Genomic DNA, 72,089 nt, shown 5'->3' on the forward strand with positions numbered 1-72,089 from the left:
CGCTTGACGGTGGGAGTTGTCGTGAAGCACTTCCCTCCATTCGCCGCTCCTCACGGCATTCTTGACAATGGTAAACACCTCGTCCTTGGAGCATTCTGTTGCCATCTCAAGTCTCGATATTGCCATCGGAAGAGACCCTTCCACCACCTGACACAAAAGCCCATGGCACTCATTCGCCCCAATGTCGGTGACAGAGTTCTCCTTGCTGGGGTGGCGCGACAGGTAGTCGGCCGGGTTGTTCGTGCCTGGTCGGTATACGAGTTTCACCCCGTACTCCATCAGGGCTAGCATCCACCTTTCGATCCTGGGGGGCGGCTTGGACGACCCCCCAGCCAGTATGGGCAGGAGCGGCTTGTGGTCAGTTACCACCACAACAGGTTTGCCCAGTATGTACAGCCGGAAATGGCGACAGCTCCACAGGATGGCTAACGCTTCCCATTCAATCTGTGAGTATCTCATTTCCGTGTCCGAAAAGGCCTTACTCGCATAGGCGATGGGGCGCATGTCCCCACGTTCGTCAGGTTGCAGTAGCACCGCCCCTACTCCCACTGGACTCGCGTCAACCACCACCTCTGATTCCACTTTGGGGTTGAAGTATGCCATGGTGTCCCCATCGGATAGGGCATTTTTCAGAGCCTGGAATGCCTCCTGCTCACTGGCTCCCCATTTCCACACAGCGTCGTTCCTCGTTAGCACTCTGAGTGGTTCCGCCAGCGACGCTAGCCCCTTGATGAAACGCCCACAATATGTCACCATCCCCAAGAAGCTCCTCACTTCCGTAGGGGACTGCGGGGGGGCGGCTTCCTTAATGTCCTTCACTTTGGCTGGGTCAGGCGACACACCGGCCGCGTGGAAGATGAACCCAAAGAACCCAATAGGGTCCTTGAAGAACTCGCATTTTTGTCGATGAAGGGTGAGCCCTAAGTTCTTCAGCCTCAGGAGCGTGTCCTCCAACCTCTTCATGTGCTCCCGTTCGGAGTCCGCAAAGACTAAAATGTCGTCGCTCATGTTCAGCACCCCTTTTAGGCCAGCCAAAGCCCCTCTAATGGTGTTCTGGAAAACTTCGGCGGCCGATGAGATGCCGAAGCTCAGCCGTTTGAATTGGAAGAGGCCGTCATGCGTCGTAAAAGTAGTTATGAACCTGGAGTCCGGGTGCAGTTCCAGCTGATGGTAGCCCGCTCGTAGGTCCAACTTCGAGAATACTCTCGCCCCCTGAAGCTCTCCAATGATGTCATCTAATGTGGGTGTAATGTGCCTCTCCCTCTTAATTGCAGCGTTTGGGAGGCGCATGTCTACGCAGATCCTCACTGCCCCAGGCTGTTTTGGCTTGGGGGCCACCACTATTGGGGACACCCAGGGCGTCGGCCCCTCCACTCTCTCAATGATGTCCATCTCTACTAGTGACCGGAGTTCCTCCTCCACCTTTTCCCTTAGGTGGAACGGGATCCTGCGGTGCTTGAGGGCTGTCGGTCTGATGGACTCGTCGATATGCAGGCGCACTGGAGGTGCTTTAAGTTTCCCTATGCCCTCGAAGATGCCCGAGAACCTGTCCAATAGTGTCTCAATTTCTATCTGGTATACACCATACGCAAAATGAACCAAATTGAGGGCCTCTGACGCCGCGCAACTGAGAAGCGAGTGAGGGCTCACGTCGGTGACAAAGAACTTTGCCTTGATGGTACTATCCCCTTTCGACACAGGTGACACGAACACACCCTTGAGTGGCAGTGGGGTGTCTCCTCCAAAAGTAAATATCTTCGCCATGGACTTGTCCAGTGCCGGCGGGCCTGGAAGTTTCAGGTAATCTTCCTCTGCCAGCACGCACACAGAGGCTCCTGTGTCTATGAGTATCTGAGTCGGCACACCCAATATGTCCACCACACACCTGGGTTGCCTCCTCCGTTTGTTTTCCGAGGCAATGTTAGAGATGAAGAACACCTCTTCTTCGTCCTCCTCCTCTACTTCCTCTTCCTCTGCGAGTTGTAGCCTCCGTATCTCCTGTTCGAGGGCTGCAATGCTGCGTTGCCTTCTGAACCCGCCGCCTCTCATTCTCGCGGGGCCTCTCTGGGTGGGTACAGGGGCCGGTGCGCGGCACATGCGAGCATAGTGCCCTAGTGCATTGCACCGTCCGCACGACCTCGTCTTGGCGGGGCACTCCTCTGCATGTGGCAGGTCATATCCGCAATCTGGACAAGTCGACCCAGGCGTGGACAGATGCCTGTTCTCTGATGCCTTTGGGGCCCACTTCTCCTTCAGCTTTGTTCTTTTGGAAACAGCAAAAGCCTCCTCCCTTGCATTCGGCCTGACCGCCGCGTCCATGCTAGCACCTCTGGATTCAGCTAGCTCATATGTCCTTCCACTGTCTAGTATCTGCTGCAGTGACCACCCCGGCTCCCTCAGCACTTGCCGCCGCAATTTGCCCGAGCTGCAGCCCTGGAGCACCTGGTTCCTTATCATCAGCTCGTCGTTGCCCCAGCGACACGTGCTGGCTATCAATCGCAGTCTGGCATAGAATTGATCGAGAGATTCTTCTTCCCTTTGCTTCTCTCTGCAGAATAGGAACCTTTCGTAGTCGACATTTGACTGTGGGATGAAATGGTTCTCAAGCGCGGTCTTGACAGTGTCATACGTTACCACTGGTAGGGCGAGTGATTCATAGATGCGCATAATGTCCAGGCCAGCTGAATATAGAAGGGTCGCCCTTTTAGCGTCGTCATTCGAGGTCCCAGTCGCAGTAAAGTACATTTCCAACTTCTTTACCCATAGGAGCCACCTGGGTCCCAGCTTGGACGGGGGCCCTGACATGTCAAACTCCTGCATGGGCAGCAGCGATCCCTGTTGTGTCCTCACCACTCTCGTCGCCACTTCCGTTTCATCCTCGCTGCTTGTCATCTTCACAGGTCGCACAGGCACCTCTCGGGGTGATAGAGGCCGCAAACCTGGCTGGTGTGCTCTTCGACGTACCTTCTGCTGTGGTCAGCCGCTCTAGCCTTGTGTCCGGCTTTTTTTTTTTTTTTTTTTGGATTGTCCCCAGGTTGCTGGGGACAATCAAGAGTTCCAAAAATTTCCTTCGTGGCAGCGCACGAGCACCTTTGCAGGCCGCTACTGCCTCGAGGCGAAAAACGTTCGCACTCGATCCGCGTCGTGCACTCGCGTGCCGACGATGTGTATCGTGCGCCCACGTCTGTCGGGCGAACGCCGTGGCAGTGATCCCGCCTCGTCGCCAGTTGTTGTATCTGGCCCCTAGGCCCACACAGGCACACGCACACAGACACGGACCAAAAGAACATGCGGGACGCGATGCTGCTTGCTCCGCGTCCCGGTGGCAACTGCCGCACGGACGCACTTTATTTAACCACGCATGCGCGGGACCATAACGAGGCCCGCGCATGCGCACCAACAACCTGGGACGTCACAGGGCGCTGACTTCTGCATTCATGTCCGCCGCTTCCGGATGTAGCTGCCTGTTCCATAGCTCTCAACCATTTGTCTTGCAAAGGCGGGTGAAATCACCCGATTTTGTTTCTGGTGGGTGAGACGCCCATTGGAATGAATGGGCGTGCAGGAGGCCTGGCGGGTGAGTCAGCCCTTTGCAAGGCGGGTGACACCCGCCAAAAGCGGGTTAGTTGAGAGCTATGCTGTTCTGCGGAGGTCCGAGGTTACCGCAGGCAGGTTGCTTGCACAGGCTCCGACGCTTCCTCCTCTCCTGGGCAGGATTCAGGATTCACAGCTTCACGATTTATGGCCGCAGCTTCCGGATGTAGCCGCCTGCCGCAGAGGTCCAAGGTTACCGCAGCCTGGTTGCTTGCACAGGCACCGGTGCCTCCTCCTCTCCTGGGCAACACTTCGCGACAAAACTGAAGACAAGCAACCTGGAACCGAAACTACGAAACAAAATGAAATCCTTCTCTCCTCCGCGACAGGCGTCCTACTTCAGGGGCTGGATGCTACCTGCTGTAGGACGCCCGTCCATTATAAAGGGTTTACCACGCCCCTTTCCTTTGTTCGCCCTTGGTGGGCTTTGGTAATTTTTGGCGCTTGTTTTTTGCCTGCACCCTCCCCCTTACCGAAGGGGGAGGGGAGGCAGAGGAGGACCCTGCAAGGGTTATCGGGCCGCCTCCTCCATCATCTGGTTTTTCTCCGTCATCAGCTTCAGACTTGCTGGAAGTCACACAGCGCACTCTATGCAGTGTGTGCCTTGCTCCCAACAGCAAGAAATAAATAACTTCACGTGCACTCCCCGTGCAGAGTGGTCAGGTGCACACTCTCTTCCTCGCAGGACCTTGCAAGTGTGCATTGTTTTTAGCGTGAATGCCAGAGGACTGATCTTGTGTCGCCAGGCCCTAGTACTTATGGGGCAAAGTTGCCCTGGGGCCATAGCCTTTCCTGGCGCTGGACGGCCTGATCAAAGAGGCCAGTTTGCTCTTGCCCGGCCAAGTTGGCTGTCTAATCAGCCCGGTTACCCTTCGCTGCATTTTCACACTCTCTCCCTTTGAAGGGAGAGGTGTGAGCATCCTCCCTTCCACAAACAAAGGACGCCATTTGCATCTTGTTCCACTCCTGCCATCCATTCTGGTGGTATGGGCGCCTCGCCGTCTCTAACCTTCCCACTCCCCTCATTGTCATCCCTTTTGCCCTGCTGCCTCCCATCTTAGAACATGTGCATCTTAGCTCCATGTCTCTGTCATTCCGCGGCACTGGGCAGAAGACTCATTTTGCTGAACACGTTTACTATTAGCGATTGCTTGTTTAATTAAATTGTAACACAATTTAACATGCACTGGAGTATGTTGATTTATAAAAGATGGGTCCTATATTAACTGCCAACGAAGATTGCTGCACCAGAACACTGGTTCACTGACCAAGCATCTCCAGATTTACTCCAGCTTCAGGCTTATCAGGTGCAAATCAGACACACTGACAGGCAATTCCTCATTTGCGAGAAGGGGTAGGAGCCGAATGTGACATGTGGCACATGCCACAGCGTGCCACAGCATGCCACCAATCTCTGGACTGGCTGATGGAAAATGTGCAGTTTTAAGGAGTTCAAACATATTGTACAAGTGAAAACTACCCTCTCAATCATTGTGGGATTGTTTTATATTGAAACACTTTCAGCAAATGCATAGTTTAAGTACTTATCATGCCACAGCATGTCACCAATCTGGGTACTAGCTGATGTCAAATTTGCTGTTTAAATGACTTTTAAGACATTAAACAAGTGAGTAAAAAGCCTCACAATCCTTTTGCGATGTTAATAAATCAAATAATTAAAAAAAAATGTGGATTCTGACAGCTGCCTAGAACTTTCAACCTCTTGCACTAGTAGTCTGCAGTTCTACAGTTACACCAATGCTTTATATTGAAAACGTCTGGTGCTAGTTCTTATGACCTATTCAAACAGCAGGGCCCAACAGTCCCTTTTCAGTGTCAATTCTAACGTGGCATGCCACCTAGATATGTCTTATATCTCCTTCAAATCAGTGTTTTCATTGCTTCAAAATTACTTCAGGCATCTCACCTCTTAGTCTCTTGTCTTATGTTTCATACCTTCCAGCAATTGAATGTTTGAAAGCACTTGGAACTCCAGCATGCCACAGCAAGTCACCAATCTCTGGACTAGGTGATGTAAAATGTACTGTTTAAATGACTTCAAATGATATGATATGATATGATAGTTTATTTATATAGCGCCTATACACAATGTGTTTCAAAGCGCTTCAAGGCAAGGAAGGGACCAAGGTAAAATACAACGACATTCTTACAGGCCATGAACATTAATGATGTGAAATTAACTATCGTACTTGGCCTGACGACATTTCAGATAGTGCAAATGCTAAGACATAGATAAGAAAGGGAGGGGGAGAGTGGGAAGGAAATGGAAACAGACAGGCGACTACCGTACTAGGCCTGACGCCATTTCTGGTAGAGCCGGAGGAAAACAAAAGGTGAGGGAGAGGGGTGCAGAAAGGGAGGGGAGGAACAAAACAAGTGACTATCGTACTAGGCCTGACAATGTTTCAGATAGTGCTGGAGGGAGGGGGGGCAACAGTAAGGGGATAGGGGAGCGACAGACGAGGTTGCTATTATAGTAGGTCCAGGGACAATTCTGATAGAGTAAGTGCATAGAAAAAAGTAAGGGGAGGAGATAGGAAAAGGGAGGGGGAGGGGAGGAGAGAACAGAGAGTAAGCAGTCAAAAAGAGTGGAGAAGCAAGAGAGGAGAGCAAATACAATTGCAGAAGTCAGTAGTAACACATAATGTTGCAAGCCAGGATACAAGATGAAGATGGAAACAGCATGATTCAGGGCCACCACGAGTACAAGATGCAAAGGAAGTCCAGCATGAGAGTTGAGAACGGGTGACGCACCGTGAATCAATCAAAGACATTAAACAAGTGAAGAAATAGCCTCACGACCATTGAGAGACGTTATACATTTAATTTAATAATAAAAAGCCTGTACGTCACCTTGCGGCTGCTAGCTGTCTATCTCCTGTGCATGACACAATATGGCCTGGGTATAAGTAGAATCCTCTGACAGCGAGTAAAGCAGAGAAAGGAGGCCTTCAAACATTCTGCAGTTGTCTTCAACTACATAGTTCATTCTTTTTCAATATTTAAAAATGTTTATTTTAATTAAGCATCATCCAAATTGTATTAAATGAAATCTGTTATGTATTGTACACAGGATGAAAGGCGTACATTTCTTATTAAAATGTCCATCTCATAATAACAATGGTCACTTTACCATAGTCTCAGTTGTATTATTAATTTGAAAGCATGTTTCCTTGTTATAACCTTCTGTTTAATTTCTAATTACTTTTTTTTTAAACTGGTCGTCTCTAATTTAAACCTTTCCTTGTTCCTACTAAATTATCTTTTCTTGCATACAATAATCATATATTAAGATTAATGTGGCCCTTGTAATTGTTATTAATTTATGGCATATTAGCTGATCTAGATGCTAATCGTGTGCTTATTTTTCTAATTCATTGTCTTAATTTCTATTCACTTTATCATAAGCCTGCCTCTGCTTTCAAACTTACAATAATGATGTGTTATAACCGCTTTACATATAACATATTTGCATACAAAATCACCCAACCAAAGTTGTTACTCATTTGTCTGTCTCAGAAGGTTGAAACTTTAAATTGGCCTTTCTGGGATTCGAACCGGCAACCTGTAGATCCCAGCAGCTAGTGTTGCTACCCCTCCTTACTAATCACTTATCTAAAATGAGAATCTCAACTGAAAATGCAGAACATTTTTATTTTTAATCTTTTACTGAAATGCTCGCAATAAACGCTTGTTACAGTGGATTAGTTTACTGTTTTCTTGGCCGTTTCAACGATCAATTTTCTGTATATTTCTAGTAAACATGAATGAATATCAAACTGCACCAACTCAATTAAAGTAAAATTATTTATTATTTAAATACATAAATAGATAATAAAACAAATATAATAGTGCAAACAAACCATAACAGCATTGTATTTAACAATTATATATGTATATATATACATATATATATATATATGTATATATATACATTATATACATGACACCCCAATTTTAAATATTTATTTTCACGAGAGCATGACTCTCACATCTTATGACAACTCAATGTAATGTACAATAATTATTATTTAAATAAATATAACAAATATAATAGTGCAATGATAGTGCAAATGAACCGTAAAAACATTACGTAGAATGTATATATATCACGTTTATTAATGTCGTCTCAGCAGAGCATGACCATCACAGCTTAGTCAATGGTTTACATACCACCACTTGACCTGCAAAGGTCTAATTAAACTGTGCTACCAATAATAAATAGTAACTTCTTTTACTACTTTTCTTTTTATTCGTCTTCTCCACAAATTAAAGTGCATCCACAGATCAGCATACGTTCAGCTTCATAGCGGTCCAGTCCTTCACATTTTTGGAGAATTTTGATTGTCATCTGCAAAAAAGTAAACAAAATGGCACATTTCGGTCACTATTACTTTAACTGATCATCAATTGTGTAACATGATAGCACAGACCAATGCTCTCCGGGCCGCTCTTAGTATCCCAAGAAGAGAGCATATCACCCATGCCAGGCACTCAGCCCAATGGCTCCTGGTCAAAGAGCGGATCACTCTCAAAATCCTCACACTCACTCACAAATGCCTCTCCCTCTCCGCCCCGTCCTATCTATCAGAAACCATCTTCAAACCATCCTCCTCCCGTCCCACCACAACGAAATACTCCAACCTACTCTGCATCCCAAGCATCAAAAAAGCCAAAGCCGGAGGTCTAGGTTTCCCCTACATTGTAGCCAAGACCTGGAACGCTCTTCCTGCAAACATCAGAGCCGAAAACTCACTCCCTATTTTTCGCAGGAAACTGAAAACCGCATTCCTTGCAAAATAACATGAAACCCTCAGGATTCCATGTAAATATACTGCATAGCTAATGTGTACATGTCTATTGTAAATATTGTATTTGTATGCAAATATTGTATCCTATGTAACTAAGACATTGTCTGTAACAATTTGAATAAATAAATAAATAAACATTGTAAACATACAAATAACCTGAATATGGCCTGCAGACTGCTAGGGGAAGTGCAACACTCACAACAATGCCATGAAAAGACTCACAGACAGACAAGAGTGTGACATGCGTCCACAACGGAGTGCTGGCTTAAAACAGATAATTGTCTTTGGAGGTTGGCGGCATGGCATGGGTGTGGATGGGAGTGTGTCGTCGGTGTCAGCACAGTGGGGTGGTTGGTGCACATGTCCCTCAAAAGTGCAAAGGGGCGGCTTGAGATCAACAAAGCGGCCTAGAACATAGCAGCGTTATGCAGCCAGTCTTTCAACCCTACCTCTCTGATATTTGTGCATTGAGGATATGCATCTGTCATTTTCAATCCCCAGCAGTGAGTACTCAAAGCTAGTGGTACATTTTCACATGTAAATCTAACCAAGAGCGCCCTTGCTAACTCAGGACCATGTCAGTCCAGATACTGTTCATAACCATTGGACAATTTGAGTCCCAGTACAAACCTATTGAGCGGAATCCCTCTCCCAAGGCAATAACATCCTCCTGTGTCTTCTGGTGGATTTCATGTGTCATTGTTCGTCTATCCCTGCCGAATGATGTTATGTGAGTTTGTCCAAAGCTGCTGGCAGCCTAGTTCAATTAAGCAGTTTTTCACATGCTTGCACCCAGGGAGCTTATAGATATCAATTACAGGCCTAAGGGCTGCCACCCATAACCCTTTTTATGGTTTAGCTGTATCTGCCTAAAAATAGCTTTCTCAGTCTGGCTGAACTACTTTCCAGTGTGTGAGCCTCAGGCAGAAACAGTCAAAGGATTTGACCTGTTTGATTGTATTTCCCTCGATCTGAATGGTTTGCTTCACGTACTTGCTTCTTGGTGGCCTAAACACCATGCACTTTGTTTTTGAACGATTCAGCATCAGTCCATGGCCATCAAATGTAAATGGAATTGTTTTCGTAGTACTGATGGAGTCAAGGAGATGAGCATTACATTTCTGGCATACATCAATACAGGGAACTTATCTATGCCAAATGATTGTTTATCAGTCTTGGCAGGTACCAGTAACTCAATAGCTGAAATAGGCTCTCCTAGGCTCCTGAATGGAATTGGGGGAGGCAACTCCTCTCTCGGTTGGGATAAAACAATATAGCAGATAACTGCCCACACACGGCACCACCCCAATCATCCTAGGCATTTTTTAAGAAAGCTTTGACAGTTTTGTAATAAAAAGCTGTGGTTAATTATTTTACATTCATGTATCACCTTACCTCTGGTATTAACACATCGACCATGAGTGATGTATTTCTACAGGACAATGAAAATGTCAGAGCTTTTTTAATTGCTTCCATCAAACTTCTTGTCTACAATAAAATATAGTACATTTAACTAATTCTCAGTTAGGGGTTATTTTAACAATTACAAGACAAAGGGTTTTTCAAAACAATAACGTTTTTTACTCACATCACTTTCGCTGAATATAGTCATCCTCATTTTCAGTTCCTGTTTTAATTTTGGCATATATGTTGGATTTGAGAAGAGAAACATTCGGTTTGATTTCTTTCTACCTTTGATAATATTAGATGCATGTTCCTTTTTAAGATAAAAGAACATAGAATTTTGGTTAGGTTTCACATTTGTTAACAGTTATCATTCACAGTCTACACCCCCATCATTTGTCATCACATTAAGAGGTGGTCTACCTCAGTTTGCAATTTAAATATACCTGTATTCTTCATAAACATTCATTAACAAAACAGACTGTGGTTTTCACAACCAGCAATTTCATTATTTCACAGTCTCCGATACAAATTGTACTGCAATGTATTAGAAAATCATATTTTGTTCATGTGTAATATTATGTGGCGCTTGATTGGCATGGTCATCTTTATTAAGTTTAATTATCAATCTTGCAGCTCTGTTTTGCACTCTCTGAAGTAGAGTGATAGCGTATTTTGGGAACCCCAAGGTAGCAGGAGTTTCCATATTCCACATGAGAGCAGATGGAGTTTATAACCATTAACTGGAGAGAGAGAAAAAAGAGATAGAAACTGAAGGATATATCAGATGTTTCCTATTAACGTGAAGCATAATTTAGTTATTGATGAGGTTTGACTCTTTAAAGTAGCTTAAAATCAATATAAATGCCTAGGTTCTTAACAACACATTTCTGTTTTCGCAAGTTACCCAAGGAGGTTGTCCAGCAGAGGGTTCTTCAACTTTTAGGCTTTTCATTTTCCGCAAACATTTTGGATTTGCTTTTATTGATCTTTAATGAGTTAGAGTGCTTCACTCTATAACAGAGACTAGTCAGTATTTTGACAGGTGGTTTCATCACCCCCTTTTAAGTCAACCATAATAAGGTTATTGCATTATTAAATAAGGATACCTCAGTTTCATGTAAAAGATCAATTTGTGGATGGTAGAAAGGGTTTAACCCTGTTAGACATCACATCTCATGGCATGCGCTTGAGATAAGTAGGGACCGACACTGATTTGTTTAGAACAATTGGTAAGAAAAGACTGGATCCATGTAATTGATGTGAAAACATTGAGGACTGACTGTTTTGCTTGTCCTCCCAGAATATTAATGTTCAAGGAAGTGTGAAATACAGCTATCATATTGAGATTAATTCTTTTTTAAAATAATTAAAATCTACTATATCAGTAAAGTACATTTCTTTGCATGTAGAAAATAACTATCTTATTTTTACTTTTAATCAACATTTACAGTACACTTTTCAAACAATTCCAATACTTAAGCAATGAATATGACAATTCTTTTATACATGCCTTTATTTCATCTTTGTTCAGTAAATTCTTTATGCCTTCATTTTCAAGTTTTTCTTTTAGCCTTGTAAAATTGAATTTGCAAATCAATATATTTCTGAGACATTTCTTATTTCATAGTATATCAGATTCCAGCTACAAGCTTTAAAGCAAGTACATATTCCATATATGTTTACATTAGTATGTCCAGGGTTCGAAAGACATTTCACTATGAACTTTATTCTTAATAATTCTCTTCTCTCTTTGTAATCCATACAAACGGTGATCTAATACCATGAATTATCATCCACATTTAATGGTTAAATAAAATATTTACATACTGTTTGTTACATCGCACTAGAATCAGTTTGTACCACCAATGCCATGTCAATGCTAAACAATTTAACTGCGCTGGGACAATAGCACATGGCCAACAAGCTTGTTGTTATGATACGGGGAGCGCCGGCCCCTCCTGGGATCACCTCCTGGGACATCAACACTTACCCGTTATCATGTCCGGAGCCGTTCAGCCAGACATGGCACATTTCTATCTCACAGAATACAGCGCTTCGCGGCCCCATTTCATAGAAGCTGGAGGTTACAGCAATATGCGTTGTAATGTGGAAGAACTAAGTTTCCCATCATTCTTGCGCTTCCGGGTTGTTTCATCCAATGGGAAACGTGGAGCCTCGCATTGACTCGTATTTTACGTTCTACGTAATGCAGAAGTTTGCTTCCCATCAAAGTTATTACAGTGGTTTTGTTCAGAACCTTGTTTCCTTGTAGTAAACTTTGCCTGCTATTGAGGATTCCGTAACTGGTTCCTCCTTCTTTACAAGTTCCCGGTTGTTCCATAACCGCGGTAGTCCTTTTCTCACCTTTTGTACTTCCTTGTTATAATCAGTCTTCCTGTGTACCGAACCTTCAGCCTGCCTACGGACTACTCTCCTCGAATCTGCATTTGTCACCGGTCTCTCCTTCCTGTGTACCGGACCTTCAGCCTGTCCATGGACTACTCTCCTTGAATCTGTATTTGTCACTGGTCTCTCCTTCCTGAGTACCGGACCTGAGTTGTTAAACGGATTGGCTTTGGACATTCCTTCTCTGCTGCGGTTTCTGCCACATCGCAAGTATTTCTTTACCTGGGTAACCTCATACTTTCTTTCCGTGTTTACACTTTACTTTACTGTTATCCTTGTCACCTACAAGTCTGGTTGTGTTCTCTTACCCGCCTGATACTTACCTTTTCCTCGTGCACGAGAACGCTCTGCAGGAACGTGCACCACCCCGACTCTAGTGTGATCCGCGTGCCATCAGGGTTAGTCCCCTTACTAACCTTACCTATTTGTTGTTTTGCACCAGTCGTTGTGGACTTTCTCATATCCTTCTTAAATTCTTCATACGCCTTTCACACGGTAAGACTATAGGCTCATTCCTAGTTACCAGACATTCATTGACCCTGTTCTGTTTAGTTGAGTTTACCACTTTCTCATTATCATCTCTGTCCCCAGGGTCAGGTTACATAGAAGATTTAGCTGCTATTTAGTGCAGGTATTATTATTTGTGATATATCTCTGTTTTACCCATTATCATTACCTGATACCAAAACCTTGTTGTTTCCTTTACAGCTGGTGTCTATAGCGGTGTGTGTTCCCGCTCTTTTGAGCGATCGGTCTCCTTCACTGTCTGTTCTGAACAGTCTTAGGACATATTGCTAAAAAGAGTTATTTTCCCTCCACAGAGAGGAGGCCCTTGGTTTAGGTCTAACTAAGGGCTCTACTATCAAGTCACGGGCCAGGTTCTTCAGTATCACCAGGATTACCACCCGGTGAGTGACACTTGTCTTCGCAGCACTGCAAAGCATAAAGTGCCAAATAAGAACTGAATTCAACTTATGGTGTAACTACTTTATAAAAAATAACTTAGTAGCTCTTCTGTTCAAATGTCTTCATCTTTTGTAATTCCATTTCTGACAAAGCACAGGATAGAAAACGTGTCATTATTATTGCATGACATGGCACTGTTAACCGTGTCATACTTTAAAAGTATTCCATTATCCGCAATTGCAGTTTTGTCTGTAATTGCTTACTGTTTGGTTTACCAAGACTAAACAGGTCAATTACCTGTACTTCAGTTTTAATTAAGGTTTGTGATCAATTTGTGTCCTGCATGCATCTTCTCTCTTTACTAAACTATTCAAGCTGTAGCACCCACATTATTTTCAGCTCATTATTTTAGACATTCTTGTACAATATATACATATGTATGCACCACAAAGATTATGTTGTGATCGAACGGATAATGAAAAAATGGGTCTTCTTTCCTTTATCCATATCTGTTTGCAACACCTCAGAAATGGGCCATATAAATATCAACAAACATCACCATTTTGATACATCAATATATATATATATGTTTACACAATATAATATTATACCGCAATATTAACCTCTCCAATGGTAATGGACATTTTTTGTGACAACCACAGTGAAATTTCATGTCCAAAATATTCCCAGTTACTGCTAAATCTGTACAGTCCAAATGCAACCACTTTTTGCACTTCTCGCATTCAATCCACAGAAGTGTTTGTTCTTTGGGGTACAATGACCTACACATGGAAATACATAGAAAAATATAAGTTAACCATCAACCATTACTGGTATAATGTGCAACATTTGAAGTCAATTCCAAATGTATTTTACATAGTATTTAGCAATGGTATTACAAAGGATAACATTTGTACATCAAGCACCTGTGAAAATGCACCATAGTAGTATAAACCTTGAACAACAGCATGTTGGATAACATTACATGCAATGCAACCTCTCTACCAAGGTTACCTTCGGTAGCTAACAATGTATTTCACATCAGGATTTGACCATTATGGATAGTTCCTTACTTTTTTTCATCTCCATATCGATCTAAACCCATCCTATGGTACATGCATCCCAGCTAGTGCTTCCAGCCATTGTCCATGTTATCCTCCCTTCCCTTTGTCACCTTTGTCTTATGGTTTATCATCGACTTTACCCCACTGTTTCCAATTCCTTCTTGCCTGTATCCTCATTTCCTTCTCACCCCACAGACCACGGTCTGCTTTGCGCCCTGGGCGGTGACATAGTTCATTCACACTGACAAGGTTGCAATGCTTTAAGACCCTAAGGTGGTGAGGTGCACAGTATGAAAGCTAATTAACATAACATCACTTGATGCACATTACATTTTCGAAAACCTTTTGTTGTTCTAAAATATATCATATAGTACACTTTAATTTGCTCTCAAAAGTCACCTAATGAAAATATTTACACTACTTACATTAATAGGAATTCTGATTTATTAAATGTCTTACTTATTTTTTGAAGTTTCATTTTCTTGATAAATGCAGGCCATGTGTGCAGCTGCCATACATTCAGTGCCAGATACTATTTTTGGCTTCCTCTCTTCTTTCAGTGGTTGCAAAATTAATTCTGCTTGAGCAATTAAAGTTGGTCTATTTCCTACTGCATCCTCAGTTGACTTTAACACCACATTGCTCAGTTTACTCTCTTCGTGAACAGAAGTTACATTTCTGTTTTGTATTTCCTACAATATATATTTAGTTAATATAAAAAATGTAAAAGCCACTTGACAACAAACTGTACTTCCCGACATCATATTGAATTAAAAGCAACACTCCCCACAAAATATAATGTAGTTACATATATAGTATACAGTATATAGATTATAATGTAACAAACTGTAAACAAGTTTCAGAAAGACTGCAACCGCTTAATTTGGCTATAATTATATTTTTGAATCTTTCATGACAACAGATAAGTACTTTATGGTGCTAATATATAAACATTACGCTCAGGAGCTTGGCTTAAATCATCAAGCTCATTAACCAATTCTCATGCTTAAGGGTTACAAATGGGACAAGGACGACCCTGGGAGCTGGGGGGCTGCCGCTGCCACCCAAACTGGTATGCTGGCACTGGAGAAGGTAGACTGTGGATTCCCTAAGTTACCCAGCCAGGACACCTACTCTAGGAAAAAGGTTGGACAATTTGTCTCCCATAATCACTCATTCCCAACAGATGATAAACCAGAATGGACGAGAAAATATGCTTACAGATTTGGAATCAGGAAGCTAATTGGGAAGGCCAAGATCACCCACTGAATTTATTTCCACTCCTCCACCCCGGTGAATCTGCAACACACACCACTCCCCCATTCAATATCCAGAGTGGCAGAAGGAAGCCTAGTCCTCAACCATAGATATAATGGACACACATACAAGCACACTTCATTCTTACATTCCTAATAAGGTTAATATCTCATACTTGCTGTTGCAGAGTAGTCATAAGACATGAAGCATGATATCGTCTTAAGTGGCATAGGTTATCCTGCGATAGTTCTTCTAACGCCATTTCTATTCCTCGAATTGTAGTATCAGTTGTCTATTAATGAAAATACTAATTAATGGTTATCGGTTAAGCCCATGTAACATGTTTATTATCACCCCACCCTCCAAGGCCTTCCCTCCACCCCCAGGGGAGTGTCCAAGACCGCCCCAGCAGAGGATGTGGTAGCAGTAGGGGTATGGAAAAACATACACACGTCACTGTGCATCAGTAATGGGAGTAGGAAACAACCCCTGCAGTAGGCGGCTAATCTCTTTCACCTGACCAGGATGGGTTTACCAAAGTCACATATATTATATCGATAGTCCACTGCTCTCACCTTCCAGTAACCCTTCATATGTGTCTAAAAAACATGTACTATATATAACACATCAATACACAATACATTTAAATAGATGCCCCACACGTTGTTCATGTTCAAATGCTTATCATAAAACAATGAGTAATGAACACTTAATGAATGCTTCATACACTCTCATGTATGAAATAAGTCTTTTAATTATGAGAAAAAAATAATAAAGAAACATTGTTACTATAATGGGCAAATGGTCTCTACGCACAACACCCTTAAAATGAAAATAGTCACTAAAGCATCAATCATTGTCATTGCCTCTCATTTCTGCTACATCTACTTAGGATTTAAGACTTGTCCACCATCTCCAAGATATCATAGTCCTCAAAAAACATCGACCTGCCTCATAAAGGTCTCATCTCACCATTAATGCTAGGTAATCTTCATAGAAGCACCTAAAAGCACTTCCCCTTTCAATACCTCAATACCTTTCTCAATGTGATATCAATAGGGGACAAAACTCCACATACTCACTATCTTAGCTCATCTCTAGCCGTCATCAGCTTAAAGCTGTTGAGGGAGGTATGTAGTCCTTCTGCGGTTTTGTAGTTCCTTCATATTGCTATCTCTTTTTTACTATTTATCAGAACACTTGGTGCTTGTCCCAGAAAAGCCTGGAGAGCAGGGAACTGCTTTATTATAATAGAAGACTGCAGCATTCTAACTTCAAGGTTACTGGCACTCATCACAGATTCTTGCAAAAGAAAACTGATGTAATTTAATGTAACTTTGTTAAGGGAAATCTGTCAGCTTTCTTTTTACTAAATATGAACACATTTGCATCGAGTCTGGGTCTATGACTCAAATATGCCGCTTAAAGCATGGCCTAGCCCTAGCTATAACTGAGGTTACACATCACATGAAGTTTTAAAAACATCTACAAATATAATATTAGACCTACAGTGCAGACAAAAACACCACAGCTCTCACTGTCCTTATGTATCCATTGTGTTGGGATCTCAATTTTCCACTTCTTTAGATCCCATATGTGACTGAAAATATTGCTATATCAAATTAAAAAGGAAAAATACAACAACCATGTATTAATAACTTAAATATTAGTACCATGTTTATTTTACAATGTTTTCATCTAGCACAGTTAAATCATGCATTCATGAACATGAACACTACATATATAAAAAATGTAACAGTTGAAACTCATACCCCTCTAATAAAGACAAACTTTAATTGCAATACATAACAATTATACATCACTTATACATTTAACAACATTGAACCTAAATATCTCGAGAGGATAGCTTAGAAACCTCTGGGTATTAAGTGCATTATAAATAACCCATTACAATAAAATATCACATTTTTAAAAATATTTTTCTTACCTAATGATTTCCATCTCCTCCTCATTAATATTTAGATATGTTCCCAAAGAATCAAATATTTGTATCATTTTCCTCTTACCATTGAAAATCTGAAATTATCATGTGTAGGAAATTACATATACAATATTACTTGCTGTGAAAAAGCCACACAGTACATTATCTATGTTCCCTATTTTATAGCTTGTAAATAGATTTAAACACATGTAAATTAATTCTACACAATCCAAGAAATATATATGTTGTTAGCTCCTAATGACTTTAACAGCTTACAGAAAATGAAATACCTATTTTATTTCTTTTTTAAGTCCTGCCTTCTTGAATAAAATAAATAGTTCAGTCATGAATATTAGCCAGATGAATTAATTTAGCTGAAAAGCACTATAAACATCTTAGAAATCAAACCAGTATAAGGTGTACATAAGGAAAAGATAATTGTCATGGGCTTGAAGGGGTACATGAAATTATCTGCTACACGGTAAGCAGATAAAGTCCTTTAATTAGGTAATCAAGTAAACCTCACCAAATACATCCGTACATATCTATTGCTACAGCCAACTGACAGCCAATGCTGCATCTTTCTCCCAAGGATCCAAATTGTACATTCTGTTCTAGTACACAACATATTCCAGCTAGAACACTCTATAGGGAGTAGGATGCTATAGTACAGTACCCACAAAGCTGAAACTATAAGGGTATATTGGATACAGGAATGAGAAGAGTCTTGCAGATAGCAAATGATAGGCTTTAGGTATAGACCAGCACCGATGACAGTGATTACAAAAGGGCAGGTACTCCAATTAAGAAAAACATGTTTTGTTCATATTTCTTCTGTACACCGAATGGCTGTAGGGATTCCCACAATGTCACTGCAAGCTCTAGCCTACTGGGCAGGTTGCTATTACAGGGGTTCACACTCATTGTCCATGCAAAATGAACAGCAGAAATGCATTAGTGTGACTGGACCCTAAGGCTAATTACAATACAAAATGTGTTACAGGACTGAAACATGTATGTCTCTATCAGGAACATAAGAGTGACAGACAGTCTCCTAAAACAGGAACCAGCACACTGTTAATGAATATGGTATACGCGACACTACTGCCATGCACCTATTGCCAGAGACAGATTGCCTGCTGTAAATCACAGCAGCCAAATTCTGGAATAATGAATTACATAAGCACAAGTGAGCACAGGACCTGTAATACAAAACTTCAATGAAATATCCAGGGAAAGAACAGGAATTCTAAGTAAGCAAGGATCAAGAGGACAGGAGCCCAGTTAGAGTGCACTGGAAATACATAGTGGAAACTATGCACTATCATAAAAGAATGCCATAGTTAATAATAGACAAGTAAACAAGACTTGACAAAACTGTCACACTAGAATAAAAGGGACTGAACTGCAGACTGTCAACAAGGAAACTAGAACCAGAAATTCTAGACAGGACCAACCATACTGTTAACAAGCAAGCTCTTGACTATAATTAATCAAACTACAGGTGATAATAAGAACTACAAGCCACAATGAACAAGAGAACTGGAAACATAAAGTAAGTGGTGCAGACAGAACACTGACAACTGCAGTTAAAGAAGCAGAAGAACTGCAGTCAGATAACATAGGATTGCAGTCAGGGTATTAGGCAGAGAATTCATGGTTTCAGGGTAGAAAGCACAGTACTTCAGTCTGATATCACATGGCTACAGGGCAGAGGAGCAGGTGAACTGTAGCCAAACACCACAAGCAGAGAAAGCACAGTTTTGCAAGTTATTCATGAATTTTGGTGAAGTGCGAGACTCCTCTGATCCACTATAGGGTTCTGCTGCTGTTTGACTCGTGTATTCATGACAAGGATACACAATACTGTCAAGATGTCTCTTACCTATTTGAAAAGTCTAAAATACATTTTATAAATACAAATTGCAAGTATTAAAGCAAACATCTAATGTATTGTCTTATGAAATATTCTTTAATTTTAAATGTTTCTTTTTAAAGATAAATTAACTTACCCACAAAATAAAATGATTTCCAATTTCTGGAGAATTCCCACCAACAACTCGAGGAAAATAGACAATACTCTCTTCATGAATGCCCTACAAAAATAGCAATGTATGTTACTTTTAATCTCCCTTATTCTGTTTAAACAAGTTCAGAATATTTCTTGGTGCTTCACTCTTATGAAAGCACATCCATTGAGAATTTAAATACTTGAATTTAACATTGATTACATGTCAGCATGGGTCACTTGTTTGTGCCGAAATCTCAGTCTGTTAATAACAAGTCTGCTAACTGCAACCTGCTAATTTTATAGCATAATTATCTTGTCATGTGTACTTAGCTCTGTGTCTTTCCTTAAGGGTCAAAGGTGCATGGTAGTACAAGCTGTGCAACAATCCCAAGGCTCACCAGTATGGTATATTAGACAGGGGGCCTCATTAGGAGTTTAGAGGTAACCATGGCGCTATTAGTGCCATGGCTGCCTCCAAACCCTTACAGACTCCGCCCATGTGAATGGAGCTATTACCGCCCCATTCCAAGGTTGGCGGGGGCGGTAATTCCCCATTTACCAGGGCCCTTCCCCATTCCCATTGAGCCCCCAGAGGGCTCAATGGGAATGGGGAAGGCGCTAATAAGGCGCAAATTGTGGTACCGTTATTAGCTCTAAAGTCCCTGTACGGGTCCCGTCCTTAACGCCTGGAAAAACCAGGCGTTAAGGGAGGACCCCCAAAGGGAACTCGTAGTAGGGCGGTAAGGGATTACCGGTGCCGGTAATCCCTTACCGCCCACCTCCTAATGAGGCCTAGGGTCTTAAATGACACCTCCCGGGTGGGGGTGGTGTCAAGAACAAGAACCCATGGCAACAGTAATTTACTTAACTAATCAAGGAATATGATATATGCAGTTTAATTAGTACTATCAAAATTGCAATCTTTTTTATTAACGGGTTACCTTCATGCTTTCGCATTCATTACACGTTGTATATTGTGTCTTTCACCCACCGTTAGACATGGTATGTTTTGTTGTAGTGGTCTTCCAGCACGTACTTCTCTCCAACACCAAACATAATGAAATGTTTCTATCATGTGGTGCTGAAAACAGAAAAAAATATTAACAACAATGTAGATAACAATTGTTTGCATACTAAGAAATAAATATAGTTTTCTAGCTATCTTTATACATTGGTGCTTATATAAAGCCAGATTTAGAAATTAGTTCTTAGTGGCATTTTACCACTGAAGAACACTTTTCTAAATAAATCCCAATAAATCCGATTTCGACAATCAACTATAGTTATGACGTTATGGCTGTGAAACTAATATTAGCAGTACATTCATCTTTATTTTTTTACACACGTTTTTAAAAATAATTCCTTCAAAAACTCAAGTAAGTGGAAAAATACTCCTAAGTATGTAAAAGAAATTATGGTAATTTCACAGATTTGTGCATTATGTTTAAATTGATAATGTGGAATGTTAATAAGATTATAATGACTTCTATTTCCCTACTGCATACATTGTTTGCATTATAAAAGTATCAAAATGTTTAATACAAAACAAATAGAATGAATTCAACTTACATCCTTTTTGTCCGAAACTATCTGATAAATTCGTGCATTGAGAACCTTAAATAAAAATATTGTACAGGTGAATAATTAAAAATGTCAATATTGTCAAATAATCTACATTATGAAATACGATTGGTATGGCATGTCACATCTTTGCTTTCCTACATCATCTGTTAGCCAGTTTCCTAATGCAGGTTGTGTCTTAGATTTGTCTTCCAAAAGCATGCTAACGGTGCAAAGGCTCTTCAAACCCTTTCGGTTCGGTGGACTGTTACCCACTAATGCTAATCTTTCCTCTTCATCACCACCGTCATTCAGAATTTTCTTCAGATGCTCCTTTTATGAAAGAAGCAATGTTTAGGTTAAATATACTTACATGTGAAATGTTTAGGTAGTCTATCGCTCAAAAAGTCATACAATCACATATTGAAAGATATTGATTTGGATCTTTTTTTATTATTCGCCCACATTCTATATAGTCAATAGCACATAGCAAGTATCAAGCACATTTTAACATATCGCAAAAATAAAAAAATTTAAGTATGATGACATCTTGATTAATACTTTTTTTTTTCCTATGAATTATGTTGCAAATTCACACATGCATGTTATTATCTTCTTTTTGAAAATCAAAATTGAAAAATGTAGCTAATAGTCTACAGTACACCTTTTGATCATAACCTCAGGTACACCAGGAAGCTAACAACACCAAAAAGAACTGTGCAAGATTGTGAAGACATTCTGCCCACTTGCATGTTACTTGTGCAGCGGAAAATTGTCAAAACATCAGCATGTTGTAGGCAGGGGGTGATAATGACCAATGAATCCTAATGTAAAAAATTCATTTGCATGGGTATATGAATTGTGTGAATAATCTTAAATGAAAAGTGTGGGCTGATGATGGCCTGTCATAGACAAAAAGGCCTCACAATTCACAACAAGATGCACTTTAGGCATAATATTTGCACAGTTTCCAACTTTGTCTGGTCTCCTCTATCACAGACCAGACCCAGGGAACAAGTATATTGATATGTGGACACTTATTATTATAAATGACATATCATAAGTGCCCAGCTAACAATATTCTGAAAAGACCCCTGACAGCAATGATCTGTTGAAAATACAAGTGCTCATGTGCTTTTTTGTGCGCACTCCCTAACTTTTCAGCTCCTTGATGCCGGTGGAAACGTAAAAAATGCATTTTTATTGATAGGCTCTTCACAGCTAACCCTATGATACCACCCACATCTAACCAGTGAACCATAAATAAACAGGAAACTTCATAGCGAACATTTGGATTTGCCTAGTTGATCTAGCTGAAGGTGCCTTGTACCAACTGTCCGATCCTTTTTTGCTTCATAAGTTCTCTACTTGGACTGAGGTCCTCAGAGAAGACATCTGTATCACAGAATGATGCAACTTGTAATCACATCTCTGTCCCCACTGATCTGTATGAATTGGCCTATCGTTTATTAGATTTATCGTCTATCACTCAAACAGTGTTACTATTCTGTAATAATAGATGTTTCATTTGTTCATAATAAGAGGACATTTATATTTCTGCTCACCTCATTTTTTGAATTTATTGGAAATGTATCAGCCAAAAAAGCTTCAAATGTTTTCACTTTGGTGATTTTTTGATTTTGTATTTGTAATTCCATTTCAATTTCAGCGTGATCTTTTTCAAACGCATTTTGAAGCATTTTTTCATCTAACAAGAAAGATTTCATTTTTATTCATTGAATAACTAACCATAGCTCTATATAAGTCATATCAAGTTACATATAGGACTGAACAATAACTTACACATACACATGGGTGCTCTACATATGCTATAGCATAAAAAAGTTATAATACTTTGTGAATGGCTAAGAACAAAACATGAAGACAGGAAAGGCAATCAGGATTTAAAACTGGATAATAATGTGTTATATATTTCCATTTACCTGTTTTCTGAAGTGCAATCCTTCCATCGAGAAGCAAAGCAAAATTAGCTGATGTAACTTTTTTCATTCGGTTTTCAAATGTGCGATTTATTTTTTCATTGTGTAAATGAAATAAAAGGCGGATTGAAAACACAAAATGTAAGTCTTTCATGTCACAGACAAAGTATCGGTTGGATGCAAGCGCTCTATTCATTTGTTCAGCTTCAGCAGTATTCACAAATCCCAACAAGTCAGAAATTAACATGATGCTCCGTAACTTTTCCTCTGGTCTTGTCTGGTTTTTTTCATGAAAACGATCATATAAAGATAATCTTTCACTTGTGCCCGATATGGGATGCTGTTTCTGGCACCATTTCCCTTTAGAACTCTGCCTGCATTGCATGGGATTGTTAGATTTTAGATTTGTCAGCCATGGGATTTTAATATTGAGAGTCTTATCTGCAGCTTTCTTAATATTTGCCTCAGTTGGTTCACAAAGTCTTCCATCATTAGGCTGGAAGAATTCTTGCTGTGTTCTGTTGTTTGTATGTCTAGCAACCTGACCAGCAATGTCAGAAATGTAATTCTAGGCGGGTATAAAAAACTCAATAGCCCATCAGAATGATCTCTTGCTGATTCTTGCCACCATAACGGGGAACTATAATATATTACTGAATGAATGCAACCCGTGTGAAGAACGCCTCCTGCAACAACATAAAATCCACACATGATTGTAGTACATGATCTCATAATTTTATTCAGCGGACTATGTATGGCCCTTTTTTGTAAAGTATCCTGTGCAAACCTCAAATAGAATATAACATTAAACATTGTAAACTAAAAGTTAAACATTAAAGACATGGCAAAAATGTCATCATGTACAATTATATCTCATTTGAACATGCCATAACAAGTGCCATACGCAATACTAAAGATTTGTTTGGAGGCATCATTCGTGAGACTAAAATAGATTTCTTATTTAATGTTAACTTACAAGAACAACACAAATTTGACATACTTTTTTGCATTTCGATATGTCTAAAATATTTCTAAAATCTAATTAGTAAAGCATTTTATTTCTTTTTAAGACATACCTCCGGTTTTCTGAAGTTTAGAAAACATTTTTGGGTAAATTTCTTTGTAGAGAACAAGCTCTTGAAGTCGGTTTATAAGGTCTGTTCTGGATCCTATCCCAGATACACCCAAGGTTTGGCAAGCACTAACCAATTCCTCTTTAGATGCCTGAGAAAAATGTTTATTGAAGCATATTATGCCATCTCTAGTGTAACGAGAGCTTGCATTTAATATAAAAACAATTTCAAAACAATGATATTAATAAAAAAAAACAGATGAATGATGTGAGAGTTTAAATAACTGGATTTAAATATACATGTGCTATTTAAAAAATCGGAAGAGATTATTGTGAAAAAACAAAAAACCTAGTCCCCGGGATCCCGTACTCAGGTGGCAAGGAAAAGGCAATAGCTTTTGGATCCTGACGCTGGGGGTGGACAAGCGAGGGAGGATCACCTGCAGAGGGGGTCCCCGGGGAGTGGGGGAGAAGCACCCAATGGTGAGACATGGTATGCCCCTTTATCCACACCCCATCTAACCCCTACCCCTGCTTATTGATTGTGAAACTACAGCTCCCATAATTCCACCCCACTTTACATTGACAACAGTACTTAGCCAAGGAAGATGAGTAATGAGGTCAGAAAGATTACCTCCACTGACTTTCATTGGCTCTGTCCCTGCAATGAGGCCAAGCAGAGTCAGGCACGTAGTCCTAACAATACACACCTGCCACTTGTTAACACTCCGTGTGAGAATAAAAGGTGGCACGCACAGGGACACTTTGAGCGAGGCTGGGTACGAGAAGGAACAGCTATTTTGGGGCAGACCAGGCTGTGAACATTCTTTAGCAAAACTGATGAATGGTTCTTAGACTAACCTTAAAAAGGCAATTGAAATAATTATAAACAATTATTCAATATCATGTTTACTGTATTGTAAAATGATCCTTTTGAATCTTTAACAAACAATTTAAGTGGCACTGTAACAGGTATATTCTCCAGCGGAAATACATTTGAGAAAATTGTAAGTAATTTGAATTGATACCTCTGACGATTCCAAAAGAAATAAAACCTTATCTTCATCAATTGTTTTTTCTTCTTTATGAACAATTTCTTCTCTATGCTTTAATGGCAGTCCTTTCTTCACTTCAGTTTTTGGCACTAGGTCTCCCAATCTGCTTGAACTCCCAATCCAAGGCACAAAATTAGAATAGTTTAATTCAGTGTAGTATGGGTTTTCTTTTTCATTCCCTTGAATAATACAAAGAGGAAAACAAAAACAATTTTATTTAATTAAAATCATAATCATTTCTTTGGGTGGTAATTCAAAATGCTCACAAAACACAGTATAAATAAATTTAATTAAATATCTAATTAGCAGTTTTGTTTTTAAAATTCAAAGCATAAACATCATAAACCAAAGCATTCAACAGAAATCACTCTTAAAATTAACAATTGCATGGAACAAATTAAAAGTATAATATTGATGTTGTAAAGCACAAGTAATTGGATATTTCTCATTGATAGTTACTGTGATATAAAAAGGTAAGTGTCATATCCCCATAGAAATGGTGTGATAGTCCAAAAGAAGAGATAATAGCATCAAAGAGTAAGTGTAGACCGGGACAAGGAGGGGAACCAGGACAAAACCTTGAGGATCACTGTGACAAACAGGAAAAGATGGAGAGACATTGTATGACCTAGAGACAGAGTAGGTGAAATTAGAAACTTAGGAATTCAACTATTTAAGTAGAAAACCAGAAAAACCCACAGATGAAATACAATAAAATAGGAGAGAGTGACAAATAGTATCAAAGGCTGCTGATCAATTAAAGCTAATTAAGAGTGAAGAAAGAAGAGAGTTACAGACTGAAAGAAAAACATTCTCAGAGTAATGATCAGGGCGAAAGGCAGATTGGAAATGAGGAAGCAGTGTGATGAAGGTAATAAAGGATAGCATTTGAAAGTAGGAGAAACGCTCCAAGACCTCAGAAAGGAAAGGAAGGAGGTAACAATTGTACTGACTTTTTCAAAATCTGTAAGGAGCTGGCCAATGCTGCTGCAGTCTCTACCTCTCCAGTCCCCTCCCAGAGCCTCTGCATGGCCTTGTCCTCTCATTTGACTACTAAAATTCAGGACATCTCCACCCTCTCTTCCTCTACCTCTTCTTCCTCCTCCTCTGACACTCCTGGCCCGTATGAGGGCAGCTCTCCTCCTCCTTTCTCCTCCTTTCCCCTGTTCATCCTTGACAATGTTTCTAGACAAGTCTGATCTATGAAAGTCTCATCAAAGCAGGTTGTAGGAGGACTTTGGATATTGGATATAGATAGAATCAGCTGGTGCATTAGCAAATGATAAGGGTCAAGTCCACTCCATGATGTGTGAGCATGGATCTTATTAGGATTGTATGAACTATTCAACACCCAATGAGGTATTCAATGAGAGTCATATCTTCAGCACCATTGAATGTTTAATAGACACTCATTAAAAACAGCCGAGCAATTTGTTTTAGAATGGGCTACTAGCTGAATTTATATTGTATTGCAATGTAATAAAATGACTCTGCCTCTGGCTGTACATCCAAATTACACACCTGAGTTTGTCAGAATTCAGAACCTAATGCACACCACTGTATACTGCATTACAAAACACTAACTTTGATTTCAGTTAGAAATTAACTAAATATTTTAAATATGAAATATTTTAGCAGTCAACTGAATAAAATCATACCTTCGAAAAGACCACATGCAATTATTTTGTACTCCACATTTTCCCAAGCATTTTTAATGTTGACTTTTAAGTCCTCTTCTTTATCACGACACAGTGTCGGCCTTTTAAATAAATGCACTATTAAAAATGTAGAGACAAGTAAATATTGTTTGCTTGCTAGAAATAAATTTGTTTTTATACACATTATTTTTCAATTGTGTGCAGTGAGAAAATATAACAAGGCATGTGATATATTTAGCAAGTTATAGGCAGAAAGAACTGTATACAATTGCTTCCTTGAGGTCATCATATAATTACAAGGAGGAAGGAAAGGCAACGGGAAAAATTAAATATGGATATTTCTTCACATAATTTAGCCAGATTAAATTAACAGTTTTGGAAGTAATGATGTTACCCTTTCTGAAGTCGAAGCAGAATAAGTATGTATGGCCAAGAAAGTTCATAGAGCAAAACAAATAGTAATTAATGTACATAGAATAATTAAGAATATACCTTGAAGCATAAATGAGTTCAGTAAACAATTGTTTATTGTAACAATTAAACATCAACCTTTGTGCCGATAAGATCGATATTTAAATTCCGTAACAGTTACACTATGTCTGTTTGCTATTTTCATAAAAAAGAGTACATTGCAAAACATCGAGATTGTGTCAGGAAAGCTCCCGCTTGGCAACTCGCTGTGTCTGCATACGTATGGTGGCGATGGAAGGGCCTACAGCCATTTCCAAGATGGCGCAGTCATGGCATCAAAATGGCGTCTGCTGTCATGAATACGTGTACACCGGGACTACAAAGGATGACCGGATTAGGTAAGTGGTGCATCGCAATATACTTGCCATGATTGTACCAATGCTTCTCTATCTCTTGCTCTCTCTCTCTCTCTGCCTTTCTCTCTCCTTGTCTTCCCTGGTCGCACCTGCCGTTGTACCCGTTGTACATCTTTTCTCCTCCTTGGCTCCTTCAGGGCGTTGTTTTGCCTTGGACTGTTCCTTTAGAGCCCTGACCTTGTCCCGCTTTTGCTCTTGCACATTGTTTCAGTCTCCTTACCACTACTACTTCTTCGCCATTCGCTCCTGCGGGGACTGCTGTTGTTCTGTTCCAGCGATAGTCATTTGCTTCGCCTACTATTTTCAATGATCTGCACATTGTTTTGTGGATCCTGCATCATACAGGCTTCTGCATGATTTTGAAGGTTGTTCTCCCAGATTTTGGGTTTGCTCATGCTTTGGAAATGGACTCTGAAGGTAGCTTTCAAGCCCATGTTTACAATCTGAGGTGGTGAGGATTCTTGGGGATACAGGCCTTACCTCTTCACCACAAAGCACCGTGAGATTCCCTGGGCAAGGGCTGTCTTGGATAGATTGATTAAGACAAAAAATGGGCCAAATGTTCAAAGAAATTGAAGAAAACATAATATATTGTAATTAAATTGCACAAAAGCTGATGGCATTAAATTTTGTTATAAAAAAAAGTTAAAAATAGGCTGCTATAAATGGAATTAAATTCAAATGAATTATGAGAAATACTGTCACGGAGAAATAAAACTATTATATAGTAAACATGTACTCACTGGGAATATCAAATGAAAGTTTCCAGTTTGCATCTGCTATTAAAATAGCAGGATGGTGACCACATCGGATGCAGAAGAAGTTGTAGGAATAGTCTCTCATTGCAGAAAAATGAAAGAAAGCCTTCCTAAGTGTATCATGATGGCATCTTATCCCCATAAAATCCTCCATTGTTGTTAGGAATCGTCCAATAGCAGTGTGGTTCTAGTGAAGATAGAGTATTAATTAAATAACTGATATTATAATATTACCAAAAAAGCATACGTTACACTATTCAATAAACATACTGCACATCTTTTTAATAATAATGTAGCAATCTTTATGAAAGTGAAATAAAAACACAACTCCATTGCCAATGAATACATGCCCTACTGTGATGTTGATGCTCAGTGTACCAATGTGATGCATGTCTCGCTGTGATTTTGCACCAGAGTAGTACAGTATGGGTCATACCAAACTGTAAATTTGCTCACAGAAGCCGGATTATCTAACATGTGCACCTATGCAATAAACAGATGAAAAAATGTGAATCAGTTATGCTAACTAGTTAATGAATAACCTGGTTTTGTTACAAATACTGTTGTCTAAAACACATTTGCAGTATGGCATACATGACTCTAGTTGTTTTTTACTGTAATGCAAACAGAATGAATACATGTGTGAACTTATTGTTATTCTTGTGCAATAAACAATTAATATATGGCCTGAAATAATGCTGCATACACATACACCCAAGGGAATCAATATGCTGTTTGTAATCTCTATGCATGCAGAGGTTTTGTGTATTTTCATGATGGAAAGTGGAGAAATTATTATGACAAGATAGGAAAATAAATGAGGTGCATGCAAAACAAAAATGTGTCCGTTAGGGTGAAAAGGGCATTAGGATGACTACAGAAAAGGTTATGAGAAGAAATAAAGTGCTTAAATGCTACTACCAGGTTGCTTACTTTTAAGTGTTTTAAGTTAGTATGGCTAGCAGGTTGTGGTTTAAAAAAAAGATTTTGCAATTGTTCTTTTAGTCTTTGAGTGTGTGCTCCTGGCATTAAATCGTTGTTGACAGACAATGTACCATCATTATCACCCAATTGACAAGGATGACACAAATAAACTACTAGCTTGTAATTCAGGACACAATATACAGCAAACACTAGGTATCCATTACACTTGCTAACTTAAAGAAATGCACCTGAATATGTGTTGAAAATACACAATTACTCAAACAGACATACGGTGCATGCGAGAGTCTGAACTACATTTTCCGACTTAAAAAATATAAAACAATTAATAAATTAATAAAAATCAATTTAGAAGCGTCCAAAAAAATATACTAAACTACTGAAAAGTACATTCAGTTGGTGCATATATGAATACAGGACATGTCGCTAGATGGCTAATTTCATACAATATGAAAGCTAGATTTTGCTCCTCTTGCTCAATGTCCTGATAAATAACTTAAACTGGTTTCTACAAATAATTCTTCGTGATACATATATCTTTTGAAAACGTTATGAGAATTAAAATAACAAACCTGAAATGAAGTGGTTAAAAGAATGCACAGAGGAATTGTCAAAAATACCCTGTCATTAAAATTGTGGAAGCCTGTAGTATATTCCTGGAATCGTACTGGAGTACAGCAAATTGGGCAAATCTTCACATAAACATGAATACCTAGTTAAATGACAGAAATCTTAATGAAATTCTTGGTATACAGATTAACACAAATATTCCAAGTACACTGTGGGGTGCTAAAAGTTGGAGAATACAAATTAATTCGTATTTCACAAATCATAGTTAGAATTTTGTCTTGATGTTTATAATCAATCTAAAATTATTTTTATCCTGTATTGTACGGAGAATAGACAGATGAAGCAGAGTAAGGATTTAACCATCTTTCCCATGTCATTCCCATTATGTCAAAGACAGCAAGCACTCCATCTGCCAGGGAGAGGTCTGTTGAAGAAACAAGTTGCACTCCAATGAGCTCAAAATATAGCACCTAATCAGTCACCTCAATAAAAGTCAGCTACCTCCTTACATTACACTTAAAAATGAAAGAGGCAGCCTGAAAAATCAGAGCTGCATTTAAAGCAATGCAATGGAGCAACAATCCTCTACCTGAACAACAAATGACACAATGAGTGAAGAAAGGCAACGCCATGAAAGTTTTTGTTATTGCCAAAATCCCCAAAATCAGGGAACTGATTGAAGAGACTGCACTTTCTAAAGAACCATCAAAACCAAATACAAAATGTAATGTAAAGCATTGCTCAAAATTAAAACCCATCTCATCCAAGAAGCTTTGCGCCATCTGTAAATCCTTTGTGCCCACCACATGTGTGCATGATGTTCTCCAATCCACAGTCAGCAAACCAATCAAGGTGAACTGCTGATGGCCTCCGCTACATCATCAATGCACCACTATCATAAAGGACCTTCTCCACATTCATAAAAACATGCTTAATAGCTTTCTTCTCAAAAATCTGAATGTAGAACCAAAATGTACAACAAAAAAATCAAACAATGCTCACCTTTGCCTTACTGTTAAAGGTTATTAGAATAACCATATGATATGCAACCGCATGATATCATATGATATAAGTCATTTATAATGCGCCTGTACACAAGTGTTTCTATGCGCAACAAGACAAGGGAGGGAACACAGAGGGAGGACAAGACAACGATCATACTAGGCCTTGTGTCATTCAGATTGTGCAAGTGCGAGAATTCGAAGTTTAAGGGTAAAGGGAGGGGGGAGTGCAAGGGAGAGGGGAGGGGAAAACAGGGCAGCAATGCTCTGTGTCAGTGCAGCCAGGGCAGCACGGCTCTGGGTAGTGAAGGGAGAACAAGGGACTGTAGGGTTACAGTTACAGCCCCTAAGAGCATGGAAGGCCCGGTGGCAGCGCAAGGGTGACATATCAAGAGAGAGCCTGGTACCTAGTGAGGCACTCATGGTGGCCAAGCAACCAGTCAGTACAGCAGACAGGTATGTCAGCAGGGGAGAGAGGGAGAGAAAGCAGAGAAGAGGAAGGTTTTAAGCTGCTTCTGGAACTTTAGGGGTCCAGCAAAAGTTTGAGATGGGCACGGAGGCCATTGCAGAGGGAGGCAACGGCAGAAGAGAGAGATCCACCCCCCACTCTCTGCCTGGAGTAGTGTCTAACCCTTAGAGAGTTGGAGGTAGCTGAGGAAGGTATTTTGGAAGAGAGCGTTGGATGTAGTGCGGGCCCCGGCCCCAGAAAGCTTTGTAGACAATGCAAAGGGTCTTGAACTTGATCCGTGCAGTCACCGGGAGCCAGTGGAGATATTTCATGGCTTGAGAGATATGGTGCCAGGACTTGAGGCAAAGGATAAGTCTCGCAGTCCTGTTCTGGATAAGATGAAGAGGGCGGAGAGTAGAGGAATGCAGATTGAGACAGAGGCTGTTGCAGTAGTCCAGCCTAGAGAGAACTAGGGCTCTGAAGACAGTGATCCTCTGAGGCAAAGTGAGAAAGGGAAGAGTCCCTTTGAGGAGGATTTGCTGATAATGGGACTTCTTGGCGACGTCCGAGATGTGAGCAGAGAAAGAGAGAGTGGAGTCGAAGAAGACACCAAGGTTTTTAGACTCACAGGAAAGCGAAGGAAGAGGGCCCAAGGAGGGCAGCCAGAGTGAGAGAGGGAAAGCGGGAGCAGGGGTCCCAATGAGAAGGATGTCCGGCTTACTGGTATTAAGGCACAGATCATTGGAGGCGCACCAAACCTGAATCGCGGATAGACAATCAGGAATGAGCGATAGATGAGAGGAGGCTGAGGGGAGCCTGAAGGAAAGCTGAGTGTCATCCACATAACACTGAAAGTTAGAGGAAAAGGTAGAGATGAAGTGGGCCAAAGGGGCCAAGTAGAGGTTAAAAAACGAGGGTGAGAGGATAGAGTCCTGGGGAACGCCGCAGGTAAAGAGAGAGGTGGCGGAGAGAAGGGGACCAAGTTGGCAACACATGAGCAACGTGACCTCATAAAAGACGAGTAATATCAGTTCAGTACTAATGTTACCATGCAAAATAAATCCATTGCAACAACCCCTGAAGATAATGACAGGTGTACAATGATTGTCAATATCACATTTGAATGTGGATAAGCACACACCGTGGGCATTCACAGTACAATCCTTGTACCACTCAAACAGATACATAGAATTGCACCTAGACTAATCAATGGCACCAAAACATGTGAATAAAATGGCCCTACATTTAGAAACTTACACTGGTTACCAATAAAAACTTGTAACATAATCAAGAAAGCTTAGATGGGATAAAAACCTGTTGGAACTTATGTGCTGCCTTGACTAGCAGAAGAAATTGACACATAATGGAGAGATCAACAAATTAAATGGGAGAAGAAAGAATACTTTTTTGGCTATTATTAGCTCAGTGTTTGGGACAGCCGCCCATCTATGATCGGGAAGGCATCATCGGTTTTACAGTTTAGGAAACATGATAAGTGGCTGGTCAAATCATTTCTGAAATAAGTTTCTGAAGCTAGACATGGAGCAGGTAATTACAGCCATGTACCCATACTATGCCAATGTGTCACATACATACATGCATAGATATACATTCATACAGAGAGGAGATAATATTTTAAATATGATTATTTTGAAATTACCTTTATGGATCTTAAACATTGCATACACAGTTGCATTTTTTGTAATGAGTTTTGGCTGAAGAAGTAAAGGCGCTGTCGGTCCTGGACATTATGGACAATGTGTTTCCAGTGGAACAAACTTTAATGGTGGTTTTTTGTCTTCCAAAGTCAAATTCTGAGGGAGTTCTTCTGGAATTCTTTTTTTTATATGTAAATATTCAACCATTTTCTTTACGTGCATACTGTTTGGTGGGTATTCACTGCCTTCCAACAATGAATCGACAGTATTTAGATCATCTTTATCATCTGAGGGATCATCATCACTGTCAATACCAGGAATATTGTTGTTGATATTTTCATGGTCTTTACCTTCCAGTAACTTTGGATGTTCCTGGAAAAGCCACCACATTGAAAGGTATCTGTGAACGCAGGTAGGAACCTTACGGCTGGCTGCCTTTACACTGACAGTGCCAATTTCCGGTTTTCGTATCAAATGTGACACGGGTTCTTTTGAAAATGCACCAGTAGTCTTGCTTGCCAGTGTACACAGAGAAATATACAAATCGAGCTGAAAACCCTTGATCTTTATAAAAAACTGGGTACACAACACAAACCCCTGCATCACTCGCAGCTGAAACTATTTCCTGGCATTCTTTTTCTCTTGTTGAGGAAATAAGGTTTTTGTTCTTCATTTCTTTTAATGAGTTTACCTGCAGTTCATTAGGGAACTGAAATGGGTCTGCTTTTTTTTACCATTTCCAAATGTTTGCACTCTAATGCTGGATGTCCACTGCGGCAAGCCATTGCCATAAATTCCCTACATTCAGAAATTTCACAAGCCAGAAGTTGTTTGCCAGATATTTTTTGTATGTGTATTGGTGCTCTTTGTCCACTTTTAGCACGCGGCAAAAAATATATTCCATTTTTGTAATCCACACAGTGAACAGGATCTGAGGTAATACCATGGGTTTGCTGCTGGTGTCGTCTCAGTGAAGACTGCATGGAAAATTGAGTATCACAATGCTCACACTGTATTGTTTTCGAAGATTGTTCCCGCCGATTTGTTTCAATAGGGGTATCTTCCTGTTTCCCTGATTCATGTGACGAGTGTATGTGATCCACTGGAATTAAAATAGGAATAATGGTTATTGGAAGCCTGTTATTGCTGATGAATTAGGCTAAGTTAATTCCACAAGATACTAAGGCATATTTATAAATGATGAAAAAACATAAACTTAAACATAACAGCATAATGGGTAAATGTACATATGGTAGCCGATTTAAGTACAAGGTTTGACATTCTTATATTGTAGAAATGTTCATTAGGTCAAAAGTAACCATTTTTAGACAGTTTTAAGCATTACAGTAAAACAATGAAATGTAAGATGCTAATTTAAATTAAACCTTGCCTTGTTTGGAATGATTTTCTCTCAATGTGTAACCTGTAAAACAAAGTGTTACATATTTTTACATTCAGATAATATTAAGAAAACGTTTTGAAATCATTATTTCCTACAATTTTGTGACACTGAATGATATCTACACCTGGCATCCAAAAGCTACAGACTGAACATGTGTATTTTTAATAGACTTTGGATAGGCACTTTTTGATGTTATGGGATTGATGTGTGGTAGATGGGATGCGGATTGCCTGACAAGCTCTGTCTATGGGAATGTTTTACAGCCCTGGTGGAAGACTTGGGATTGCCTTGTGTGGAGCTGCTTGTGCATAAAATACTGTAACACTGCCTTCCCTTCTCTCTGTTTGTTAAGAGAAGCAATGTGTGCTGGTTTGATATAGGGAACTTGGGAGACATAGTTTCCTGATTTTGGGTGGGTATGTAATGTCAGCTGTACTGCAGCTTCAGGAAACACACCTGACGTGTTGGTGCTCATAATTTGCTCTTTTTTCATGTTGCTGGTGTTGAGACAGCTTTTTCGGCAACCACACAGGGGCACCTGAGCGTACTGGAACTGCCGGCTCTGCAGTAACACCCCTCCTGCTTTGTCTTAAAGGGATGAGTGGCAAAGGCCTGGTTGCTCAGGGGGTCGGGGGGAGCAGGTCAAAAATGTTTGAAGACCACTGGCTTAGTGGATTTACAATGTGAGGCAACATCTTTGATTGGCATGCTCGTCAGAGTCTCATATACAAAACAATCCAGTGTGCTCGTGTATGGACATCACACATTTCGCAGCTATCTCTATAAAAAAATTAACACCAACACAGATGGGCGGGGCAGGGGGGTCTCGAACAATTTATTGTTTGCTTGGGGGGGCCTTGGCACAAAGAGTTTGAAGACCACTGGTCTAGAGTGACTTAAAGGAATGGGGTTTCTGGGTTCTACAATAAGGAGGATTTGTGGAGTGGCAACAAACCATCACAAACTTGGGTATTATAAGATCTTCTTCAGTGGGAAGTGGAGAATACGGTCTCTCATCCGATGGAGTCACCACCTTCACAGTTCTTAAAGCCATCTGTGACAGGCTTCAAACTTAAATGTGATGGGTTTACATCTAGTTCATGCAAAGGTGGTTGCTAAACTTTGCAGAAGCAATATGATTTGAATAGCCAAATAAATAATGAAAAGCAATGACAAGAAAAAGGGTTGGGCAAGTGGATGATGAAATGTAATAGTCACATTTTAAGCAATATTTAATTGAGTCAATTGTTAAGTTTCTGATTGCTGGGGAGAAACAAAACCACTGACATACGATTTGCAATCCTTAATTATGATATGAATTTGTGTTACATTTAAATATGTGGCGTGAACAAACAATGTATAGCATGTATCCGAAAACTACCATTCGGTCACAATTCGTCTGCTGCAAAGAACAATTTGAAGGTGCATTGCTATTCACCAGGAGTCACATAGGCAAACAAAAAATGTGGGTGTGTCACAAGTTATATCCACAAACCTCTGATTAAATAAAAATTAAGTCAATTCACAGGCACATTTCTGAGTAATGAAAACACAGTGGTGGTGATTTTAAATTAAATGGTAATTGTACTGGATGGGATGGCAAGATTAGCACTTAAATAGTGTTGGGTACCCTGCATGCAAACTTTTACTTTTTCAAGGCACAGTCCAAAGGTAATAATTAAAGCATGTGACCATGTAATGTGCTCAGTTTTGAAGGACATGTAAATGCTGCTGCAATTACACTTTGCAGGCACTATTTACAATGTATTCTTATGGAATCTACCTGCTATGAGCAGGTGCTAAATGGAAAAGGATGCCATAGAAATCCATTGGTTAAGCACATGCATGAAATTGTGTTATGCAGGAAAACAAAGTGTACTTTCGCGAGATGAGAGAAAGCACAGAGGTGCTATTAATTGTGTTCAATGCTTTTTGTCCATACTGGGGCCAGGCCAGTAAATTAAAGCATAAAAACATTAAGAATTGCTTTGATGCCCTGCTTTCATGCCCTGATTTAAAAAACGCTTATATAAAAATGGAAACCAGTATGTAATAAAATAATTCAAGAATTCTAATAGCCAATTAGTCCCTGAAAGTGGTGTAAAACATAACCCATTTAAGGAAAAAAGATTTTAAACAAAGAAATATTGATGAAGCACGATTGCATCTGTTAAAGGTTTGACTTGTATTAGCTAAGTGAACAGGTTTGGCATTGTTTGGGTGAATATGTTTTCACCTTTGCCAAACACAAACGGATGCTCACATTTTACACATGCAAAGTGGGGAATGCTAATTTTTTCTGCATTCTTTTAGCCTCTATTTTGGAATTATAAAACATGATGGATTGCATTGCAGGAAAATGGAAATTTGACCGAATTACCCCCATCCTATGCGAACTACATTGGCTTACACTACAAGCCAGCATACTTTTGAAGACTACATATATCATGTACAAAGCAGTCATGAGTAGCACACCAGCATAACTCGAGGCTAAGCACCACATATATGGTTGCACACCCTTCTCATGCAGAAAATCAACCAACCACGTTGAATCACAACTTGTGCACAGATGACCAGCAAACAATCCTTCCCTTGTCATGCACCCACACTCTGTAACTTGATCGAGGTGTCAGCTCTGAATGACTACACAATTCTACAATTTCGCAAATCTATCAAAAAATGGCTCTTTCAACGACACCTGAACAAGGACTAATCCCAATGGATGCATATACCGACGCACAGACCTTAGACTTAAGAGCTACTATTACAAAGTGGCAGCCCAAATGCCGGCTACCCACACTCTGTACAGCTCTGCCCTGCACTCAGGGTAGGTCAGCGCTTTAAAACAATAAAATAAAATAAAATAAATAGAACCTTTCGGTGAATCAGTAGCAAATTGAGCGAGGTGCATTTTGCTCCTTTCAAGAAAGGGACATATATTTGCGGATGCAAAAACTGCTTTCTCACTTGTCATCAATGACTTTGCCAAATGCAGATGCAGTATAATATGGAACTTATTGCAATTTGAGATAACATATTGATATTGTTAGCAGAAAAAAACATGTAATAAAGTGAGTTTTACACTTGAACAATAACAGCTGATTACATTTGTTGAATCTATTTGATAGAATGTAATGTAATAAATGAAGCAGTATTTTTTATTTAATCAATTCTGCTTAGTATATATTAAAAAAAACTTACCATGTTTTGTTCGCAAGTGGTTTCTAAAGTTGAATGAGCGGGTTATTAGGATAAAGCAAATAGGACAGTGCCAATGGTTTCGATTTTTTGTCTGTAGTTGTAATTGTGGACAATTGCAAGGAATTATGTATCCATCTGTAGAATTTAAAATAATACATGTGCATTACGAAAACAACATAAACACAGCGAGACATAGTTGATTAAAATGAAAAATTGCTTTTCAATGATGTGATTTGGAAAAAAAAGAGGAATAGGTATAATGGTTTCAGTACTTGTTGGTACTCATTGGTGCCACAGTCCTTCTGTAACTCTCGAAAAAATGGAAGGGGGGTTTAGTCTTTTAATACACAATACTGGATGTGGTTGTGTATGATCAATATACCGCAGCTGTTAAAGCGGTAGCACCATGACACGAGACAGGATACACCTACACAAGCAGTGGACAAATATGAAGCGTAAAAGGGGCTAGCAGTTTTAAAAGGACCAAGAGGCACTGAACTCTGACAAATGGGAAACAGTCACCATCTGGACAGCAGAGGAGGAAAAGGTGCAGCCAATTATTGAAATGGAGTGGTTGACTGGCTTACAGAGGGGTTGTGATACTTGTGCGACAAATGCATTTGACAAGCCCATGACAAAAAAGAAAGCATGTATGGCATGCAGCCAAAAGTGTCTACTCAATGCAGGCACAACATGTGAGTACATACAGAAAGGAGTCATTCATCAATGACTATGGAAACAGGATCAATCAGGTAGGCATACAACAGATGTGTACCATTGTAACTGTACACAGCATGTACAACATGTAAATACACACACACACACGACAAAAGCAAAGAGAGCACCTGCTGTGATGAATGTGGACTATTCGTCCATTTTCTGCAGAGGGGAGCCACCACCTTTAAAGCTAGTGATGTAAGCAGACTAAGCAAGACCCACTTTAGGAGGCAGGGAAATTGCGACCACACTGAGAGTGACTCCCCTTTTGGGGACAAGCACACACATTCATGTAAGCAATTCCCTGCACAGAGTACAATGTGTGCCTACATGTGAATCGGGAAGACTGTTGTTACTTCTGTTTTGGACTCTACAAATAGTTACCTTTCTTCGATCGCTTTGGCTTCAGGTAATGCTGCACTAAACAGTTAAAGAGCAGCAACAATCCCCTTTTGATTGTCATGACATACTGTGAGAAACCCTGGGTATTCTCCCAGTTAGACCCCGGGAATCCCTTATTCAGGTGGTCAGGACACGGCCATCGCTGCTGGATAAGTTCCTGGGGGTCGACCAGTGGGGGAGGGTATCTGGGTAGGGGATCCCAGGGTTATACTCTGGGAAATGCCCCAGGTGAGATGCGGTATTATACCGGAGAAAGGGACGAGGACCACAAGGTCCCCGAGGCTTTTATGGGCTGTAGTAAATTGACCTACCTTCCACCCGATAAAATTCCCTTTCGAGAATCCATCATCCCCTCCACCTCTGTTGAATATATTACAAACCCTGTTGTATTCAGAAACAATATTTCTAGGAATCCTTGCTTTCCTGTTCCCTATTCAAATGCTCCCCATCATTTTCCTTCACATTCCTCTAATTATTATTTCCCGAAACCCCAGTATACTGCATTGACAAAACACTACGATTCCCACAATCCCCTTTGTTCATTTCCCCAGCCCAGCCAATCCCGTCCTTCTGATTATTGTTTCCGGAAAATCCCAATCTCCTGGAACAGAGTACTATCATTCCCACAATTTCCTATGTGCTGTTCTATATCCGGGTCATTTTTGTCTAATTTGCAAACCTTCCCTATCATACCCCGTAGGACACGCAGGTACTATACCACCCTCCTTTTCCACTCTGAACCTTTCATCCCAGTGTGACATACAACAGACTTGTAATGTTAAACCTGTGTACCTGGCAGGTCCCAACCAGAGGGTCAGGCAAAGTCAGGAGATTAACTTGAACCACACCCACCTAATGGCCCTTCCTTTTACCAACAGGGATGAAAGGTGGAGCAGAAGAGTGCAGTACAAGCAAGGCGAGAAAGACAAGCCTAGCAGACATCACGACGAGACGGCTAACACGCGGATGTTCAAACCAAGGAGAAAGGTGGCAGAAAGCGAGAGGGTGGCGAGGCAGAAGGTAAACTTGCACTTTTCGTTCCAGACCCACAGAACCTTCACTGACTTGTCCTGAAAAAAATGTGAACGGTACACAGGGCAAACTTATGGCGATAACCAGGAGCAAGGGAAGCTCCCGCGCCTGTGGTACCGTCCTTGACTCAATGAAAGCCGAAACCAAGCGGTGCAACACAGCTGGTGAGTCGAGGGGAGAATCGATAAGCACCTGGCTGTGTTGAGTGAAAAGCGACAAGTGGCAAGTTTAAGCATATTAAGTTGAATTGTGATTGAACTGTAAAAGGTGGTTAAGGGGAGACCAGCTGAAGAGGGAAACCAGCACCATGTGGGTGCTAACTCGAGAAGTGCTGTTTACTCCCCGCTAGAATAGAGCTACAGAAACCAGAAGGCCATAGGAAGGCCACAAAAAGAAAGTGGTCATACGTGAGGGTTGAGCAAAAGCCCCGTATAATCGAAAGACTTTGATTCGTAAGTTGGCTAAAAGTAAGGGAAGTGAGTCCCGAATTGTGAATGAAGGAAAGGAATGTGAATCCTGCAAACATTTCAAACCAGTAGAAAGTTTTGAAAAGGCAATAATGAACACGGAGGGGGGATGCCGGAGGAGGGGGACAAAGTCTAAAAGTCCCGAGAAACAGAGTGTTAAAGTGAACCCAAAAAAAAGGAGGTCCACTGAACTGTTTGACAAAGATTAAGAAACTAAGAAGAGTCCGAGCCTGGACGAGAGAGATCCGGGGTGAAGCTAAAGTCAGCAATGGAAGTTGAGAGATGCCCGAGCCTGAACAAGGGAGATCCAAGGAGTGAAGCTATCATCCAAAGTTTAATGAGAAAAGAATAAGAGATACAAAGAAATACAATTGTGAATAGGTCAGCCCAGAAGAGGCAGACAAAGGGATGAAGTTGCCACCCTATCTGAATCTCGGATTACAATTGAGAAGGGCCAGCCCACAAGAGGGGGACCCAGGGGTGAGCCCATCACCCAGTGTATATTGAGAACACACTTTTATTTGTTAAACAAACTTTTATTTGTTAAAGGAAGTTTTGTTTTTGTTGTTTGAATACATCAAACCCTGAAGGCATTAGACTTTCAGAGGAAACGATACTTGGAAATTGACAGTCCTGAGAACAGCCATTGGAACTTTCATCTCATGACAGAGAATCCCGAGAATGTACTGTACTGCAAGCTGCCATCTTATTCCCTGTCTAAAACATGGGAAAGGGAGACCCAAGCCACCGCATACTGATGTATCATTTTGAGAACACTTGTTTCTTTTGATGAGAACTATCTCACACACCCTTTTGGTATTAGTTGTGAGGTTTGGCAATAGGTTTCTTAGTATAGGCCACTTTGATTTGACACAACACCACTAGGACTGCCTTATTTGTCATTTGATGGTCGACACTTGTCCCCATCTTAGATTTATGTTTAGATTAGGTGTTTTTCCAACCATCACACCACTTTCATTGTTCAATAAACACCCTTGAACTGTGATCACTTGTGTTCTGTCTTAATTGTTGTCACCATGAGTTCTTCACAGTACATAACTCAAAAGAGAGAGAGAGAGAATCCTATGCAGAGGTAATCCTACGATGAGAGGATGTCATGGAGGGGCAGAGCCAAACTAGACGCGGACCCGGCGTTAGCGCGGGACGTGAGATGATCACTTGCAGGATACTAGAAGACTGGCGTCCTGAATGGAAATTAGGCCAAAGTAGAGAGAGTGAGACGGAGATGCTAAAGCAAAGGCCCGCTCGGTGCAGCATCCACACAGAGGTCGTGGTGGCCCTGGGGCCCGTTACAAAAACGGAGTCCAGACCGCAGCAGTGATTGGTTCCCCTATCGGCGCATGAAAGGCGCATCAGCTGACGAGCAGGGTTGAAAAAGTAGAGAAGATTCTCCCGAAGAGGTAATGCCGCTGAGAGGGCCAAACAGATGTATGCACATCTGTGAGAGCCTAAAAGGTTATGGAAGACATGAACAAATTGAACAGACAGATATCCACCAGAGACAATGATAAAGCAGGTGTTTTGGAGAAAAAAAAGGGCTTTGGGGAAAACCCGGAAAGCGAGACATTGTTTAGTACTATCAGGCATAGAGGTATGATTGTCCTAAAACACTCTCTTTGGGAGATGGGTGGCCCATTATGCATGTATGGTATGACTATTTTGGACAGTTGTATGACAAAGGTGCTGAGAAAGTTGCTGTCATACCAATATTGGGAGAATCTATTAAGGGTGCAGGATAGTGGTGGGATAGGGCATTAGATACACTACACACCTCTTACATACTAAGCATCCATAGCAGGAGTGGTCACTTGGCACCTGTGGCTACCTCACAATACCCTCCTAGACTTACCATTGGACTTCATGACATAGAGAAGAGCATATTGTGATATAAAAATACACAAACAGCAATAATGAAGAAAACACCTTGATGTGTTATGCTATTTATAGAGTTTTGTTACTAATGGGATAACAATGGTAAGGGTTGCCTCAGGAATGGCGCACTGCGACCAAGTGTGGAATCTACAGACCTTAGTCTCCAGGGGGGTGGAAAATGAGACAGATCAGAGGAGGGATAAAGATGGATCTGTTTTATTTTAAAAAATATTACAGAGAGTGAATAATGTGTGATGTCAAAACAGACCCACAATAAATGTTATGAAAATGTAATCTGTTGCAATACTATACCTTCTGAACCATTGGTAAAGAGCACTGCTAATTTCCAATGTTGAGTAATTAGATGTTGCTCAGTACATTGTACTTTCTTCTTGCAAAATGTGCAGATGTCGCTTTTGCTGCAGATGAAGATGAAATCATGTTGGTCTGAAAATCCAAACTTCATGTTTCTTTTTTTATCTGTTGATCTGTGAATGACATGCAATATTTAAAATATAATTAAATAACAAAAAGAAAACACCATGAATACAAATCTAAATAAAATTAAACCTATAATTCATGTGCATTGCCAATGCAGCATTTCCTTTTAACTTTGCAAAAGCACCTCTATAAGGCCTAAAAGGAACACACTAGAACCCTTGCCTTATTAACTACAATCCGCCTTCTGAAGACTGATGGAGGCATTGATGATGTTTTAGGCCTTTGGCATGCAAAGAAAGACAAAAGTAGTAAATATAGCATGAGATATTTAGTGGCATCTATCCTTCTATGAGAGCCGTTCTTTAATAATTTGTTTTGGACAAATAATTAAGCGTGGTGTCAAATTCAAAGCTTAGCCTTGAAAAACGATGTGACTCTTCCTCTATAATCTTAACAACACATTTGGAATGAGTTATTTAAAGCTATCCATTCTTTCAGATGCACTACAGAAATAATCTAGTCACATATGTTCTGTATAACAAATAGATGATTTAGGAAAAACGGAGCAAGGCATGTGTAACATCCACAACACCTGCTTGGAGGGGATTAGCATTTTCTAAGAAAGAGGGAGAGTACTATGTGCCCAAAAAAAGGGTACCGTATTGGTACTTGCCTACGTTCCTAGCCATTTAGCATTGTGGACAAATGCTAGTTAAAATTATGAGTAAATATTACTAAGAATACTTCAGCCAGTGCACAATATATGTGTATCCCTAGAAAACACTTTGTTAAAATGTGATCATGTTTCAAATCATACAGAATGCAACGTGGGACATCTAGTACAGCGGTGTATTATATTTACGAACTAAAAGACTGTTTTCTTTTCATTGCTTTTCAAGCACATTATGGGATTTAATGTATAAATAGAGCAAATGAGTGATTGCTAAAAGTTTTTGAATTAATCGTAACCTCTGGCATTGCTCGAGGAAACACTCTAGGCAATCATTCTTCGGTTTGCCAAGCCTTTACAGAAGGGGAGAAAAACATGTACAAATAAAATATTTTTCCACAAAAAAGGGGAAGTCTATCCAGGACACATTTTAAAATCCATTGACAACAAGCAACCACAGACATATTTCAGACTCATTCTGCGTCATCAGCAAGGTATTACATGGGTCTCTAGGCACAACATGTTCTGGACCCACATCTGGGCTGAAACATGTGTGGGATTGATTACATTTCTGTGCAGAGGGGTGGTCTGCAATTCAGGCTGCACCGCTTACATTAATGGTAGGACCAAAGCAAATGTAAATATAGCTGGTTCCTTTTTGCAACAGTGAACACATGCTTAATATATGGTGTGGAAAGTTGCACAGAGCAATGTCAGTGGTTAACATCATTTCATAATGCCCCACCCCTCACATGTTTTGGTTAAAGTATGTATGAATATATCAACATTTGGGGAAACAATTGCAATCAATCATTGCTTCACTGCACACTTAATTTTAGGGAACACGTATAAAGAAATATTCATTAAAAAATAACATAAAGGTAACAGAGTAATTAGGCACTGGGTGGGAATTAATATATTTAGGAAGACTTCAAAAAACACTCACTCAATGGATTACTGTAGGTACTTGGAAATAATTACTTGGTGTAGTCACCTGAAAAGTGCTAATAAGATCATTATACTGATTGGTTATGTCTGTTCCTCTGTGCGATAGAAATCCCTACTGACCAAAAGTGCAAAAATATTTAAGAACTGTTAGGTAGTAGAAGTAGAAGCGGGACAAAAAGGTGGCATGTTTGTTGGCCTAAACTCATATTTACCAAAAGAATTACAAAAAACCCTATCTGTCCCTAAAACTAAGAGGGGTTTGTTTCCCTGTATCAAATAACAATAAGGATGATGTTAGAATGTCAATCAAAAGCAAATAGTTAAATGTCCTGTGCCCAAAACCTATTTCCGACCTTTACACTCCAAAGAAAACTGTAACATAAGTGATACACTGTTTTCAGAAGGATGGATCCACCCTCCACAAATTTCATACCCTGCTCCTTTATTTGCTCTGCACCCACCCACCCCTACTGGGGCACAACCAGGGTATTCCCTTCCCTGCCCTCCACACCCACCCCCACAAGCCCTATTTGGCCCACATCTCCGGGGCAAACACCACTTGTCCCCTGCTTACTTTCATGCATACTCATTAACACAAAATCTGCTGGCAAAAAGAAACACATCATATACAACTTAATTCCCTCGGAAAGTCCAGACTTCACTTTCATCACAGAAACCTGGTTCTCTGATGTCTTCTCATCCATCGCACACGAGGCATTCCCCCAGGCTACACACAGCAGCCATAACAGAACTAGCAGCGCAGGCTGGATTGCATCCTCCACAAACCAAACCTCTTCATTTCACACTCCACAAAACAAGCCTGGAACACAGACTGCAAATCCTTCCTTGTGACATTTCCCATCAACCCATATCTTACACACAGTTTTTACTCATCTACAGACATCCAGCAAACACCTCCTACTCAAGGCAGGAAAAAACAGATATCATAATTTGCGGGAAGATAGCTCTCTTCCCCCAAACCACCCCTTGGTCATCCCCCAAAACACTGCAGCTACGCTCCTACTGGACCTTGGCCAAAGAGAGCACATGACGCCCACCAACCGTGCCCTCCCTGGCTTTCTATAGGGTGACAAGCCACTTTAAAACAATGAGCATCACCCACCATGCCCTCCACAAGACAGGCCCAGAATACCTCCAAAAGAACCTCATCAATTACCAACCCAAAAAAAACTTGCAATCAGGCAACAAGTCCATGATTCACATTGGGTTAGTGTTAGGAGAGGATCCAACCTATGTGGATCTCTCCATGTAAACATGCCGTATATAGTTCTTTTACATTGATTTCTATTGTAAGCCTCATCTTAGGGACCTGTTTGTTCTTAGAATACTTGGTGCCTAACTACGGTCTCCATGTATACTTGTTGTGATTCGGAATGTGGAATGGTGGGGGGTTGGAGGTTGAAGCTCTGCAGGGAGTTTGTGTCTGGCTTCCAGGCTGGGGTTTGTCTTACCCTGTCTCTTGAACTAAACCTCCTCGAAGTTTCTTCTTGGTGTGGCGTACTTTATTGGTGGGGCCCTCCACAACAGTTATTCAACCACCTCTGAGGTAAGCCAGGGCAGCAATGAACCTGCAAATAAACTGTAACAGGCGACAGAGAAAATAAAGTCCAGCAGAAAACAGGACAGAATGCACGCAACATTTGCGAAACCAGGAAAAACAGCCGAAACACAAGGGTAGGTATCACATTCCATGCTCATGAAAAATAACCGATGGCAACGCCACCAACTCACACACATCTGCCAACACACAACACTCTTAAGATACAACACACAGCATATCTGCCATAAAAATACAGCTTTCACTTACGACAAAAATTCAGTCTAGATGGACACATAATGAATCTGCCGCGCCTGCATACTATACCGATGATCGTACTGCACCCATCCACATGCCACCTTGATATTGGTAGGTAGTAGGGACTTGACTACCCCTATCCTACTTTGTATTGACCATAATACACAAAACCATTCTAAAATCATCAGAACAAATGTCTCATACCTTGGACTCTGCTCCATCAGGGGCGTTCACTATTTGCGAAAAGGCAGGGCTATACAAATGACAAATTACATCACATTATATGACCTTTCGAGAGGCTCTGAAAACTTTCATGGGGCAAGCTTGAATGTTTTATATCTAAGGGCTGTTTAAACTAAATCTGAATATTTAGCAACATTTGTAAATGATGTTTTCATGATCATGCATATACTCAGAAATAAAAGTTATAAATATTATCAGTAGGATATGGTTGTTTTGTATTTATCATAGTTCGTACAGTCAAGTGTGAAATGCATGAATTAATGTACAACAACACACACTTTAATATTGCTACCATACTGTTTTTGAAAAAATGTACACAATACAATTGACATTTAAAGCATTAAACAATAACAGATTTAGGATTGAACTGTTTTTTAAGTTTAGTACTATTCAAGAAAAGCACAAGATGCAAATACTTACATTAAATTGTTTCGATCCTGCAAACTTTCAGAATAGCACGTGCAGTTTGTTTAAAGATGTAACTCAAAATAGAAAAGGGACCATCACTGAACCATGTGACCGTTCACGTTAGAGGAAGAATTTGAAGGACTCATAATTGCATGTGCAGTTTACGAATCCAACTCAAACTAGAAAAGGGACCATCACTAAAACACATGAAAGTTCACACTAGCGTCTGAACAACTGATTTCCATGGGATGTGTTGGTCTGGTGGTTAAGGAGCTAGCCCTGACATAAGGAAGGCTTGTTATCGAATCCCCTTAAGAGCTTTCCATTTTTATTTTTAAAATAGGATTATAATTAATTGGAGCTTCCCATTTTTATTTTGAAAACAGAGGATTACATTTTAAAAACGAAGCGACATCGGGACATCTATTTGTTTTGCTGTGGAAGCGACACGCGGGACATATATTTGTTTTGCCCGGCATGTGACACCTGTTACTTACTTTAAGTTAGAGGAAATAAAGTCCAGCCACGAGCGTGATAGTCTAGTGGAGAAAGAGCTAGTTTCAACACCACGAGGTCTTCTGATCGAATTCAACAAGGAGCTTCTCATTTTTTTTTTTTTTTAATTGGAGGTTCACGTTTTTATTTTTAAAAAAGAGGATTATAATTTGAAAAACAAACAAATATGAGGTACATCTGATATTTGTGGGGCCTGGCATGTGGCACCTGACAGTACCACGTGTCACTTGCCAGTGGCACGTGTCACTTGTAGTAGTGACATGCAGTGGCACGTGTCACTGGCACATGACACATGCCATATTCGGCTCCAACCCCTACTGTCATTTGCTCCAGTGAAAATGTTTGGTAATCTGGTCAGTCACTTTGCTATGTGGCCAGAGGATTGCATGTGACTGTATTTGGGGTGCTTATTACCTTGTAAAACTATCAGGGCTTTGCAGACTTCTGAAACGCCATTAGACTGTTCAGAAAACTGAAACATCCTGTTTGCTGGGGGTGGGGACGAACCAGCAGGCTAACAACGTGTGGGACTTCTTCCTGTCTCTGCTCGTGTGGCTCAGTCAATCAGGCCTATCCGATCACAGGCATTACCTACTGGTACATTCCTGTGTTCTGTATACCGAGGCACTGATTGGTTGCTCTGGCCCGCACCCGTCACTTCAAATGTCTGCCCCTTGCCTCCTGCAAACCGTCTACCCCACCAGCATAGTCATCGATTCATTGCTGAATTATGGGACCATAACTGCCGCCTAGGGTACAGTGCCCTCCCACTCCCATTATTTTGGCTATCATTTTTGCTGTGGGCTTTTTTTGTGGAAAAACATGGTTCACAGGCTATGCGCAGTCATTTTTTTTCCACAGAAATCAAGCCCTTACATCTCCAGAAGTCATGCCAGTGTGCACATAGCTATATTGGCAAATTTGGCAGGCTGCACTGTGTGATAATGGTGCTTCCCTCGTTAAAGGCCTTTGGGAAACAAGAAACGATTAACTTGGGTGGCAGGCCATTACCACAAAGTTCCTTCCACCAATCTCGCCATCATAGCTTAAATAGTTCAAAAGAGAGTCAGTGGCGGCTGGTGAAAGTTTCAAGTGGTGGGGCGGTAAGCCTGGCGTGACTATGCACATGGAAGTGTGCCTAGTGGGGATGGAGGGGGTACTCTCCCCAACAAAAGCTGAAAAAAGCATGAAAAGTATGCATTTTACAGTCCCATTTTCAAATGAAAAGGACTAAAAATGTATTGTTTTAAAGGCAGTTTTTAAGAAGAAGGATTAAGTATTCCAATACTGCGGGTTCTGGTAGAATTCACACAATTTTCACAACCAAACAAAATGTCTTAGTTATACAATGCCACAAGCAATCACAAACATGCCTTTATGTCATACAAAGAACCACATATCCATATGTTGAACCAAAAAGGGGGTCTAACACCCGAATCTTCCCTTAGTCATCATGATTCCACATTATGATTCAGATAAATTAGTTTGTAGTAAATTATAGAATCACCAGCATTTTGGATAATATTTTTGTTGCCCTTTTCCCATGTGCATTGACTGCTTTCCAGGTGAAATATAGACTACTTTTATTCGATTTCTATGGAACGCAGACTTTTTAAAGTTCTTGGTCAACAAAAAGTAGTTTTGCCAGAGAACAATAGTGTGTATCTTGCTGAGAACACAATTGAAGAATGAGTGAATGAACTGAGATTGCTCGGTAGATTCTCCTGTTCTCTGGGAAGAGTTGATAACATTTCTTGGACTCCATTCCCAGTGTAAAAAATATTTCACCACTGAAACCGGTAGGCTTTGTTCTGTGCCCTGGCAAAAATAAACGAACATCTAGGAACTCCAAGCCAGACTACAGACTTACACTGGGAATGGAGTCCAAGAACTTTTAACAACTCCTCTTCCCAGAGCCATGGCTACCTCCACCCTCGTAATGAGGCCCATTGTAATTTGTACACGTCCATACGCCTCACTGAGACAGCTAATGGCAGATAGCTGAGATAGTTGATGTAATTTCGTCAATGATACATTCCAAGATGTGCCCAAAGTCCCAAAACCCTAAAAATAGTCAGAAACACCTATTTCAGAAATACCCATGACAGACACAAAGGGTAATGCTGCTGGCGCCAGGGTCATTCTGTGAAGAGCAGTCCAACTCCCAGCTTCACCATTTAATTCAAGTGTGTGATCCTGGGCAAATAATTTTAGCTGTGACTTATATATAGATTTTTTTATGAAAAATATGTAATGTCTGATTGTGATCGTGCTCTAAATACATAATGATGTAAACATGTCATAGATGTGATAGGAATCAGATTCCTAATCCAAATGTTTATTTGGCATGAGTGTGTGGGGTGTACATGAGGTGTAGGAAGAGCAAGAGTGTATAGTACTTATATAGCTGCTGTGAGACGTGCGCACGCTGCCACAGGAATCTCATGGTTTTTGATTTTCAAATGCAGGCAGGTCTGTGCTCTGTGTACTGATAAATGCAGACACGATGTATATTGTATTTCGTGTCTGCATTTATCACTCGCCGTGGCTGCACACCAGTGACTGGCTAATGAATTGTGGAGGTTCCGGAAGTTTATGCTGCAGGAAGACCTTGCTTAAGACATTTTTATTACACCACAAGCCAACTTATAGCTGCAATTAACCCATTACCTTTCAAAAGTCTGCTTAAAAATGACAATGGCGGCACCATACCTGCACATACACTTCCAAGTGAAACCTTGTAGGGGAGCTCAGGGTGGGGATGGGCAGCTATTGGGATTACAAAAAGAGACAAGCACCTGCGGGCTGTGTAGCACCTGCCACCTTCCTCCTAGCTTCTTTTCCTATGCCAAATGTGTGATCTGTGGAAGGTAGGCTGGCACAGGAAGATTCGCAAGAGGGCCAGCTGCACGCGCTGGTGCTGCTAGAAGGAAGGGGTTTGCCAATGGCTGTAGGCCAGGAGCAGGGAGAATAGGAGCAGGCAGATCAGCAGCAGGCACCCATGAAGAGAAGGATCTATGTTTCTTGTGCTTGCTATGCCGCCTCTCAGAGCAAGGCGATGGGAAAAAAGACTACATGGTGCCTTTCGTTCCTATGCTTTTTGCTGCCTTCCAGGACGGCCGGTCATCAGGGTTGCGGTGAAAGGAACTGAACATGTCAAAATGAAAGTATACAGCTCTGTCCTCAGTCCTCCTCTGCAGACCATCATTACAAAGTGTCCGGCTACATCTGTGCACCGCGCAGAGAATTGTGAGGTGCACTGCACATAGGCTGCATGCATTGCAGCAGTACGGCTACCACTGGTGCAAAACAGCAAAGGTGTGACTCTGCCAGGGGGCATAACGCAGGACCCAATGAGTGTGCCACACCCGCAGGGCAGCTAACTGGGCCTCCTCCCCGATTAGCCTCCTTACGTTTCCGGAAGATCCCTTGTAGAGGAGGTGCATACATACCATAGAGCAGAGCTCATGGCAGGACAGAATTCCAGCAACAAGGCTGCTGCATTATTGATGTGGCGGCCTCGTTACTACAGGAGATAGTTCTCTCTGGCAGGAGAAGGGTAGACAGAATGGGTGAGGTTCTAAAAGAACACAATGCGTGCCGCAGTGGATGGCCATTTATAATATATGAGGCACGCACGAATGTCACTTTTCCAAGCAGTCACCGTCCACCTGAAAACAGAGACGCAGAATGTACTGTTGCTGCAGCGTTGAGTGCGGCAGCACATGTAGTGAAAAGTGACAGAGTGCTATTTTTTCCCCTGCGCTGTATATATTTGTTCTACAATCACGGACAGCACTGTGGTTTTCCTCATTATATCATGCCACACAAGAAACGCTCTGCACTGCGAGGCCACGGCCAGCAGCGTAGCTCTGGACATTACGTTGTGAAGGCGTGTTTCCGTCAGGAATGCGCCAGCCAATAGGGTCCCAAGTATTGAACCCCAGGGCACACATCTAAAATGGTAGCACATATCGCACATGCCTTTTTTATGGCACACTTTTAAATGATATTTTGCACTGACTTCAGTGAACCATTTTTCTTTGGTTCAAAAGCAATAAACGCGCCGACTCTTTGGACAAACACAGGAGGCTGGAGGCTGTTGCGGGTGACTGCTAGCACGAGTAGGGGGGAGCCATTGCGCGACTAGGCCACGCTGTGCGTAAACACCAAATAAAGGCACTGGGCCTCATTATGAGACCGTCGGAATGGCACGGCTACAACCGGAATCATTTTTTCCCGGTGCCCGGGAATGGCCAATTACCGGGGCATTACGGCCCTGCCGGACCTGGCAATTGTCCATTACCGGGCGCCGGTAAAAAATGCTCCCCCTTCGAGCCCCGTAGGGCACAATGGGAATAGGGATGCCGGATGCACTGGCACCATTCGTGAATGGTGCTGGTGCATCCGACATGGTCTGCTCGTGGGTGCCGGTCTGCCCGCCAGGTCAGACCTGGCGGGCGAAAAGATACCTGTGAGCAGAACTCGTAGTTTGCCGGTCCGGTAACTACGGTACCAGCAAGATTACCAGTACCATAGTTACTGGACCGGCACACTTATAATGAGGCCCACAGACTGTGATATCTCTCAATCGTCCCCTGCTCGTGGAACTACCTTACGGCGAGCGTGTGGCCGTCTTTATTGGGACACACAGTGACGTGCCACGTCACTGCATGTCTTCAACGCTACACCACACTCCTCCCATTTCATACAGAAACAAAACTACGAAACAGTGTTAAACAAACATATGAGGATAATCACCAACTGGGCAATCTCTCTAACCACATTACTGTTCATGCTCACGTGTTCGTGCCATAGTCTTGTAGGTAGTATGCTGGCAGGTGCTAGATTCACGCAGGGGATATCATCGCTCGTGTTTCCACTCCGGTACCTCTCCCACGGTCTTGCTGAGGGTTTCTGTAGATGGTTCAACTGCTCGTCTTGTGTCGTCCATCCATAGTTGTCATCGTCACCATCACTCATTTCTAGGCGTGGGGTGCCGCTGCTGGACCTCATCTGTTGCCATTCTCTTTTTTGGTTTGGGGATTTAAAAGGTTTATGGAAGAAACTGAAGTTCCTGGTATCTTGCCCTTGACTGTCTGTTGCTGTTATTTGGAATCCCTGTACCTTTGTTTCGTAGTTGAGTGAACTTTTTCCGGCAGGGATCCGGTTGTGGATCAAGACCATGTTGCTTGCTGATATGACGTAGTTCCGGAGGCCTCTGCGTGTGTTTTCCTTCTCAATCAGCATCTCTGTGTTCTCACGCACCGCTTCATGTCTATGGTGCCTGGGACTCCCCCTTCCACCTCAAGGAGAAATGTTTGTGGGCACCTCTGAAACAAGGCTCTGCAGGGGCCACCCCTGTTCAGCAGTGTGGGGGGGTGCAGTGTTCAAGTAGGAATTAAAAAAGGGCCCTTTTCTCGCAAAGTCCTTGACTGTGAGCGATCCAGAAGGTTTTGTTCAGAGTACACATTAGCCATTCTGCTTCCCTGTTTGGTCTCGGCCACACCCAAGTGAGTTTTTGATGACAAATTCCCGCTCTGTAAGGAGCTCTTCCAGGCCAGCACTCTGAAATGGTGGTCCGTCATCTGAACACAACGACTTTATGAAGTCTTCCAATTTGTTTGAGGGCGACAATCCACACTTTCAGCCGGAGACAGCTTTTTTTGTTTTTGCTGCTCCTCAGTGCCCATGGTGGGCCAGTGTGATTACTTTCTCAATTAGCGCAGTGGTGATGACCATGCTTGAGCCCCTAAGGAGGAGGCCATTTTATGTGAATGTCAACTCGTATTTAACTTTCCAGAGTTTCTACAGTGTTGACTTTTCCTCTCTTGTCTTGTTCATGATGTTCTCCAGGGTGGTCTTCCACTGCCCTGATATTATAGCTCTTCTCAGGATTTGGAAACAACTGTTGCTTGTTGACGCTTCCTTCACTTCGATTACCTCCATGGAGTTGGGTATCATACCCCCAGCCACCAGCCTCACAAACTCTTCAGACTCTGAGGAATCCTTTTTTGTGCCGTCCATTTTCTCATTTTGGGTGTCTGCACAGGTAGTCCGCTGCATTATTCACTCCCAGTCGGTACGTCAGATTCACACTATACTCTTGTAATGCCCGCAGCCACTTCTCAATATGTGGTGGGGGATTTGCTGAGCTGCTTGTCATGATGGTAATGGTTTATGATCGGTCACAACCTGGACTGGTTTCCCATATATATATATATAAAGGAAAATGGCGGCATCCCCAGAGCACTGCCAGGGCTTCGCTCTCTTTCTGGGAGTATCTCTGCTCAGTTGGGGATAGAGTGCAGCTCACATATGCAACTGTCCTCGGTTGCCATCCTGGTGTGGCGTCAATGATTATTTTGGTGCTTCTGCCTGGTTGGAAGAATGCCAAAGTGCAGTCATCTGACAGGGGGGCTTTGATGTCCTCGAATTACTTCTGCTCTAGTGGTGTCCATTTCCAGGGCATGGACTGTTTAGTGAGGTTTCTCAGTGGTTCTGCAAGAGCCGCCAAGTCCCGGATGAATCGGCCACAGTAAGTGAACTTGCCCAGAAAGCTTCTTAATTACGAGATGGTTTCTGGGGCTCTGGCTTCGCGTATGTCCCTTATTTTGGCCTGGTCAACCGATATTCCCCCTTCTTGGAATATGAACCAAACAAATTCTATTTCTTTTTTCAGGAACTCGCAATTTTTATGCTGGAGGGTCAGCCCCAGTGATCATATTCTTTCTAGTACTGCCCCTACTCGTTTCAGTTGTTCGTTTTCTGATCTCGTGAAGACAACAATATCATCACTCACATTTAGTGTCCCTTGTAGCCCTGCTAGGGGCCCTCGGATAGTGTTCTTGAACACTTTGGCTGCCGATGAGATCCTGAAATTAAGTCTTTTGTACCAGTGTAGACCGATATGGGTTGTGAATGTCATTAAGTACCTTTATTCTTGGTGAAGCACAAGCTGGTGATATCCGGCTCTCAAATCCAGTTTGAAAAAGAATGTGGTGCCTTACAGATCTGCTACGATTTCATCGATCGTCAGCGTTATATGGCGCTCCCTTTTGATGGCTTTGGGAGTCTCATGTCAACACAGATCCTCACACTGTTCACCTATTTTGCCTTCTGAGCACTAACTATTGGGGATACCCACAGTGTCGGCACTTCAACACGTTCAATAATGTCCAGATCAATGAAGTTCTGGAGTTTCTTCTCAACCCGTTCTTATATATGGAAAGGCACTCTTCTGTGCTTTAGTGGTACGGGCTGGACTGTTTCATCTATGTGAAGGCATATGGTTTCTCCTGTCATGCACCCGATGCCTGTAAACACCTCCTTGAACCGTTCCACTAGTGCTTCCGCGTCTTCCATGAAGACTCCATGTGCGAACTGAACCAGCTGGAGGGCCTCTGCAACAGAGCACCCTAAAAGGGTTTGGTCACCCACTTTGAACACAAAAAAACAAGCTTGGATGTCTTGTCTTCGTGCTGCACTGTGGTCACAAAGACTCCTTCTAGAGGCAATAGTTGTGCTTCCAAATGTGATTATCTGCGCATTCATAATCTGGAGTGGTGGTGAGTTGTATAGCTTTCGGTAATGGGTTTCCGCCATCAAGTTTACAGATGCTCCCTTGTCCTGGAGTACAGGGATCATCGTGTTCAGTATGGCTACAGACCATTTCGGCTGGCATTTTCTCTTTCCACCGATGCTCGATACTTCTGAAATGAAGAATATCTCTTCATCCTCCTCATCTCGTTGCTGCTCTCCCCCCTCCTTCAGCAGATGTCACATTTCACTCTGTTGTGGCTTGTCTTGCACTGGCCCTCTCAGTTGTTATTTCCCGCATGACAATATGGTTGGCATTGGCGCTCTGCAGACTTGCACAAAGTAATTTTGATTGCCACATCTGGTGCATGGTGCACTCTTTTGCAGGACAGTACTTGGTGCGAGGGAGGTCATAGCTGCATTGCGGGCATGGGGCTGGGGTGGAGCAAGTCTGCAGTTTTCTCTGTTGCCAGGTGCCTCTGCACCCGGGGTTTCTCGTGAGGCAACTTTACACTGTGCACAACTCTTCTAGCTTGATGGACTTCAACGCAGACTCCATTTTGGATGCTCCAACGTCGGCTAACTTGTGGGAGCTTCCCAGCTCTAGGATTTTGGGTAGCATGATCCCGGGCTCGCGGAGGATCTGTTGGCATAACGTGACAGAGTGGCACCTAATTATTATCTGTAGACTCACTTCTTCCTGTTCATTAGTCCACATAGATGTGGAAGCGAGTTGTCGTAGGTGGCTGTGATATGCATCTAGACTCTTTACGCTCGTTTGCATTGCTATCCTCATAACAAACTTCTCGTAGTCGGTGTTGATCATCGGCGCAAAGTATTCCGATAGAGCAGAAATTGCAGCACTGTATGAGCCATCCGTTGGGCACAAAGTCTTAAAAACGTTTTGGATTGCAGGGCCTGCTGAGTATATCAGAATGGACTTCTTTGCTCAGTCAACACGCTCGCCCGTGGCGTCAAAATACATTTCTAGGTGCTCATGCCATAGTTCCCAGCATGGTCCTAGGCTGGCCGGGGCCCCATCAATATCAAACTCACAAATATGGGCTAGAGAGCCCTGCTGATGGGACATTCTCCCTCGTGGTGGAGCCAGAGGTACACTATCATCCTCCTCACATGTTGACACAAGTACAAGTCCACCTCGGGCCGACTGCCACCTTTGCACACTTTGCATTGGTGGGCACAAAAGCACTCCAGGAAGAAGCTGCAATCCTTTTCATTTCAGTGAATGCTTTCGGGGTGTGTCCGTAGGTGGTATGACCGTGGTGGTGAGCGCACAAGCACTCTTGTGAGAGACACACACCCAAATTTGAGCCAAATAGGGTGGATGAAGTGTTCCCTTGGGTGGGCACACAAGCACTCTCGTGGGAGAGGTGCACCCTAATTGTGGCCACAATGGGGTGGATGAGGTGTCCCCTTACCCTCTCATGAGAGAGGGCAACCCAGGGTGGGGTAAGGCAGGCAGATAGGCAGGAAAAAATCCGCTTGGCAGAGTTGGTTGTCCAAAAAAAGAGGTGGGTGCCTCTAACAAGCGTGACTAGTTGTGGTCGCAAAAAAGGCCCGTGGGCTCTTACCAGCAGGATACTGCTTGCCGCGCGATTCTCCTCCACCTGGAAAAGTTGCAGAGACATGACCATTCTGGCACCGGACGCCCACCAGGTATTGGTGTTATCAGCAGGTCTGCGCCCCAACCAACCTCATAGCCATTGTTGTGGGTGACTGCTAGTACGAGTAATGGGGAGCCAGTGCGCGGGTAGGCCACGCTGCACGTAAGCACCAAATGAAGATACAGGCTCTGATGTGCCTTCGTCGGCCCCCGCCGATGGAAGTCCAACAAACACCATGTAAATGCAAATATCATGTACAAACACATGCATCTGCAAGCACCAAAACCTAATGTGCAAGTGAACTGGCTCAACACATGGCAGTCACAGCAAATGGTCAAATCACACACACACACCAGGGGATGCAGGTAGACATAGCCATGTAAAAGCACCATAGCAAAAGATTTACAGCCCTACACATGGACATATCAGAAGCGCCCATGAGTTCCAAGGAAGTCCATGAGATGAATCGTTGGTCCACCGCACACACAACAAAGAGGCACCTTGGCATGCCAACAGGCAATCTGTACTCACACCACCTACATGTAGGAGCACACATTAGGCCCAAGACCCCAAAGAAGCCACATGAATAGAGCATGACACACAGAATGTTGCATGAGTGTAATGCAAGCCCACAGACATGGCTCCCAGACGACTAACAGAATGCTCATCTCTTCCCAACAGACACACAGTTAACAGACAGCGACAAAGATGGACCGTCGACATCTGCAGCCAGACCTGCAAAGTCCACACCCACGCCATCAGGCCCAGGCAGCAGGGCAGGGCCACTGGCACCGCAATGTCTGCATCAGCCCCACCACCATCATATGCATCAGCTGCCCCATCTTTACCACCCACGATGCAAGTGGCACATCAGCTGTGCCTGTGTCTGCCGCCCTCACCACACCAGTGGCCCCACCACCGGTTAGCCGGGAGACACACCAGCCACAAAAGCCACCTCTGGCATGCCTGACCAGGCACAGTCTGGGCACCCTGTGCTGCTGTACCTCCTGTGCCCTCAACACCACCACCGGCACTGTAACCGCCTGTCCATGGTGGTAGGGTCACCACCACTGACCAGGAGGAGGATGACAACGACACATCCAACTCCTCTGCTTGTAACAGTTCTGGCCCACCACACAGCTCACCTCCACTGCCACTGCCCAGCATAAGATTACTGGACGCATGCCTGCGTGCCATTGAGGACAGGCAGTCGGAACTCTCCGTCATGGCACGCCAGCAGCTCGATGAGAAGCGCTTATTGCGGGAGTGATTGCAGGGTTCGAGCCGCAGGATTGCCAGGTCCCTCGGACATGCCACTGCTGCCCTTGTCTCCCTTTCCCGAAGGGTGCATGAGGGCATTAAGGTAGCCTCCGCCACAGCTGATGCCATCAACCACAGCATCCAATTGGCCCTGAAGCACATGCAGGGCCAGGGATCTGCACACCAACCTCCTTCACCACCACTGAGGGACCCCAGCCTGGAACTTCACAACACTGCTCCCAGCGACTCCAGTCATCACAGGAGCAAAGAGCCCCATGGCGAATAGGCGCCACATGTGACTGTAGAACACTGGCAGGGTGCATAACTAGGGGTATGGTGAAGGTTGGGCGAGGGGTGTGTGGGGTGGGGTAGGGGTCTGGGGAGGGCAGGTGAAGGGGGTAAGTGGGGGTTGTGGCGAGGTTGGGAGAGGGGGTGTGGGGAGAGGGCTTTGGTGTTTGTGGGGAGAGGAGTGGGAGGGGGGATATGTGGGAAGGATGGAGGGGGCGAGGAGGCGAGGGGGGTGTTTGGGGTTAACACTATTCCCATTAGGGTACAGAACATTTCACTTGAAGCAATGGCTGGCCATGCCTTTTTTCAAACAAGTGTTTACTGTGATGGTGCATGATTATACAAAGGTGCAAGGGGTGTGCAGAGTGGAGGGTAAACTAAAACAAGTTATCAAACAGTTATTGCCGAGCCCTGTGCCTATCCCTAGCCTCCATGTGCTCACTGCACTCATGTATGGGACCAACTGGCGCTGCATCATCATCCTCTGGGGGAGGCATGTCCAGATCTGGGGACAGAGGTATGTTGCGCCTGACGCAGATGTTATGCAACATTGCACAGGCCAGGACTATCTGTCCAACCTTGTCTGCCCCGTACATCAGTGCACCCCCATACCGGTGTAGGCATCTGAATCGGGCCTGCAAGGGACCAAAGGTCTGCTCAGTGGCCACCCTGGTTCTCACGTGGGCACTCTTCTATGCCATTTCCTGCAGCGTCTAGGGATTCCTCAGAGGGGTCATCAGCCACGGAAGCAGTGGGTACCCAGAGTCACCTACAAGGAGGAGAGGCACAGGTATGACTCATGCTGCCCGGTAGTGGTATTGCCTGTCACGCGGTATCTCAATGGTCAATCTGTGCATACATGTTCCATTTAACATTTTGCCACACTGTTTCACGTTACAGTCCTTGCATACATATTGAAATGCCAAGGAGGTTGTCCAGTCTGACATGGAAATACTTGCACACAGCGCATGGGCAACACTCATTGCATTTTGGTATCTGACTCTGAGGGCGCCATGCCATGGGGAGTGGTCTGGGCCTGTTAATTGCCCCTGTGTGTGGTACCTGGTGTGAGTCTGGGTAACATGCAAGGCTGTGCTGTGTGGCATCCATGATAGTGTGTGTCATTACCTGTGAATGAAGTGCATTCCAGGTCTGATGGCAGGGTAGTCACCCTCAATAGTTGTTTGGCAGTGTCTCATTCCATGTATGCAGGTGTCATTGGGTGGAGCAATTTACGGCATCCCCATGAGGAACATTGCTGTTTGAGGGCCCTGCACCAAGTCTTGGCCTGTACCCCAGAGCTTACGCCAGGTGTGTGTGGGCCTGGACAGCCAATTCTGGTCATGTGCATGTCATTAAATAGGCACAGGCAATTATACATCACTGTAATGTTTGTTCTCTGTGTATGTACGTAGACCTTGGCCTTTGTTGGTGTTGCTTTCAGTCATCCCCAGGCTTGACACCAGGCTCTTGGGGGTGCCCCTGGATTGCCATGTCACCCTATTCACTGCCACTGCGTAGATGGGGATATGGGGGTTTGCATTCTGGTATCTGTAGTGCATTGCATATGGTTCTCCTGTTGGGGTTGGATAGGCCCGGTCAATGACTGATGCATCCCCAGTCATGTGCTGGTCCTGTGTGTTGTGACCTGTCATTTTAGGGGTGAGCTAGTGGGTCCTGCAAGTACATGAATCATTTCAGACATGCATTTGTGGCATTGTTGCCGCCACCCTTTGCCTTTCACTCATGCTGTAAGGTAAATGGGATTGTATATGTACTTACCCAACATCCAGGTCATTTGTCCTCTGTTACACTCCATGTAGGCCTGCAGCATGCTGTTCCGCAGGACCATTGTGTCGTGGGTTGATTCTGGTAATCGGGCACAACAGTGTGTGATGGTAAGGTTGGCGTCACAGGTGACCTGGACATTCAGGGAATAGAACTGCTTCCGGTTCCTGTAGACCTCCTCTGAGGTGTGGGGGGTGGGGGGGCACTAGCTCAACATGTGTGCAGTCCAATGCTGCCACCACATTGGACATTCCCGCAATTGCATAGAAACGGGCCTCATGGCGTTGAGCTGTGTCTGGGTGGTGGGGAGGATGATGTACTGGCCCACATGGCACTGGCGGGCCTCCAGCACTTTCACCAGCACTCTGAAGAAGGCAGGCTGCAAAATGCTGTGCAGCTAGCTCACAGAGTCCTGGAACGTGCCACTGGCCAGGAAGTGCAGGACCGACACAAGCTTTCCCAGTGGTGGTATGGCTGACCTGATGCCGGTCCTGCTCCCAATGTGCACCTAGATGTGGGTCAGGAGTTCAAGTATGGTCTCCCTGTTTAGGTGATACAGGGTTAGTATCTGCCAGTCAGTGAGGGCCTAGGGTGTAGCCCTTGTTAGAGGGATCACTGCACACCTCTGCCTCACCACCTGCATCCCCATCATTCTCATCCTCCTTCTCTCCCTGGCCTCCTGTTGTCTCTGCTGTTACTCCAGCCCCTGCAGCTGTAGATTGGCATGCAGTGCCTCCGGCTCCATGTTTCCAACAATGACTGGCAGCATGGTTGGGTTGGGAAGTGTTTTGGGGGATGGTGTGGCTCTTTTCTACTCTTCCTGTGTGCATTGAGAGCACCTAGGTGGATTAGGTGCACCTGTGGCCTTATTTCCGTCACCAGTGTCCAGTTACCGGCTGCTCTGGGGTGTTGTTATCTCCGCCCTGGTTTTGCCGGTACTACCATCAAATATCAGCCGATTTAGTCTCAATCACTTGCCTTTATTTCTCTGAGCTCTTTAATCTCTCTTTCCGCTGGACTCTTCCCTGCCTTCTTCAAATCTATAACTGTCTTGCCCCTATTGAAGAAACCCTCTGTTGACCAAAACTTCCCAGCAAACTACTGCCCAATTTCTCTCCTTCCTAAATTTTCAAAAGTCCTTAAGCAGGTGGTTTTTGGCTGGGTCGCTAGTACCTTCAGGATAATGGCCTTGGAGATCCATGTCAATCTGGCTTCCGTAGTAAGCACTCCACCGTGACTGCACTCATGCATGTCTCCAATATTCTGTCTAATGCTCACCACTACAAACTTTGCTGAACCAAATGTCCTAGCAAACTCTCAACCAGTTTCTCTCAATCTCATTATTTAAAAGTTCTAGAGCGGGTGGTCTTTGACCAGATCACTAAGTACCTTTAAAACCATGGCCTTGGAGATGCACTTCAATCCGGCATCCGTAGTAAACATTCAACTGAGACTGCACTCATGCATGTCCACTTTCAAAAACTGTCTACCACTCCTCTCTCTTACTCACTCTCCAGGATCTTGGGTTTTGAAAATCTTCTCTTGCCTGGATTGCATCTTACCTGGAAGGTCGATTCTTTCAAATACCTTGGCACTCGCAAACCTCTGACCTCTGACCCCACCCCTTTCCCTTTTAGCATCTTCCAAGGATCAGTATTTGGACCTTTGCTCTTCACCCTCTGTACCTCTGCCCTAAGAATACCTATTTCTTTTTTTGGCTCTGGCTATCACTTTTTTTGCTGTTTAACTCAAATATTCTTCACCTTTCCATCCTTCAACCTAGCCATCTCAGAACAGAATATGAACGGTCTCACTGCAATTCGTCTGCTGCCTTATGATGAACTCTTCAGAAACTGAAGTCATCATTCTCCTGGCTTCCAATGCCATCCCTGCCCTTCCCTCCCCTCTCATCTCCCATCTCCTTCCTGCTTGACCTTCTTGCTCCTTCGCCCAAGGCTCAAAGTTCTGGGGTCCCATTCTGTAACAACCTCGGACGGCAACAATTCATTCCTACCACAGCCTCTGCTGCTCGTATTAACCATCTCAACATTCAGAAAACGCGTCCTTTTCTTACTAACAAATCTACAAAAACTCTCCACTCTCATGCTCAGCAAACCGAACTACTGCTCAAGCCTATTCCTTGACTTTCCTCTTTACTCCTTTCTCCCTCTAGACAAAGTCCACAAATGTGCTACCTGAACTCTCTAAAACCTCCCTAGATCCTCCCCCACTTCTACCCCCCCCGACAACATGCTGGTTGGCTCTCCATGCACAACCCCTCTCCTTCAAGTTCATTCTCCTAGTCTACAAAGCTATCAATGTTTTGCCCCTCGGTACCTGTCTGATTGTATCTCAGTTTACTAAACATCAGATTCCCTCCGATCCTCCTCTGTACTCAACTTCACCTTCCCATACCCTCCCTGTTCCTCATCTCTCTTTCACTCTTTCTCCCCCCTCGCACCACTCCACTGGAACTCACTGCCCATGAGAATCAAAGCCAGCCCAACTGTGGATCTCTTCACAGCTCAGCTTAAACCTCACTTACTTGCTAGAGAAGGAGCTCTCCGTGCTCTTTCCCCATCCTCCCCCCTGACCCCACCACTGCCTCCAATGACCTATAATAATGTAATGCTATATATTTAAATAATACTCCCCTTTAGTTTGATGCACTTTCCCCCTTTAGGGTAATGTTACCTTTGTAAGTGTGTCTATTCTGTTATTCACACAGATCAAAGTCAGTCTTACACATAGATTGTGTTTCATACATTTATAGTATCATCCCTCTCAACACGTGTTTCCCCATGGTTTATACCATGGTTCATCAGGAGAGAAAACACTGAAAAATAAACAGACAAATAAAAGGAAAAGGTTTTTTATGAAAGGAAATGGGTGATCTCTTATAGCAAGGTAAAAGAGGACACTTGGTTCTTTATAGCTAAACATCGGAATAAGGATAGGGTGCATTACCCCATGAGTTGATGTGGGTATTCACCCTTTGTTATTGTTAAACCAGCTTATTTGAAAAAATAGTTTTTGTCTTCCTTCAGGCTCAGTCATAGGATCCTATCAGTGGATCCTCCGCGCAATGTTAACCTGCATGAGTAAATCAGATGGTGTGCTGTTTAGGTTTAGTATTTTGAAAAAATGTGCTCATTTGTCTAACCACTTGTTACATATTTAAAGGCAAAAAACTTTATGTAGTGAACTGTTTAAGGAGAATTAATATTTCATTCATTTAGCTTTAGCTCATAGTTAAATTGCTGATCATTTCTGCTAAACATAGCATTTAGAAATAATTGCAAAGAATCTAGCTTATCTTTTTGTGGCTTTATTCTTGTTAATGTGGTGAAGCAGGGAGATACGGTTGTCTCCCACACAGCGCCAGGATCAGCATTGTGTTGTTCTCTAAGGTACTTCCATTTTTATATCCAGAAAATGGTCACGTGATGGCGTTCTATGACATTATCATGTGCAAAAACATCTGCGGCCATCTTGGATTATTTTGTTTTTGCCACGATTTTAATGCTGGTAGCTTTCTAGAAGTTGGAGGAGTAGACCTGTGTGTTTTTGGGTAAAGTGGTGTTTTATAATTGTCTTGCTAAAACCCAATGTTGGACTCATATTAAGTTCAATCACGGAGTGATATTGGATAATGTGATGTTTTTGTGGTTATCACACTAGATCTCAGTGTTGTGCTGTTATTTAGTGACAATTATTTATTATCTGAGAAATGATATAACTTTAGCAAAGCATTATACTAGAGGTCAATTGGAATGAACAGTATATAGCAACACATACATAGCATATTTTAGGTAATAAGGATATTTCAAAAAGAAAAAGAAAAACTAAGTCTAAACAATATTTGTTAGTGCAGCCTTTAAAACATTTTTTAAGACATTCATTATATATTTCTGCCAATAGTGGCATTTTAAAAGGTGAGGTTTGGACATACTTTGGGTTATTGTTAGCAAGTCCAAGAAAAAAATTGAAGTGTTTTGGTATACATAGAATGACAGTGCCATTGGCCATGATCTTTTTATAGCCAATGGGACATCTCATTGTCTGAGTTCAGGTCAGTGTTGCAGGTGTCCATGATGCAAATCCATTTGGCTTCTTTCCTGCGGAGGAGCAATTCTCTGTATCCCCCACATTCTGGTAATTTTACTTTCTCTAGTCCTAGAAATGTTAAATTTTTGATTTGTGTTGGTTGATGTTCTGAAATGAAGTGAATTGCCCTGGGGTATCTCAGATCTCCGCTTTTGATGACTCGCAAATGTTCCATAAGTCTTGTTTTCAAAGTCCTAATGGTGCTGCCTTTGTATATTTTATTGCACACACAAATGATGCCGTATATAACATATTTGCTATTACAGTTGATAAATTGTTTTATCGTTTGTTTTTTACCATTAGGTAAAAGTTGTTCCTTTGTTCCATTGCAATTGGTGGGCAGATTTTGCAGTGTCCACATTTGTAGGTTCCTGTTGGTGCCGGCACATTCAGAATTGTACATAGTCCATTTTCTGATTCTCCTTCTAAGTGGCTTGGGTTTATGCGCTGTTTTAAAGTCTGTGCTTTCTGAAATATGAGCAATGGATTTGCTTCCATGTGCTTGGATAGTGTCTCATCTGTTTCCAGAATATTCCAGTGTTTTGTCAAAATCCTCTTAAGAACAGATACATCATTGTTATAAGTAGTTATGAAATTGGTTTTCATTAGCTTATTTTCCTTTCTTGGTTTATTGGTAAGTAGAGTATTCCTGGGAATTCGTGTTGTTTTATGTATTGCTCGATCCAAAACTTCATGTTCATATCCTCTTTGTATGAATTTTTCTTTTAGTTTTCGAACATGAGCCTGGAATTGTTCATCCGTACTGCAATTTCTTTTAACTCTTAGGATTTCCCCATAGGGTATGTTCCTAATAATATGTTGGGCATGGTTACTGCCTGCATGTAGCACACGGTTGACCGCCATTGGTTTTATGTATAAGTCTGTCAATATCTTTTCCCCGTCTGTATAAAGGTTCATGTCTAGGAATTCAATTTCATTCAAGCTTATTCCTCTGTTAGTTTGATGTTGTAGTTATTCATATTTGGATGGTCAATATATTCCATAAGGTCTGTTTTAGATCCATTCCAGATCATGAGCACATTGTCTATGTACCGCCCCCAATAAATTATGTTATTCTTTTTATTGAAGGCGTCATGTTGCCAGTCGTGGTTTAACTCGTAGTGCCCCATAAACAGATTTGCGTAGGTTGGGCAAATTTGGCACCCATTGGGGTGCCCTGTTGTTGTTTGTAGATTACCTTATTGAATAGAATAATGTTACTACTAAGCACAAAGTTCAGCATCTCTAGAAGCATGTTGTTTTGGTTCAGGAATGAGATACATCTGGTTTTTAGGAAAAATGCTGTGGTTTCTAGTACTTTTGCGTGTTGAATGCAGGTTTATAATGATACCACATCTAGTGTGACAAACGTATATTCTTTTTCCCACGTTATTCGCTCTAGTTGCTGGATGACATGTTTCGTGTCTCTGACATATGATGCCAGTCCTGTGGTGAGGGGTTGCAAATGTAAATCGATAAATTGAGATATTCTTTTGGTGAGTGAGCCTGTGTCATAAATAATTGGGTGGCATATTGGAAAGTCTTCATAACTTTTATGTATTTTTGGTAAAAAGTAGATAATGGACATCACCATTTGTGTGATGTCCATATATGTCAATTCTTCATCTGTCAATAGTCCAATTTCTTACCAGTGTTTGCTCAACTAGTGCTATTGTTCTTGTAACTCTATTAGTGGATTGTGTTGAAGAGTTTGATAGCAATTAAAATCATTTAGCTGTCTTTGACCTTCTTTGATGTAGTTGGTTCGTCTCATAAGGACGATGCTTCCCCCTTTATCTGCTAACTTGGTAACTATTTGTTGGTCCTTTGCTAAATTTTCAATAGCTGTCTTTTCCTTTAGAGAGAGGTTATGGTGCATTTGTGTTTTCTTGTTTTCCAGATAGTTCATTCTCAGGTCTTTACTTACTGCTTTGTGAAATACATCTATGGCATTATTATCCGTTAATATTGGTGTAAATTTAGATTGTGGTTTGAAGTTGGTTTCTTCTGCTTGAAATGGGTCAATGTTTTGTTCTTCCATACATTTTTCTGTAGTGTAGGTTTCCCCTTCTTCTGTCAGGTTCAAAAGGTTGAGTGTGCTTTCTACTAATTTAACCGTTCATGGCGAGATTTCCGTAGTGCTAAGAACAACCAATTTTTTAGGTGTTTCATCAAAACAAAAATTGCAATTTTAGTCTCCTGCAAAATTTGTTTAGGTCTACTTGTACTTGGAAGTAGTCTGATTTATTGGATGGAGTAAGAAAAGGGAGCCTGATTAACGTCTATGGCCCTCCAGGCTATTCTATAATATAATAATGCGATTGGGCCAACCAGACCAGAGACGACAAATAGCTATTATTCAAATCATAATAGCTTTCTGTTTATTATACAAATGCATATGTCGTATGAAAAGTATATTTACAATGTTTATATTCATTGATCAGCTCCACAAACCAACTGTAATACATCCCTTCACAAACCAATCATTCACAACTCATTCATACAGTCATCATATTTACAAAAAATTAGAAAAAAGTGATGTTCTGTTTAAATCACAGTAATAGGTCAGACAGTTCTTAAATTAAGCACTCAATTATTTCACAATGTGCCCCTCTGCTGGTATTCAGGGGGTTTAGAAAACCATTGTCAACATGTTTCGGTTGAGTTCTCTTAACGAGGATGAAACAGTCCCCTCGTATCGTGACTTAATATTCAACCTTCTTCAGGACAGGAGGACAATCGCCAATTCTGCGTTGCCTCTTAGTAGAAAGCCAAAGGTGGAGGATGTGTGTGGCAAGAGAGCCTTAGATCTCCTCTGAAACTTTCAGGGGCTGGCGAACTGGTAAAATGGAGTGAATCCCGTCGTGAATGCTCCCAGAAGTGGCGCTTCATGTGATGTATGCCTGTTTTTTTAAAAAGAGAAGAGAACATTTTTCTTGTTTGTCTCTTGTGGCCCAGTTAAAGGGCGAATTTATTCATGCGAGCAGCCGTATGTTTGAAACCGCTTGTATCAACCATGTGGTTCATCACGATTGTGAAGCACTGGAAAAGAAGAGCCAGTGGTGGAATTCAGCGAAGTATATGGCCGTGGAACTATTACTGTGATTTAAACAGAACATCACTTTTTTCAAATTTTTTGTAAATATGATGACTGTATGAATGAGTTGTGAATGATTGGTTTGTGAAGGGATGTATTACAGTTGGTTTGTGGAGCTGATCAATGAATATAAACATTGTAAATATACTTTTCATACGACATATGCATTTGTATAATAAACAGAAAGCTATTATGATATGAATGATAGCTATTTGTCGTCTCTGGTCTAGTTGGCCCAATCTCTTTATTATATGATTTATTGGATGGGCTGAAGGTTAATCCTTTATTTAATGCTGTTGTTAAAGTTTGGTCTATTGGATGACCGGTAAGGTTCAACACCAGATTCACTTGTTCCCTTTCCGTTGTGACCGTGTCTGCATGCCGGCTAGATTCTGACCTTTGTTTTTTTGATCCTCCTCTTTTTCCCCTCTTACATTTGTGTACATTGTTGAGATATTTTCATTTTGTGATGGTCTTTTTCCTGTTTTGAATGTGACTTGTGGTGAGGGGTATTGACGTACAGTTTTGTCTTGTCTCTGGTACACGTCCCACTTTTATTTACACCCTCATAAACTGGCTCGCTACTTGTTCTTTACTTTGTGCTATTGTATAGGCACCTTTCATGGGAATGCCTCTACCATCTGTAATGTGTTCTTTTAAGTCATTTCTGAAAGAAATTGACATCCCTGTTCTTCAAATAAATGAAAATACAAAAACAGTGGAGCAGAGTTGATTAAATTATATAGGCATTCCATGACGAAGCATTTTGGTCAATTGCAATACATTCTTAACATTTAAAAAATTGTTTTTAAATTAAGAAGAGATGGAATTTCAAATGTGCACTGTGTATATGATTTGTTTCTTTAGTGGCTTTATAGTTCCTTTATTTCATGTTGATTGCTGATTGGTTTCTTTGTGAGTAGGTATGTTAGATGTATGCCTGTGACAGGCATGATTTGTTGATAAATTGGATCCTGATATTTCTGTTTTGTTTTTGACAACCAATGATATGTTTATTCAACTACATATGAATTTCACTTCTTGATTGACGGAAATAACTTATTTGTGTGTATTTTTCTTGTTTTCTGTATTCAACACAAAGAGTCCATGTGGAATTAATTATGTGTCTTTTATTTGAATATTATATCAGGACATTTATTTGATATATATATCTAGTATCAAAGCAACAGCATCTTGCTGATGACCTGAGATGCACAGCTAAAGAAGCAAAATGTGCAAGATGTTTCAAGCTTAGACACTTTGCCAAAGTCTGCAAAACTGGCAACATAATATTAGTTGTTTATCAAGATGGCGGCTCCAGCACACATATCTCCAGGAAAACAAACCAGAGTGGTGGTTCCCTTCATCAACAAAAAGAGAAAGAAGACAAACTAAGCGCTTCTATGTTCATTAATACCCAGTTTGTTTGTTTACGGCTTTTTTTGCCAAACATATTTTGCCGAAAAAATGCATCACATTTTTTTTTATTTATGTGGGTTGCTCCAAACCCCGCCTCCCCTATTATTTATTCTCTATACACCACCAGACCCTACCGCTTATATGCCCTTACACCCCCTCCCTCAGTTTAGCAAAAAGTGCTGCGAAAAAGCAACAGGCGATGGATGAACGTCGTACCAACTAAGCGTGGGGAAAAACAGGTATTAATGCTTGTTGATTCAGGTACTGATTTCACAATCATGTAAATGGACATGTGAAAATACCTCTGGCTGGAGGGCACATACGTCTGACACAAAACAAGAAAATGAACCATCAGCTAACACAAAGCTACCTTAATGCTGTTAGGGTACTTCTGATGCAAAATCAAGATTAAAGGCAGGTCAATGACAGGTAGAGGCTATATATATATATATATATGTGTATAAATGGTCCCTAGTGAGTTGTATATATACACATGTTGATGCCCAATTCTAGATAGGATTAATCAAGCTAGAATGGACCCTTCCGTCACCAACACCAACACTTATTGAATCATTAAATAAACATTAAGCGCTGTTCAATCAAACAACTCGAACACTCAAAGAGTATTAAGATGAACCTTGATTGAAGAAAAATGCCATTCCAGTGCATTACAAACTTAGACCAGAGCGTGTGAAGTCATGGACCGAACTTGAGAACTCATATAAGAGCTACTTGAAGAGGAAGCCATAGAACCAGCTGAAGCCACTGGATGGCTCAGCCCAATTGTAATTATGCGGACAGCAGACTTGCAAAGGTTCAGATTGTGCATCGACCTATGCAGTGTAATTTGGGAGGTCCTGTGCAACAATTTTCCTTTACCAAACATGTTCAGAACAGGTGCTGTCCTTATATTGAGCAACTGTCTTTTATAAATTGCACACGAGAATCACCTATTATCAGATAACAATGCAATAAAATTAAAAATACCTAACAGTGTTTATCACCCCATTTGGAGTTTTTCAGTACGCAAGGATTGTGGATTGTTGGCTGGAGCTTCAACATTTTAGTAACCAATGAAAATCACGTTAAAGGGCATCACTAAAGTCAAGTACTTCCAGAAGCGTATCATGGTACTTGGACAGTGGCGTAACACAAGCTCTGGGGGCCCCCCTGCAAGCCATGCTGAGGGCCCCCCCAACTCGGCAACAAATCACGAGTCGTGCCACACTCTGGGCCACCCTAGATTACCACGCTTGTGCAATACGCACAAACATGTTGCTGAAGGGATATGCCACACACTGCACTAGGAGAAAGATATAAATATGTGTTTTAATGCAATATACAGAGCACACTTTCTGAGAAAAATTGGCTAAAAAGCCACAGTGTTTGCTATTGCTGTGTAGGGTAACAGCAATTCAAAACATGCAAGTCACCAACAGTGCACATGAACATTAATGCTTTGCTATTAAAAATGCCATGCCACAATGAAAACATGTCCAACTGGCTGCACAATGTAGACCAGTGTAGACACATAATAACATTACAGTATAATTAAGACATACTTAGACTGGTTGCACGAAAATGCCAGTCGACGGCTTCTAACAACACAGCCAAACTCTTTAAAATCTGCAAGGAACTGGCCAATCCAGTTGCAGTTTCTACCTCTCCTATTCCCTCAACAGGCCTTCTGTGCGGCTTTGGCCTCTCGCTTCTCTGCTAAAACTCGGGACATCCTGTCCACTATCTCCTCATCCTCTCCCCCTTCCTCTCTCTGCCCCCTTTGGCCATCTCTCCCTCTCCTCCTCCTTTCTCCTCTTTCTCTCTAACACCTGACGAGGTTTCTAGACAAGTCCCATCTATGGAAGTGTCGTTGAAACAGGTGCTCGCCTGCTCCTCCAGAACCATCAAGGACCACATTGACACGATTCAGCCTTGGCTGATTTATGTAATCATTCTTTTGCCACTGGAACTTTCCCCTCGCCCAAATTCTTGGAAAAGCTGGGCAACTGCCATCTTGCTCTCAACACTGAATCTGTTGGTTGTCTCCATGACATTAGTCTGGCTTAAGAGCTGCCAGAGGCACGGAAACTGCTCACCTGAACACCTGTGAAGATCTGATCTCTAACCTTGATTCCAGCATTCCTTTTGTCCTCATCATCCTGGAACTTTCCTCTGCTTTCGACACGGTCAACCATGCCATCCTGATCAATTGACTCCATGAGAACCTGGGCATCATGGACCAGGCCCTGGAGTGGCTGACCTCCTTCCACTTGGACCGCCCCTCCCAGGTCCAACTTTGTCCCTTTCACTCTGCCACCTCTCTCTACATGTGGCGTTCTCCAAGGCTCTATCCTCTCACCCCGGTTTTTCAACCTCTACTTGGCCCCTTTGACCCACCTGATCTCTACCTTCTCCTCTAACTTAGTGTTATGCGGATGACATTGAGCTTTCCTTTAGGCTCCCCTCAGCCTACTCTCCACTCTCGCTCATTCCTGGTGTCATCTTCAAATCCACTCTCTCTTTCTCTCCTCACATCTCGGATGTCGCCAAGAAGTCCCACTACCAGCTGCACCTCTTCAAAGGGACTCTTCCATTTTTCACTTACCCCCAAAAGCTCACTTTCTCCAGAGCTCTGGTTCTTTCTAGGCTGGACTACTGCAACAGCCACTTTCTCAATCTGCCTTCCTCTACTCTCCACCCTCTGCAACTAATCCAGAACAGGACTGCGAGATTTATCCTTGGCCTCAAGCCCAGGGACTGTATCCCTCCAGCCATGAAATCTCTTCACTGGCTCTCGGTGGCTGCAAGGATCAAGTTCAAGACCTTTTCATTGTCCACAAGGCTTTCTGGGGATGGGACCCGCACTACATCCAACGCTATCTTAAAAAATACCTTCCTTCTCGAGCCCTAAGGGTTAGATGCTTTTCCAGGCATAGAGTGGGGGGAGAGGGTAGATCTTTCTCCCCTGAAGGTGCCTCCCTCTGAAATGGCCTCCCTGAGCCTCCCAAACTTGAGCCGGACCACCTGAAGTTCCGGAAGCAGCTCAAAACGTTCCTCTTCTCCTCTGCTTTCTCTCTCTCCCTCCCCTGCTGACCTACCTGTCCTCTGCACCAACTGGTTGCTTGGCCACTCTCTGCCTCACTGAGTCCAGGCTCTTTCTTAATCAGTCACCCTTGCACTGCCTCCAGGTCTACCAAGCAGTTAGGGGCTGTAACTGTAACCCTACAGTCCCTAGTTCTCCTTGCACTACCCAGAGCCGTGCTGCCCTGACGGCACTTACTCAGAACATTGCTGCCCTGTTTTCCCCTCCCCTCTCCCTTGCACTTCCCCCCTCCCTTTCCCCTTGCACTTCTCGCTCTCGCTCTTGCATGATCTGAATGACACAAGGCTTAGTAAGATCATTTGTCTTGTCCTCCCTCAGTTTTCCTTCTCTTGTCTTGTCGTGCCTAAAAACACTTGTGTACAGGTGCGTTATATATGACGTATCATATCATAACATATCATTTTATCACAGATGCCCAGAAAAATATACAGTGCCGCAGTAAGAAACGGCTAGACTGGCAGAACCCAAATGCCAGTCTAGCCAGGTAATTACACTTAGCAGGACTGCCGTATCAGTAATGCCCAGTTAAAAAAGTCATACCAAACTGAGGAATGACTAGACTGGTTGCACCAAAATGCCTCTCTAGCCACTAATACCACATATCACGCCTGCTTAGCATGGACATAGACAACCATTATGATTTATTGCACAACCCCACCCCCCTCACACACCCCTTCTCCCTCCCATCCCCTACCCCAACCTCCAAAATCAGCTCATTGGCCCAGAATTACCTCCACGTCCCTCTTCCTTGTTCCAGTGCTTACGTATGAGGCTCCTTGCCTCACTGGTAAGTACTGGA

The 72,089-nt window shown here is 42.2% G+C and overlaps 3 long non-coding RNA genes across 3 annotated transcripts; all 3 read right to left on the minus strand.

The window, feature by feature from the left end:
• Positions 1-17,339: 17,339 nt before the first annotated feature.
• On the minus strand, positions 17,340-20,500 carry LOC138528591 (uncharacterized). The gene is made up of 3 exons (XR_011284180.1): positions 20,411-20,500; positions 19,421-19,504; positions 17,340-17,503 (listed from the first exon to the last, which is right to left on the minus strand). It is a non-coding gene; the product is annotated as an uncharacterized lncRNA (long non-coding RNA).
• Positions 20,501-25,020: 4,520 nt separating this feature from the next.
• On the minus strand, positions 25,021-28,470 carry LOC138528509 (uncharacterized). Its single transcript, XR_011284162.1, has 3 exons — positions 28,275-28,470; positions 26,705-26,821; positions 25,021-25,225 (listed from the first exon to the last, which is right to left on the minus strand). It is a non-coding gene; the product is annotated as an uncharacterized lncRNA (long non-coding RNA).
• Positions 28,471-37,520: 9,050 nt separating this feature from the next.
• LOC138528561 (uncharacterized) lies at positions 37,521-46,131 on the minus strand. The gene is made up of 4 exons (XR_011284171.1): positions 46,102-46,131; positions 45,554-45,670; positions 42,335-42,510; positions 37,521-37,646 (listed from the first exon to the last, which is right to left on the minus strand). It is a non-coding gene; the product is annotated as an uncharacterized lncRNA (long non-coding RNA).
• Between the last annotated feature and the right edge of the window lie 25,958 nt (positions 46,132-72,089).

This window comes from Ambystoma mexicanum, chromosome 7q (genome assembly GCF_040938575.1).
Source record: "Ambystoma mexicanum isolate Mex_15411 chromosome 7q, UKY_AmexF1_1, whole genome shotgun sequence".
NCBI lineage: Eukaryota > Metazoa > Chordata > Amphibia > Caudata > Ambystomatidae > Ambystoma > Ambystoma mexicanum.